Source organism: Papaver somniferum, chromosome 10 (assembly GCF_003573695.1).
Source record: "Papaver somniferum cultivar HN1 chromosome 10, ASM357369v1, whole genome shotgun sequence".
NCBI lineage: Eukaryota > Viridiplantae > Streptophyta > Magnoliopsida > Ranunculales > Papaveraceae > Papaver > Papaver somniferum.
The window spans coordinates 66,927,814-66,999,902 of NC_039367.1; the positions used below are offsets into that span (position 1 = coordinate 66,927,814).

Consider the following 72,089-nt stretch of genomic DNA (forward strand, 5'->3'; position numbering starts at 1 on the left):
ATAAAACCTCACATCTCTCAGAAGTTCAGAAGTTCAGAAGATTATGAAAAGGAAATCAAAGAAAATCAGCAAAGAAAGATTTTCGCTCCTCTGCATCCTTCAAGACTTGTAAGGCTGTCTTCTCCATATTCAGCTCTTCAGTCAGCCTAGCAATCTTGTCTTCCTCCTCCATCACATCATCGTTGGGAAAGGGTATGTTCTTATCACATGAATCCTTAATGACATTTATATTCTTACGAAACCACTTCACGTTGAAGCCAAGTCTCTCAGAATTCTCAAAGTTGAACTCCCAATCAAAGAGTACATCTAGAGTAACAATATTTCTGGCCCTAGCGCATATATCACTTACAACACGCAAGATAACACTTACTTGCATGGTTAAAGAATAAACACGCTTGGGATCTCTGGTAATGATGATGTGACCAAATTTCCTCCATATCTTCTCGTACAAGTCAGCATATCCAATAGGAACTCTGAATCCACCAACTAGTTCGTGGTATGGGAGTGATGAATCAAACAGAGGATAAAAAGCAATCCCTCACTCGTTTATTGATGCACCACTATAAGATTCTCAATTACTTGAGAAACTTCTACAGTTAGGGCGATAGTTTCTTCAGTTTCTCCCACTCGTGGTTCGGTTTCTTCCGCCACTGAAGCAACGACAATTGAAGTCTCAGTTTCCTTAATGATTTCAATAGCAATACCCTCATGACCTAGAAGTGCATAGGTGGTTTTCCCTTTATCAATAACCGCATGGTTTTTCGAATTATCATTATTGGTTCCGTTATTCTCAACTTCGGCATTTAGTAACTAACACGAAGATTACATGAGATTAGAGCAATCTAAACATGGAAACCAAATGGAATCATAAACTACAACATACAAGTGGTATAACATCATCAAATTTCATCATCATGCATTCAAAACACGAGCAAATAGCATGAAAGTCCTAAAAACACGTTTTACAACGAGCTCATCTGAGAGGATTTTACACTGCCCCGTACAAAACGACGAACTGGGAAAAATTGGTGAAAAATCTAAGGTCTAGTTATATACCATTCTCTTCGTATGGATGTTATCTACAACATCAAAATTTTATAGCAATTGGATGAACGAGTAAAAAGATGTGGCCAAAACATCTAACTATATGCCAGCTGAAAAATTCCTGAAGGTCTCCTGGAAGTTTACTGTTTCGCTGATTTCAGCCCCTAAACATGCTCAAAACTCTAAAATCTTCTTTGTGAAAGCTTGGAAATTTCCTGGGAATAAGGATACATGGGTAGGTAGCGAAAATCTGACGTCGTATGAAGATTTTACAGCGTTTTTGCTAAAGGGCTGAATCCTGGAATTTCTGGTGACGTATTTTTGGCAAAACTTTTCGTATATTCACATGAATTCTCATTCATTTATTCATAAATCGACAAGTTTATACTTATATGGATAAAATGCAAGAGAAATACTTACTTGGGTGGTCTCTGAAGCATTCAAAGAGCCGTGATTGCCTGTATCAGTATTAAGAGCATCATTACTCTCATTCGGTCTTGAGTTCTGAGAATCCTCTTTGTCACCAACTTCCGAAGATGAACGAGCATCACAAGTATTCTCCACTTCCATGGCAACATCCTCCTTATATATTCTCAACAATTAGCATTTTATCTACAAATCATCATAATTGGTTATACAAAGAAATACTTAAGTCAACCTCTTCTTCAACACTCGAGTTAGAAACTGTTTTCCCAGCAGAGAACTGAAGACCGTCTATACTCGATGGAGTGAAATTCTGCAACGGAATAACAAATATTGGTTTTCAGATCCTAACAATGCGGATGAGAAGAAGTCAAATCAAAATAAGTACTGACAACTCACCAATGAGACAACTGGGGACTTTATGGTGTTAGGTAACAACTTATAATTTTTTCTCCTGCCTTCTCTGCATGAATAATTGCTTCAGTTTCTGAGAAGTCTACATGGATTCGAGGTCTTACATTACGACCGTCCTGTGGTAAAATTTGATGCAATAATTATAATACAATTATCATAATTTTATGAAGATTATACAAAGGTACATACCTGAGAACATCCTGGAGACGATTTTCGTTTATCACCACCAGAGAGATGCTTCAATCTTGGTCGAGTACAAATCATCTCAACAGAAAGAGGATCTTTCACCGGAGACTGACCGATCATCACGAAATCATGTAACCGCTCAAGTTGTTGATTCCAAAAGTCTATATAACCTGGAGTTACATATGTAATTCTCTCAGAGCAAGGGAACCAGTAATCGTTTCCTTCCACATGCGTACGGTCTAAATGGGTCATAAGTTGCTCGACCGATGGTTTCCTTCTTCGAAAAGTCGGAACATACTGATCCATACCCATTTGTCGAGCTGCTCTATCAATGTTATATTCCTCCACTGAAAGTTCTCCATATATCGCTGATAACAAGTGACCAGGGGTGCAACTCTACATAAAATATCTCTCGCCATCACTCCGACCTGCACCAGACGCCAAAGCCATACTCTCTTCAGTATTGAAAGTTGTCAGCTGAGAAATATAAGAAGGAATTGACACCCATGGGCGACAATCGAACTCAGATTCATTATCTAACACATCAATGAGACGTGTCTTAAGCCTAGGCTGCTTTGTAGACCAGCGCATAATCCTGGCATTATCTTTCTCAGAGAAAATTTGACGAGCATCAGCATTCGGTCCTTGCAAGATAGTACGTGAAATAGGTGTGTAATTCTTGAATTGTTCCCACATCAAAGCTTGAAGAAACATCGTATTGGCATAACATTCGATCTTCATAAAGCCATTTGATACACTGGAGTTTATAATCAAGGAGTCTAAGTTAGAGTACAAAGAACCCAAGAATCACGAACGACTTCAACAAATTTCCACTATCTTCAAATATGTCTCTGGACAGCCATAAACATAAGAAAGCAGCAGTGGATAATATACCGTCAACGGGATTGTCGGGGGCCTCATCTCTTGGCCACCAACGTGTTAACCAGTGAGCATAACAACCTTTGTTGCCGGACACCTTATTAATCTCCTCCATTGCAGCGCTGTCAAGATGTTAGAAACTACCGTCTCCTCAGCTGAAAGACCCTCAGGGAGATTTCCTGTGATTGGGAGATGCAACAAAGCGACTACATCCTCTAAGGTGATGGTAAATTCTCCCCATCTGCATATGAAGGTATGGGTCGGAATGCACTAACGAGAAAGTAGAGCCACTATACCTCGCACATCATGAAAAATGAACAAGTCTCCGGATGCTTGAATATCCCTTGTTACTTGTGCCTGATTCAGCATAGCTCTAACGCGAGGGAAACCCAGCATATGTCTCGCTCATCCAGAGAATATTTCTAAAGATCGTCGAGAAAGCTTAAACTCTGTGATTGATGCAAGGAAAAGTCCTCGTTCAAGACAAAATCGGATCACTGTCTTAGGAGTCACCAATTTCTTTTGAGTAACACTTCTGGGATTTATCAGAAGACGATACGCTAGGGTTTTGAGACGTTTTTCGGTTTCCTGCTGAACCTCAAAAAACGCATCATCTATATTCGGAACATTCTTGATTCCATGTGTCTCTTCTTCTTCTTCACCAATAGAAGTCGCATCCATGCATGTATAATCTCTGGAGACGTCATTTTCTTGAGAGTCAGACATCCTTGCGAAGTAGCTGTAACATGCACACGATACTCTACTTCAGTATATCATCCATATAAGATGCAAACTTCGACAAGATGATGGAATTATACACACGGAAAAACATCTGCGAAAATGGTAATTCTTAACTCTTACCTTTTTACGATTCCACTAGTAGTGATTGTAATGTAAGAGTTAACACTTCAAAACTTGCTCGTTTCTTCGAAATCTACAAAAGACGAGCGAAACTCAGGTTTTCATAAAATCATGAACACTTCTACTGTGTGAACATTCACCATAGAATTATGAAAACTAAACAATATTTCATCATAAATAATTGTTACTTTAAATATTACTTAAAATCAGCTTTGATTTTCAAAATATATTTATATATATATATATAACGTGAATTATTCACGTAAAAAATAGATTTTATTATTTTAGTGTGAGTAAAACTCACGTAAAAAAAACCGTGAACACGTCACGGTTCTATACGTGAAATTTTGTGGATATTTCACGGTTTATAAAAAAAAAAAATCTTTTCCTTCGTACGATCGTCCGTCTTCGAAACGAGGGTTTATTTCGATTTTGTGAAAGTTCACACCTTTTAAGATAAAGTTTTGGTTTTCATGAAAGCTCATAAAGAAAATTTTATCACTAGACACGGGTCTATATAAAAATCTCTCTTCTAAATCAGGGATTATTACTAGTTTTTTAAACTAACGATCGAACGAACATACGTTTTTCAAACAAGAGTTTTCTACAAAACTCACACTCATATATAGAGCAGTGCTGTCCCGCGCAGCTGTGCTGGACGTCAACATAAGCAAGCACATTACTGACCATTGGATCTGTTTATGGATGGTTGGATTAAATTCTATTTTCTTTCGTAAATATTTACAGCTAGCCAACTTATGATATTAGAAATAGGTCCCTATCTTCCAAAATATAAAACAAAAATAACCCTCCAGTCCACATATTACCATCCTTATTCAGAAACCAATCCTCCATCAACGGTATTTTTGAGAGAAATTTAATGTAAAAAATGTCTGGTAGGTTTAATGGTGTTGAAGATGATGATGCTATGATGATTAAAGGTCATCAATTACACACACATATATATGCAGTTGAATTCGAATTAAAGATGATGAAGATGAGTACCCGAACTCATGTTATTTCTGTTATCTGCGATTATAGGTTCTGATCATGGGGATATATTAGGGCTAAATTAGTTTTGTGATTATGCAAAAAAAATAAAACAAAAAAGAGAGAAGAAAATAAATTAGGGAAAAAATTGGGCGAAATCTGATTGTATACTTTAGTTAGGGATTTTTTTTTTCCAAAATCATGTTAACTTTCAGGCTTCAATTTTGTATCAGTCTTACAGTATTATTTCTACGCAAGAGTAGAAATGTGTTCTCAGTGTTACTGTTTGCTTCCTTTGATTATATACAGTCCATGGCATAATAATACTGAATGATATGATGATCACTTAAATTACTGCATTTCTGATCTGTCGGTGATATGATAATCATTGAATCTACTAGATTTTGAATAAAATTATTATCGCTTCTCTAAGTTAATGGTATGTTATAAGAAAAATGATATTCAACATCACCGGAATAAAGAAAACCAACCAAAAACAGTTGACGGGTGGTCACTTGTTTTTGTTTTTCTAGCAATCCTGATTCATTTGTCTAAGGTGTGTAGCAGAATATGATCATCATCTTCTCGTTAAGATAACTACAACTAATTGGTTGCACCAAAGGATTATTAAACAAGACAGAAAGTGTGAAAACAAAACCCTAGAGACCTATTTCTAGTATCTTAAGTTCGCCAGCTGTAAATATTTAGGAAAGATACGTGGAATTTAATCCAACCATCCATAAACAGATCCAGTGGTCAATAATGTGATTGCTTATGTTGACGTCCCGCGCAGTTGGACATCACTGCTCTCGTATATATGCACATATATAACTTTGACATGAATGAAACGTGAACAACTCATGAAACAACAAACTTTTAAAAAATTAAATAGAAAATCACGTACATGTCGGCGCCGGCCGGAAGTTGGCTGGACGGTGGCTGCTCCGGCTGGACGGTGAATTTCCGGCGAAAATTTCCTTCCCCTGGCGTGAAGGAGATGAAGAGATGAAGGTGGTGGTCGATCAGAGGTGAAATAAAAAAAAAAAGATTAATCCCTTTTATATCAAATTTTATTTCCAAAACCTAATTTCACAAGGATTTTCTTATTGGGCCGGACCCGTGAATCCTAAACCGACCAAGGTTCCGTCATCAAATCAGCGGTTCTACACCAATTTACACTCATTAGATGATGTTCTATCATGCCACTGGGATCTTCGTTCAAGCCATGGTTCGCTCGTGCAATCGAAAATCCGGTAACATCTTATTTTACGACTAAGTTCAACTACTTATTTTCGTCTGTAACAAGAAAATTACCATTTAGTGATGACTGAGGAACATGACTGTCCCTCACTAAGCATGAGACTTAATGTAGATGGTGGATTTTCGACAAAGGGTAAAATCGTAAAACCATAATTATACATGCTCCTGATCCAGCCATCAGGTGAGTATTGAGACTCATGTCTCTCATCGAAGCATGAAAGCTCATGCCACAAGAATTTCTGACTGAGAATACTGTCTCTCAGAGTATCTTGAAAAGCCTCTGATCGAGTATATTACTCCTTAGAACATGTGTATGCAGTCTCTCAGCTGAGACCACGGCATATCTCATAAATACTGAGCAATTTCAGTAATCACTTCAGTAAAGAATCGAATGATTGGACGGCTCCTAGATGTATTACTCACTAGTACATAGCACTAACGTCTTCAGGATGTCGCAATATTTCCTGACTTTATAGAATAAACATTCAAATCGAGAGTTCTGCTTCAGCTAGCTCATACCTCGATTTTCGAATAATTATAATGCTCCTAGACAACATGTCTGCTAGTATAGAACCATCAATTAATTATTTCTAGTCGCAAGATTCATCAATTGAATTCCTAGAAAAATATTCTACGTCCTGTACAATATTTCGTTACTTCAATTTATGGTTATTCCCAGCAGAATTCCATGGGTTATTAGTAAATATTCAACGTACGGGCATCTGAGCCACCATCGAGTAAGCCCCAAGAAAATGGTGCAAGTGTATTCAGCAATAAATGCACGAGCACCTGAATGCACGAACGAACATTCGATAACACGAAGGAACGATCAAACCATGTATAAAATAATAATAAAAAAATATCTAAAGAAGGTGTTAAGGGGACCAAGTCCACCGATCGGCCGGTTAAGCCGCCATGGTCGGTCCCACGCTTCTCCCTTTAATTTATCATGTTTTATTATTTTCCTTGATCCCATGAAAATCCATTCAATTGATAAAATTCATTCGTTTCATGATATTTCCTTCACATTAAGGAAAGTGTACAAAAATTACATAAAATTAGGAAAGGTGTCACGGGACCGTGGTCACTAGCCGGCCGGCCATGCCCTAGCTGTGACCGGTCCCACACCTTGTAATTCCTTATTTTATTAATTATTTCCATCATCTCATGGAAATTCCTTAATCCTATGAAACTCCTTTGTTTCATGGTATTTCCTTCACATTAAGGAAATTATACAAAAATTACATAAAATTAGGAAAGGTGTCACAGGACCGTGGTCACTAGCCGGCCGGCCATGCCCTAGCCGTTACCGGTCCCACACCTTGTAATTCCTTATTTTTTTTAATTACTTCCATCATCACATGGAAATCCTTTAATTTCATGATATTTCCTTCAAATCATGAAAATGATATAAAATTAGGGGAGACTCACGGGATCGGGCCCTGGCTGGCCGACCATGCCCAAGCCGGTCCCACACTCCCTTATTTTATTATTATTAATATTATTTGTTTCCCTCATCTCATGGAAACTCCTTCACTTCAAGGAAATTCTTTGATTTCAACAAACTCCTTGATTTCATGATATTTCCCTAAAATCATGAAGATAATATAAAATTAGGAAAAGTGCCATGGGACCGGGATCATTGGCCGGCCATAGCCGGTCCCACACGTCATGATTCCTTCATTTTATTATTATTATTTCCTTCATCTTATGAAGTTTCCTCAGTTTCAGCAAAATCCTTGATTTCTTCATATTTTCTCAAAATGTTGCTCAAACGCACATCAGAAAATATCAAAATTCTCAGGACTGAGACGCGGAAACTTTGGCGATGTGAGCATGTTACCTTGACCGACCAAGGTTGACTCTTTGGCTTGCAAGGAGCCGGTCTCATGCATTTTCACAATTTGACCTAATTTGCACAATTGCACGCATTAGTTCCAGAACTCTTCCAAATGACTTGGAATTTCATAAAATGATCGTCAGTCGATCCCGTGACCAACCAGAGCCGGCTCCATGACCTCTTGGTCGGTGATAAGCACGTAAGTGCTATGTTTTATACCCATATTTATATTAGTAGGACTCGATATTTGGGCTAATAGCACTATTTTAATGGTTTTGTAGAAAGCACAAGCGTATTCGATCATCCGGAAAAATACTAGCTAAATGGAAGCTAAAGAGATATTTACATCATAAACCTCTACAGTGCTGCTCAAGGGCCCAGAATGAAGAGGAAGTTGAGTTGATGGTGGGCTGCCATATTGTCTCACCGGCATCAGCCATTTCATTGCCAAAGAATTGTGTACAAGATAGCAGGTGGATTCCGCAGAAGGCTAAAGATAAAAACTGATGTGCCAAGCCCATCCATCACTATCTCATTCTCTTAATGGAGTTTTGCATACACGAATGGAGACGCAGGTGTTGGTATCCGGTGATGATATAATGGGAATCAACAAGCAAGCAGCTGCAGTCATCTTATATTTCTTGGTTGGGAACTCCCATCTCTTCATCTCGGCCAAGTAACGGAGTTCATATCTCTTCTTCAAAAGTCAGCAACACCTGTATATTACAAATTGGCCTTAACTTGGTGCCGTGAAAGCAGCAAATGGAGAAAAGACTTGCAGCTGATTTGTACTGAGAATTATGATATCAAGTGAGAATTAAGAAGCAGCAAAGCCAGGGAATGGAGACGAGACCGTGACGTTCAGTTGGCCAGAGAGAAAGCATTGAAAGCTGTCGGAGTTGAATTGTTGAATCGGTGCAGGCTATAGTAATGGAGTTGATCCATTGAGACGGAAAAGAGAAGAAGGCTGCATGGGAAGGAAACGAAGATGGCAGCAAAACAAAGTCGGCGTCTGTACGTGCATCGACTGGTTGGAATTTGACTTGCTGAGAACTGAAATGGGTTCTTGCTGCGAGAGGTGTTGGCTAGATGTGTTTGCATGGGATTCTGGAATTAAGGAAGTGTTGGTTCCTGGCAACTGTTGCAGTATAGAAACGATGGGTTCATGGCGGCATCGGATGGAAGTTGGTCAGAGAATAAAAAGGCAGTGAGCAGAGAAGAAAGAGGTGTTGGAGGAGAAGCTGTACGTTAGCTGTACATGGAGATCTCAGCGACAATACAATGGGAATGGTGGCATCGATTGGTAAATTTCAGACGTACAAAGGAGAGTCTCATTTCATTTTTCAATTCAGCAGCTGGTGGCGTTTCTATCTCATGGCAGCAACATGAAGACGAAGAAAAGGTCTAGATGAACAGGCAGTGGTGATGGTTCTGGTACCTCAAATGAGTTTGTTTTGCTGGTGGAGGAAGTGTTTGAGTCAGTCTCAATTGAAGCAGTGGTGTTGCAGCTGAGTTGAATGATGGGTGTTGGTTTTTAGAGCTGTACACAGATCTTTGAGAGCTGATTCCAGCAAGTGTTGTCGTCTAGTCAACTGGTGTTGTCTCAGTGATCGACAAAGATGAAGGAGCTGGTGAACAACTGGAGGCAGTGGTGATTATCAGGTCTGCAACAGATTTTTGTAGGTGTTTGTTCGAATGCAACATGAGTGCTGCTGTTGTTGTGATGATTTCAGAAGTTAGATGGTCGCAGAATTGCAACTGCTGGTGGTAGCAGTGACAGTAACATCACTGGATTTGAGGGTGCTTCTGAAATTTAGAAAAATGAAAGTTGGTGTTGCGGCTGGCCGGTGAAGGAAAAGGCTAAAGGGACAGAAAATGGAAATTAGTGAGGGTCGGAAATATAAAGGAAGTTGGGTCTGATTCTGGATATTGGTGTACTGGGCCTGGCAGTTCGGGTAGGTCTAAGTTGGAGTTCTTCACAGCACGGTATTTATGTCAGAGAGAAAGAACAAAAAAGGAGGAGGCCGGCGGTAGAGCCCGGTTTGGAGGATACAGAGCGACGAACATAAACTTGAGAAGGAAGAGGAGGCCGCGGAAGTGTTTTGGATCCGAAGAAAAAGAGGCGACGGAGACGATATTGGTTTAATCGTTTCTCTTTTGCTATTATTTTTGATGGGTTTTAAGAAAACCCTTTGATATGTTCTAATCCTTTTGTAGCTAGGGTTTTATGGAGAAAACTACTTCTAGCATTAAGACCATTTGAATCGATTTTGAATAATTTGGGATTAGGCTATGTAAATTGCATTTCGAAATCCAATACTTATGATTGATTGATTTTATATAAAGAATATATGTTGTTGCCTCACAGGCTTTGTATGATATAAAAGCCTAAATGCATAAATGTGTTTGGTTTTGCAATTGTATTTGTTAGTATTTGATAATTCATGCTTAGGTTAATTTTTTTGATGGGTTATGCTTAGACGGCGCAAATAGTGATTGTGAACATATAAATTATGTTTTCGATAATTCTCTCGTCATTATAATTCGATAGGTCATGCTTAGAAATTTGATGGTCTATACTTAGGAGATGCGAGTTTATGGTCGGAGATTATATCAATAATAGGTGTTGCAATAGAACAAAGCTATCAACACATATTTGGAATTAGAGTTCTTTTTGGTGCATAATTATAAATAGTAGTGGAATCCCTAGACCCTGGTTACCGACTCCTTCTCATTGCATTTAACTAATTCTTTTTATTTTCGTTCTTTTATTTCTTTAATTCTAAAAATCCAAAAAAGTCATTGCTGGTTAATTGATTGAGAATATTGATTATTGGTATTTCCACCGCTCTCTGTGGGATCGACCCGTACTTGCCTCTGTCTACTAGTTAGACACCATGCGATTGCGGTTTATTATACATATCAGTCGGTCCTTCATCTCTTCATATTTTGTTAGGTTTTATCACCTAAGGTTCAGACGAGCATTATTTCAATAAATGATTAAACCAGCATTTGATCATCTTTTCACCAACTGGTCTTCAAGAGACTTTGGTATTTTGCTCACTAGAGCATCTGGGCGCTACATGGTCGATCCATCATCCCATGTAGTCGGTCCCTCCTTCACTCCGTGGTTGATTTTCAATAAATCATCAATTGATCAGCAATTGATCAAAATTAGGGTTTCGAATCCAAAGCTCCGTAAAACATAATTCTGAGCAGATTCAAACACTAATAATTTTACGTTGATCCCGTGATCAACATTCTAATACTCGGTTCAGTTGTCAGTATTTTAAATTAATGTTTTATTTGGTCATGTTACCAATAATTCATCAAACGAGCAACAATCGCTCAAATGAGCAATATTTGCTCAGACTAAGGAATATTGGTTCAACTATCAATATTCAACAATTCATCAAGTGAATAATATTTGTTCACCTTAACTATCAACGTTTATTCGACAATTATACTTCTGTCTCAACAGACATGTTCAATTCATGAGTCCCAGAACATTTGTTCGACTCGGCAATGCAAGGACTCATCGTCCCATGAAGTCAGCAACTGACTAACTAAATACACGTCTGCCTTGCAGAACCACAATCACGAGACATCAATCGTGTTACATGGGGGGATATTATCTAGGGTTTTGGTCTGGCGGTCTACGGCACGTGTGTTCATACACACGATGAGAATGTGAGCAAGTCGTGCAATCAGTTGGAAGAGTTAACAGAGTAGTGGATGGAAAATCAACCAAGTCTCCGCACGATGAACAACTGGTTTTAACACGATTCCCACTTCCCCACTCTTTGACTCCAGCAACTTTCACACTTCATGAGATCAAGGTGTTTACAATTCTAGCAATATAAATAAGTCTCTGAATCATGATTGAAACAACAAACAATTCTCGATAGACAGTCTTTCGTCTACACGAACTCATCGTCTTAGCAATTACTCTCAACTGAGTAAACTCAATCATTCAGAAACTATTTTCACGCAAAATACTCAACACACCAATAATCCTTGATCACCATTGATCTCACACATTTCTCAGCTTCCCTCCTACAGACCGACCCATCCTCTCTTGTGACCAAATTGACTCCGAAACGACCATTGTCTTGGTTTAGACCGGAGTCCTACAGATTGATCTCTTGAACTTAAAACACTCCCTTCTTGCAGTGCATCTGTGTGAGGTTAAGCATTTCACTCGGTTCAAGGAGTCTCCTCCGCACGGTCGTCTCCTCAATTCCGTGAAAACCAGCAAATTGTTTTTCCCCATCTACACTCTCAAGAGAAGGTTTGGCTTGTAATGAAAATTTCTTATTAGCCGAACATTTAACTAGTAAGTAGGTCGAAAGTTACAAACTATAAATTCGGACAATAACTATTGTATCTCGAGTAAGCTGAACTGTTCATCTTCTGTAGTATACAAGTTAGGTTCGGCTGACAATTTCAAGCCGAACTTATCTCTGATTCGCCGAACTTGGGTGAAAAAAATCATTTTTTTGATGATTTCAACCTACACAAATGAAATTAAACATAATGTGAAATACTTGTGCGTTGCTAGCATTGGGTTTCTCATCGTTGTATTCATCTTCTGGATTTGTCTCATAAAAATACAAGTTTTTCCTCACTTCCCCTTCTTCTTCTCCAAAAAACCTAACCTTTTTTTTCTTCCCCTAAAATTTTCATCAACACAAACTTTTATAACTTAATTATCTTAATCACTAATCATTTACATTAAACACTAATCAAAATTATTCATTATTATTAACACTAATACAGAAAGGTAAATTTTCCATTACCAAAAATATTTGGTTAAGGGGTTATTGGATTTACTATTTCCAACCCGTTTTTGTCTTTATTCAGTATGCCCTGAAATTTTCTTGTATGCCCTAAAACAGGGTTCTTGTTAAGTTTGGTTAAAAATTCAAATCTAGAAAGGCTTAAGCCAGCCCAAAGTATTAGCCAATTAGTTTTCAAGCCACCCTACATTTGTTTTCTAGTTCCGCACTGCCATTAGCCGATCTTGGACACTTTTTGCTTATCCCCCTAAACTATTTACCATCTCAGATGAAGCATGACAAACAAAGAACGATATATAAATACGTTAAAAAAAAAAACAACAATTAGGCTAACCCCTATGGGCTAGATTGGAGTGTTAGATTGGCCAAAAAGTGTTGCAAATCAAAAAATAAGTGTTGTAAAAAAGTTAACAGTGATAGTTGATAGTTCTCTCACCTAGCAAGTGCTCGCGGTCCAACTATCAGCGAGATTGAAATGATGAACCGTTCGGCGCTCAAAAAGTGACATAAACGCCGAACCATTCAGCGCTGGGAGAAATTTTTTTGATCCAACGACTGAGATTTAAAGCGCCGAACGGTTCGGCATTATATGGTGGTCCCGCTGCTAGATTAGCCATCCCATAGGACTTAGGAAGTTGCCCATGCTGACGTGGATGGCCAATCTAGCAGCTAGATATCTAGCCCATAGGACTAAGCCTTACAACAAAACGAATAATCCAACACTGTCGAGTTCCACAAAAAGAACCGATAACCTCCACAGACCCATGATTTCCTTCAACTATATAATACAGGCAAAAAAAAAAAAAACCTCTTACACCACGATCCCAGTACAGACCAGAGCACACAAAAACTAGGAACTTAAACAGCGTCAGGATAATCGATTTTTCTCTTTCATAAGAAAATTTCAAGTTATTCTTTACGATTACATCACAGTAAAATTTATAAGATTTAATCCAACAGTACAAGTAAAGTAGAAACAAACCGTTGAAGAAGCCATATATACATGGTCGCTTGTGAGTAGTCAACCTTTTTCCCCTAGATCATGATTTTCGGCAATGAGAAACTCACTACCTTTAAGGGAAATAAAGCTTCATATTGCTCTAAATGTACATTGGAGTATTCTGGTTCAGCCTCCTCTCTATCGGAATCACTAGTTCTCAGTACTCAGTAGAGACACCATGTGCTATAGAGTTGCTCTTGTTTATGGCATTATGCCCACTTTGAATACTTTTGATACTCCTGAACAGAATTATAGTTACATGCATCAAACCACTGAATTATAAAGTGAATATATCAACTATTTAACTACAAAACTACTGCAAATTTACGAGACACCGTAGTCTTTTTTTTGTGTGTGCGTGCGTGTGTGTACGTCTGTGAATGGATAAGTCAGACTAGAATTCACCATTAACATCTTCTCAGCATCTTTTAGAGTCCATGAATGTCCCTTTTCTACTGCTTTATCTGCCAGCTGTTTTTTCTTCTCCTTTGACTTCACCCAATCAACCATGTTTCTTGTGTGTATAGCTCTATCTGGTTTTTCAAACTAATGAAGTTTTTCCTTTTCCTCTTGGAAGTCGACACAACCCAAGGCAATCAAATCTTTACTGTCTTCTTTATGGAGATTCAAGGCGGAAAAGTTCTCATCAGGGTTCCTCATTTGTCCATTCACATCTAAGTGTCGGTTCACATAAAGATTGCCAAAATTCTCAACCTAGTCAAGGTACATAGGAACATGGTCAAGGAAATTAGCAATAACATTCCAATATCAACAAGTTGCGGAAACTCTGATGTTTCTAAATGGCAAAACAAACGGGACCAGGAACCTAGCAAAATTGTGTAGGGGATAATTCATTAATTCTTTAAAGTCTCCCATGTTCTTCTACACCGAAAAACCTCTTGCATTGTTTGACAGTGACTAATTTTGGCAATAGAATAAAATATATTAGTTGTCAGAACGGGAAATGCGCAATGAAATCCAAACTATTCTACAGCTTCAAGAAACCCTTGCATCTACTCCTTTCCTCAACAAATGTCTAACCTTCCAAATACAAAATTTAACGAAGATGGAAAGTGGCCATACCTCATTCTCCCACTGTATTTTAAGCTCAAATAAGTGCTCATATAATGAATTCTTTTTCTGTTCAGTAGCAGTCAATTTCACTTGCAGTAAACTAATTTCATTATTGATGCGTTTCACTAGTTCCTTCAGAGGTTGAATTCTCTGACTTGTTAAATGCTTCTGTTTTTTCACAACACCCAAATCCTCCACTCCTACACACTATACATAAAACACAGATGACAAATTGTTCAAATACGAGATAAAAACAGAAACACATTGATCCAATAATAGACGTCACTTACCTCAACCTGGTTTCTGAAGTTTTGATCCCAACCAAATTTAAAAGCTTCATAAACATTGTTCCTTCTCTTATCGAAATCCTTTTTCTTTGACCCACTCGCAATAAATGCATCTCTCGTCCCCTCGAGTTGTTTAATCTCCCTAAGGAGATGTTTTTCCTCAACTAACGTGTTTTTCCCATGTTGCATTCTAGAATGCAAGCTACGAATCTGTTTTGCCAACAAATTCCTCCATTAAAAAAGTAATATAATTTCCAATATATACTGTATTTAATATTTTTGATCTAGAACACAAATTCAAGCTACGAAGGAAGATATAATATATAGAATACAATTGTTGTTGGGAAAAAAAAGACAGCTAACCCAGCTAGCAGGTGGTTGAAAAGAAGTTTATAATACATGAGAATGAAAAGAAAGAGACCGAGAATGAGAAAAGCTTACATGACAATTAAGCTCCGTATTTTTCTCTCTTGTTGTACACATTTCAGTGTGGAGCTTCATTATAGCTTGATTCAAATGATCTATTTCAAATTTCTTCACATTCAATGACAATGGCTAAAAGATACCAGAGTGATAACAAGTCTGCTTTATCCAACTGCCCAAACAATTCAAAACAAAATAATTTTTTTTCTGTTTTTGGACACCAATAGATTAGCATCCATCATAACAAAGCCTAATTGAGAAAAATTATCGAAACTCCTTGTTTAAAGTAAAATGAATTTACTGCACCAATCAATACGTCTACAATACCTGTCTCACTGTTATGGCTTTACTAATCTGACCCCAAGCTTATTTATTCTTCTTAATCTCCTTCTCAACTTGATAAATTTTGGTTTCCAGCTTTAAGTTTTCGTATAATTCATACTCCGCAAAATAACAAGAATCAATTTGTTTAGGTTTCAGGCAATCACCAACAGATTCATCCATAACAAGAGAACTAAATTGTACTAGCTGATATGATCCTTGTGTATGAATCATTTTTTCCATATGATTCTCGTGTAAGCAAATCCATTCTCCATCTAATTCATCCTCCTCAAAACGTGCAAATTTTAAACTGTCTTCTACTATTTCCATTTCCTAAGATTTCGGCAAAGACTTGACACAGAGACAGAATATCAGGAGAATCTCCTTGAACCTGAAGAGAAAGTAAAATAAACTCTATCAAATGTAACCTACTGAAAGAAGACTCAAGCTGACTGTTTCCAAATGAAGAGTTCAAAGGCCATAATCAGTAAGGACTTCAAAAGACAAAATGAAACAAAACTCTCATAAAAGCTAAAGAGAAGAATGAAAACAGGCAGGTAGATGAATAACTTTAAAATCTAACTAGAACCTCAGAATTCTGAAACAGATAAAATAATAGAATTCATAAACAGAGTACATAAGTAACTTACTGGCAAAATTGCAAAATTATATGAGAAACAGGTGGTACTAAACCTACAACAGATAATCACATTTTCTAAGGCAATCTGTAGTTCAAAATCTATTATAATTTCCAAAGTATTTTTCAAAGATTCCTTCAAAATTGGGCCGCAAGAAAACCAAATTTATGACATCCATTTGACTTTCATTTTATTTTTCTATTCCCTTTAATCAGTTCTCAATTCCAAATGCTTCAGCAGAGAGAGAGAGGGAGAGAGAAATGACAAATTAATCTTTTATTAATCTTGTCTTTCTTATTTTCTACCAAGGTGGGGTTTGTTTCTTTGTGTCAAACTAGGATGTATCGGTCTTTAGAGAATTGAATTTTTATTTTCAACCAGACTCTTGTTTAAGTCACATATAATGTACTCAAGGCCCAAGGGTCAGAAAGTTGCACGGAAGTTACGCCTGAATGAGTCGCACAACTTAACAAAATGCATAAATACCTCAATATGAAATTATTTGAATTGATCAAGATAAAAAATATGTATACATATATATATGCACGAAAAAAAGAAATGAAACGGTGCAGAAGAACAAACTTATACATAACAAAGGGATGAATAGAGACCACCATCATCAATAATGTATGCATTTCTAAACACTACGGTAGCTTTTTGTTCAACCTCACTATGACCACAGAGTCGAGCAAAATTCAAGCAACACACTGTACTGAGACCTTTATTCATATGACCACTTGTTATGGGTTCTAACAAGAAAGACCAAACCACACCTCCAAAAAAAATGGTGCTGCTTTTGAATTTGAGGCCCAGAAATTCATCCAATCACTCCTATTAAATGTGACAAAACTTTTCTAATATAATGTTTGTACCGCAAATTTTAGCCGCAAGAATGATCACATGCCAACCCTATCTGTAGGTGGTGTTGGCATTGAGCATATGCTGGCCCAAAAGATTCCAGATCTAGCATGATTCTCTCCTCTAAACAGGAGGAGATAATTTATATACAACCGAGCTCAGACCCACTCAGGCATGCATAATTAGAACAATGACAACCACGTTTATCTTTTCAATATACTACTCTGCAATATTTCCCCTTCTCTAGCCATATCATGTCTAGATTACTGGATTCTTCAAAGTTAGTAATAATCAGAAACAGTACCAGACCAGCACAAAGGTGCTCTAGGGGCGCCAAAGTTGGTGTGTTTCAGCAGTTTTCTAATGATTCCTCGGCGCCTCGCCTAGCGCCTAATACAACATAGGATCAAAGTAGTAAGAACAAATACCTGATTTGGTATACCTCGTCGACTTTCTACCTTGATCATCCTTCTGGCAATGAATTGTGACTACACCTTGTATATGAACAAAAAGAAATATGCACAAGATCAGTGTCACTTACATGTCTACTTCTTCAATTTCATTCAGTATCCTTGAACTGAATTACAGATAAATGTCTACTTCTTCAATTTACAGATAAAAACATCAAACTACTAAATTTTCCTCCTAAACATCAACTACAAATTTTTGAGACTTGGTAAGCTTTTGTTTTAGAGTTTAAAATAGTTAAGTAAGACTTCCCCCTAAGATCATCTCAACATCCTTTCGCATTCATGTTAGTACTCTGACTACTGTGTTATCTCCTAGCTTCTCTTTCATCTCCCTCAACTTTGCCACATCAACTACATTTCCTAATTACATATGTTTCTGTGGTCTTCACACTCATAAATGTTTTCCTATTTCCACTAGGAAGTCATCACCATCTAATGCCATCAAATTTTTGAAGTCTTCCTTACAGATTTTATCGCCCGGAAATTTCTTATCAGGTACTCCATTAGCCCATCCCTATCTAAAATCTGGTCGTAGCCTGGATAACAAATTTCTTTCGCATTTTTAATTATAATGCCTAATTTCTGTTCAAGGGGGACATGAAATGTTCTATGACAACTCTAGATAGGAAAAACAAAGAGAACCAACAAACCTGAGTACTGGATAGTCCTTCTAAGTCTGCTATGCTCTTCTCTGCAACAAAAATCTCTCGTTTTGTTTTAAGAGTGTACATTTTCTGCACATACATGAAGACATCAAGAAATTCAATTAATTTGTCACTACTCCGAAATTTGAGCAAGGCAATCCAAGCTCCTATACAATTACAACAACTAAAATTCTTCCTTCTAATCGATTTTACCTACAAATGAAAGAAATAAAAAACAGTTAGAAAGGTAACTATGAGTTGACTTCCAGCGGGAAGTTGGAACTCATTAGACACAGACACAGATAGATAGCCAATTTCACAAAATTCTAGGTATTCAAGATTATCAGCATAATTCTACAAGTAACAATGAACTCTCGAGACTAAACAGTGTTTGATAGTTTAGGTTAACAAAATCTCTGCAAATTATTTGAAGAGATTTATCATCTCGACCAACAATCAGACGCTAATTAATCCAGTAGGTATTTCTTCAATCACCACAGATTCACAACCCATTCAAAATCAACATCTAGAGACGATTTTCTAAGCGCTGTGTGCATAATGCGAAGAGGTATAGTTTAGGGTTTCTCTTTTGCATCTTGTTGTGAGCACTAATTAGGTTACGAGGAGATGGTGTGGGATGGTCTGATTCAGGGTTCCCTGGAAACAAATAATTTGGTGGCGGTCTGTGTGGTGTGGAATGGTAACTGGTGAGTGCGGATCAGCGAGAAGAGTAGCCACGTTGGGGATGAGTTTATTCCACACTTCAGTTCAAGGTGCAAGCAATTACAACAAAATCAAACCAAACGAAAAAATTCCACACTTGAGTTCAGGGTTCCACAAAAGCACATACAAGCGACAACCTCCAGTCCACTGATTTCTTCAACTATATATAGTATATACAGGCAAAAGAAAGGAAAATAAACAACACTTCCAGTACGCATCCCAGTCCAGACCGGATCACACAAAAACGAGGAACTTAAACATCGTCAGGACAATTGATTTCTCTCTTTCATAAGAAAATTTGAAGTTATTCTCTATGACTACATAGAAGTAAAATCTATAGGATTAATCCAACAATATAAGTAGAAACAAGCTGTTGAAGAAGCCGTAAATGGAAAAGTTTCACATTGCTCAAAATGTACATTGGAGTATTCTGGTTCAGCCTCCACTCTATCGGAATCAGTGGTCCTATATAGAGACACCAGCTACCATAGAGATAATGACACACTGCTGCTTATGCCCACTTAGAATTCTTTTGATACTCCTGAACAGAAATATGGTTACACACATCAAACCACTGAATTCCAAAGTGAATATAACTACCGAACTTTTTTTTTTTTGTGTGTGTGTGTGTATTTTGTGAATGTTGGTTTCCCTTATCTCATCCAGAGGATTTGAGATATTGGTGTCTACCAACATAATGTTAACTCCATTTTGTAAGCTAGAAATATTAGCCGAATTAGAAAAACAAACATCTGATAGTAAAGCAGAATTTAAAAAATGTGGCATCAACACCCATTGTTGTTTATGAATCTCTTGTTTACGCGCTTCTTTTGCCAAAATGTCTGCCACTTCGTTGCCCTTCCTGTTCTTAAACATAAAAACCCAAAAAGTTTTCACATGTCTTCAAAATCTTCACAGCTTCAGATACTATGGCTTTGTTTCTCCAAAAGATGTTGCTCTGCTTATCCTGGGCATAAAGGATGAGCTTCTGACAATCACCTTCCACTGAGAAGTTCTTTAGGTCCATTCTTTTTGCCCAGTTTGCTGTTTCCAGCATACTCAGAGGCTCTGCTTCTTCTGTTGTGGAGGCCCTGAAAGCCCCAGCTGTAGCTTGGATTGCACCACCTGTATCATCTCTCAGAATTATACAATGTCCAGCAGGAGTAGAAGAATCAAACCAAGAAGCATCAAAGTTTATTTTGAGTTGGTTTACTTGGGGTTTTGACCATCTACTAGCATTTATATCAATATGACTATGTAACACAGAAGTGGTATTATTTATAACTCCATGTTTTAATTATCTCAGAGAAGACCAAAAAGCCAAGTGCCTCTGAACAGCAAGAGATAGTTGAATGCTTGTTGTTGATTTGGATTGAAAGATTCGTAGACATCTTTCTTTCCAAATCAACCAACATTTAGTAGTCATGATTTCTATCTCAGAGTTTTCATATATACATACTATCCAGTTAGAATACATTTGTGCAAAAGAGTAATCTAAATTACTACTATGATTTATAACCACAACAGGAGGAAGTAAAGCCACAGATTTAGCATAACGGGATTCAAAAAAAAAGTGCTTTAAAGATTCACATTCATGATCACAGAAAATGCATTTTATATCTATATCATCCATATGTTCACTCAGTTTTTTCCTAACAGGCAAGGCATTATGAATACACCTCCATAAGAAGATTTTTATTCTTTGCGATACATTCAACTTCCAAAAAGATTTCCAAAAAACAGTTATATCAGTATTAATGGAAGCCAAAGAAGGATTTTTCAGTTTTTTGTACATTGATTTAACCGTAAAATTTCCATCATTTGTAAGCAGCCAACGTAATCTGTCTTGTTTCAACGTACCATTCATATTTGTGAAAATTCTAATTCCTAGAATCTTATCAGCAATTTCCGAAGTAAAGTTACTTTTAACTTTCGTTACATTCCACTTTTTGGTATTCGAGTCTAACAACTCAGATACAAGTGTTAAGAGATTGTGTTTATTACCACAGTAAGATATTAGGTTTTGTTCCATACCTGGTATCCAAATGTCAGTCCAAATGTTGATAGACTTACCGTCGCCTACCTCCCAGCAACTGAATTTGTGGATTAGAGAAACCCCCTGCATAATGCATCCCCAAATCCACGAAGCATTGTAATGTTTTTTGGCATAAAAAATAGTTGAGTTTTTAAAATATTTGTACTTAAGAACAGTGCCTAATAGAGTATTCTGCTGTGTTACAATCCTCCAAGCTAGTTTAGCGATCATTGCCTTATTCATTTTATTTGCTTCCTTAAAGCCTAGACCACCTACTTCGACTGGTTCACACATAAAGCCCCAACTGATGGGATAGTAACCCTTAGAGTTCTTTTGTTTTCCCCACCAAAAGTCCCTTTGGACAGCATCTATTTTGTCAGTGATTTTTATAGGCAAAGAAAAGCACCCCATTTGGTATATGGGCAGGCTAGATAAAGCAGATTTAATAAGGACTTTTTTACTTGCTTGAACTAAAGTTGTGCCATTCCAACTTTGAGCTCTGTTTTCCATATTGGTGACAATCTTATCAAAAGTCTTGATTTTTGATCTATCAATAAATAAAGGAGCTCCTAAGTAGGAATCTGTAATGCTGATTTTCTTAATCTTCATAAGTCTAATCATAATCCTTTGAAATTTTGAGTGAATTCTTTTGCTAAAGAAAATGCCTGACTTAGAAAAATTTATGAGCTGACAGAAAAAAGAACGACCAATCCTACGACTAGTTCTTTTATGAGCTGACTTAGAAAAATTTATGTACATGAACCATTTATTCGTATCATCATATGACTAGTTCTAAGACAAACGACCAATCCTACGGCTCCAGAAAAAAGAACAAAAAAAGGCACTGCTTTTGAATTCCATAGTATAGGAATTCATCCATCCAGTACTATTAGACGTGATGAAACTTTTCTCTAACATAAGTGGCGGGTCATTGAGCATATGAGGGTTCAAAAGATTCCAGCTACACCACATGATTATCTCCTACAAACAGGTAGAGAGAACTCATATATAACCGAGCTCAGACCACAACAAGCATGCATAATTTTGAACAATAACTATTAACAACAATGTTTATCTCTTCCATTAATACAACTCTGGCAATATTTCCTCTTCTCTCTCGTCCTATCATGTCTAGATTACTGGATGTCAGAATTAGTAATAATTAGAAACAGTAACAGACCAACAAAATAACTATTGTGGATCCAAGTAGTAAGAGCCCATACCTGATATGGTATACCTCGTCGACTTCCCCGTCATCCTTCCATCTATGAGTAAACGGCATTTACCTACCAACAAAAGAAGCAAAGAACAGTTAGAAAAGTAACTATGAGTGGACGCTACAGCGGGAAATTGTTGAAAGTTGGAACTGTAAAGCACAGAAAAAGAGCAAATCCAGTTGACAGAATTACGCAACCTTTGATTGCCAATGTATTTCACTGAATTCTGGGTAATCAAGATTATCAGCATAATTCATTTCTACTGCAAGTAACACTGAACTCTTCCGGACTAGTGTTTGATAGTTGATTAGGGTAACAAAATCTCTGCAAATTATTTGAAGAGATTAATCATCTCTACCAACAATCAAAGAATAATCAGTATTTTTCCAAGCGCTTGTTTGTGTGGATAGTGAGCAGGTATAATTTAGGGTTTCCTCTTACTAATTTGTTGTGAGCACCAATTAGGTAATGTGGAGAGTGTGTGGGAAGGTCCGATCTACGGACTGCTGGAAACACATAATCTAGTGATGGTTGTGTGGTGTGATGTGGTGAGTACGAATTATAGAGAAGAGTAGCCACATTGGGAATGAGCATGAGCGCCCAAGACCAAGCCATGGTTACCTCAAATTCCCAAGGGAAAAATCTTGACAAACCGATAAAGGTGAATTCTAAAGTTCACTCCCACTCCCAGGTTTGGAGGAGTGAGATTTGGAATCATTTCCCGTCATTCTAACAGTAGATTATTTTATCTAACGGGAAACCAAGTGCGATCAGGGCATTCTTCTCTCTGTAAAGGGATTCCATACAATGAAACTTTTTAAATCTCCAACTTCTGGAGCAGCCATGATGTACAAATTCAAGTTTCTGATAATTTAGTACCCCATTTACCTACTGCAGCCCACCATTGATCCTTTTTGAAGTGCAAATGCGCAGCTCATTGGCGAATAAGGAGGAGGCAGGTCTTCGATCACATACAGCAAGAAGCCTAAGAACATTTTAAGGAAGGAGGATATAAACTATATCAGGACTGAAGCTTTAACTAATAAAAGAAAATCATAATATTTCAGGTAGCTAGTGCAGTTGGAACAATAAAAGCTCTGAATCATGAAGTTAAAATCCAACCAATTAAACATTCTTTTAGTTAGAAAAGACTGAAATGAAATAGAGTCAAAGTTTTTCAACTAATGGCGAAAAATCATGTTTAGCCTTCGATCATATGACCATAGTATCAAACACACACACAAAAAAAAGTTGATGCAGGTGGTCAAGGTTGTCGTAGAAGTGAAGGTCTGTAGAATGCATGGCTTTGTGCAATCTCTATGCGATCTCGTGGGTCATTCATGGTTTCATCCCTCAGTGTTTGTAGAATGGCTTGCGAAGGAAGCTCCCTACAGAAACCAAACAAACAAACAAAAAACAAGGCGCAAGAAAACGGTAATCAAGATGCACTCCCGGAATTGTCTGTCTGAAATATAAGAATTAAGAGATCTCCGACACTGTTCCTAAACTGAAGTGGTTTTTAAAGGTCTGGTTATTACCTATGGAATGGCGCAAAACAGTAGTGAAATGAATGCCTTTCTAATTTTCTTTTTTTGATCACTAAAAAGCCTTCCTAGATTTCAACAATTTCCATCACAGGACTTAAGTTCAAACCATAACATATTTCTTAAAACTGATACTCTGAAATCTGAGCAGACCATGACCTGTATCCGAGAAGACAAGTTTAAACCAGTTTACCGTTCTCAAGAATATTTTTCCAACTTCCCTCAGATAATGAACACAGGTTCGAACACAGTAATAGTTCAGACACATTTCTTTTTTCATTTTCCAATTCTATTGTAAGTTTTATTTGAATAGATCTTGAACAGATATCACACAGAATAAATGGAGAAAGTTAGTGGAGAATATAAATTTTACCTTTTAATCAGTATTTTATAAAGTGTTTTCAGTATGGGGCAAAGCTCAGCAGGTGCAACGGGCTTGTTTTCTTCAGGATGTGGGATGCTCAAAGAAGCCTGGCTTAACAACTCATAAAATGCTCCCACAGCAGATACCCCCTAAGCAATAAAGAATGCATGAAGTTAGTGTTGCTTATTTTCATGCTTGCCTGTGAAAATTTTGAGCAGCAATAATCATCAACTTGTGCAGTTCCTTAAAATCATTAAAAAGAAAAAATCAGCAGAAAAGAAAAAGTATATACAAGGTTCTGCACCACCATAATTAGAATATTAACAATTTCCATAATAGTAAATAACACGTTGATACTTTTTTAAAAGAAAGTACTGTTATTTTCTATTCTAATAAAATCCAACATGATTGTATAACCAGGGAACCCACTTGAATCCTGTGTGAACACAGACACATTTACTGGACAGAATTATAAGAAGCTATGTTTTTACCTGAATCATTCCTTTTCCTTTGATGCTATCACCCATTTCAAGACTTATTAGTCCCTTGGCTAACATATGGCCGTACCATGCATTTCGACCTTTCAGTAGCGTCACATAAGTATCAGCCAGCAAAGGCCCAGAAAGTTTCTCTGGTTCTTCAGCCAGCAGATGAGTAATAAATATCATCTCTGATGTACAGTGTGCAAAATAAACTGATTTGCTGGTTGCACTTTCATTGGTTAGTGCAGCGACCATTCCTATGGAAGCCAACATTCATTTGTTGATAAAAAGAAAAGATAAAACAAATACTCCAATAGAGTCATATGTCAATATCACATAAAACAATAAAATGCCTATGCTTCATGTATTTTCTAAGGTAAACACGAGTTAGCCAACATGATTATTTCTTAGGAGGAACAGCCAATCATATACTGATTTCCTTGAATTGAATAGAATTACCAGAGAAAATTGGTATAAGCTTACTCTTTGCTCTTTCGGTTAGGGTAAAGAAAAGAATAACAAAAGAAATAGGTATGCTAATGAGGATACAAACAGAAATGGTTATTAGGTTTCAACAACAAGAACTTATTATATTAAAAGATGAGTAACAACTGTTTAACAGCAGTATGCACCATCTGAGCTGGGTTATGTCTCCTACTAGGCTATTACCTGCTTTTTAATTTCACCTTTTCATCAGGCCTATGATCCAAACCATTTGAATACGCTTCTAGTTAGTTGCCTAGAAAATCTTGGCTACGGTCACTAGCAATTGTGGCTTTCACCAAGTTCAAATCCCACTCAAGACCGCCTAACAACTGTACTTGAAACTACTTTATCTTGTTTACTTTCTCACAACTTGAAACTTATATGACACTTTTTCCTACAAACAAATTTGAAACCCCAACCTGCAATTAATAAAAACACAAGAAGGTTTCCTTCGCAAATATGACACACATTTCGTACACTAATACTGGTGCATTAATTACATAAAAATTCGAAAATCACATTCACCAAATTTAAAGCTTACGAGCTCCAATGGCATAAACATTCTTTAGTCCACCCATTACTTCATGAGTAACTAGATCACTGTTATCCCACACGATGAAATGAGGTTGTCTTAAAAACTGAGCGAGAGGCTTCCTCCACTTTTCAGCGCCACAGATTCGAGCATTGGCATACTCCATATTATAAATCTCTGAAGCAATATTTGGCCCTCCAAGATAAAGAATGTTCTCCGTAGGTACTTCAGCTGCCACACTCAAACAATCAGAGGCTGAAAAGGAAACAAAAAACTTCGGAGAAAAAAGAAAAGACAAAGAAACCTGTTTAACTAGCAATGAGAATTTTAATACCAGCAAGATAGAAAACTAGAAAAAGCAATCAGCAAATCTGGAAATAAAGCAAAGAAAAAACAAAAAAACAAAAGGAAGCAAAACACCACAGGAAGATTGATTGAAAACAAAAAACCACCCATGGCATCAATCAAAAGAGAACAAAACCTATAAATCGCAACAAAGTAACAGCAATAGGAACCACCAAGGGGATAACACCCAAAATCAATATACTTAAAGGCTTGGCTGGGAGATGTCAACTACTAAAGAAACACTTCAATTTATTCTTATACATGTGCATGGCCCTACTAGAAGAACATTGATTGAAAACAAAGAACCACCCATGGCACGTCAATTACCATAATTTATTTGAAATGTTCCATAAGCGACCCAAAGTAAGATCTACCGCAGTATAAAATGTTGGATAATGAGTAGACAGGACAAACTTCATGGTTTCATCGCTGTATCAAATTCAGCAGGGGAAAGATGCTGCATGTGGAAGTTGAAACTTCAAGAGGTGAATTTTTATGAAGATCTGAATGTTTATCTTGAAGCAGGTTGTAAATATTTCAAAGCCTTTAATTATACACCATTATACTCTATAATCTTCAAGTAAGTTTAGCTCATCACATTCTTCAGTATGCCAATTCATGCATCATAATAATTATTATGCCTTACCAAGCGAATGGGAACTGCAAGGGATCAGGGTTACCGAACTGAACAAAGATGGTTTGTCACAAGAACTTAAAACTAAAGCAGCCAAAAGAGCATAGATTCACAGAAATTAAGCCAAATGCACAAAAGACAATGTAATCTAAAATCAAGTAGGTCAACATTTAGACCAAAACAGGTAGTAAAAATCACCAAAAAAATCAAGAAATGAGAAGTTTTACTTGCTCGTCTAATCATCTGAGTGGGAGTTATGATATGAGGCACAGGCTCCAGTGCAGCTTCGATACCCTTGGTTAAAGATATGATAATGGGAGACATTCTTCTCTCCTTCCAATATCTACTAATCTCTTCAAATACTTCACGAGTTTCAGTTGACGGTAAGCCATTAATAACAATATCAGCATCCCACACTGCCTCCTGCAAGTTCGTAACAACCTTCATAGGGCAGAGGGGTGTGTCAATCATGTTCAAGCAAAACCCATCTTTCAGAATTTCATCTGCATGCAAGACTCGGTCACCTAACCTAGCTTCAACATATTTTAAATACGCGCAACGCCTTATAAGTCTTCGCAATATATCCTCTCTTGAATTGATAACTTCAAATAGGTGCTCCGCTGTGGATCTATCAACTGACCTTCCGGGTCTTCTCCATATCCTAATCTGAACTTTTTCTCGAAATTGGCCATAAGCATTTTGCAAAAGAGCTGCAAAAACACTACCCCAGGCACCAGCTCCAATACCCACAATATTTAGCTGATCACCCTCGGCTTTGCCAAGAAGACGCCGGAGTTCATCAAGCTTCTCTTCAGCAACAGCCAAATTGTTACCAGAATCATTTAATCCTTCAGAACTTCCATCCATTTCTTTTAAAGAACAATCGAATCAATTTTTTAAACGAATCACTCAATAAATGGAGCTATTAAATTACCTTTTGCATTGGATTAATTTGATCAGACCAGATAGATTCAATTTTCAAAGCTGGAAAGAGTTTTCTATTCAAGTTTGTGTTGACAATCGAATCGAACAAAAGAAATTCAACCAAATGACAAAAAACAGAGGTACAGAAATAGAACCTTTAATATTATCAAATGAAAGCTTATACTTTTGATACAGATTTCTGTACTTATATTCATTAACTGCGTTCAGCAAAACACCCAAAACCCCTGAGATAATGCTAACTTTTAGGTAGTCCAGACCTAAACTAGTGGGTTGCGTGTGGCCCATTTAGGACGCTCGTCGACATTGCTATAACCGGGACAACATGGACTGGTTCAGATTTGGGACAAGATGTGGCACAATCTGAATAGTGGAAAGGGGAATGATCATTGAGAGAGAAATGATCAAAGATCCGGAACGATTGTCCCATATATGAGCCATGTTATTTGTTTCAGCTTTAACATTTTTGCTTCCATCTAGTTCCTTCTTTTCTCTTTCTTTCTGACTGAGTTGTATAATTTGATTCCTTTTATCTGATTCATTCCATCTGAAATTGACTCGTTGCGTCTTATTCACAATTTTACGCGTTCCATATGTCAAAATAAATATGCTTGGTTTTTATAAGAAGAAAGTCGAATGTTTTAAGATTATTATTTTGCCCATATTAAGGTGCCATATCTCTCTCTTTTAATAAGTTTATGACCATTTTCCTTTTCTGTTTTTACTCTTTAAAATAAGGGTATCACTTTTTTCTTAAGAATAAATGAGGAAAAAACATGAGAAAAGAATTCAAATAATTGTTATTTCGTATGCGGAACCAAACAACCATATATTTCTAAAACGGAGGGAGTATTTAAATAAGAAGCTCCTGCTATACTATCTTGTTTAATTCAAGGAAAAAATATCGTTTGGACATTTTTTAGGTGGGCCCATGTCAGTTTAGTCCTTTGGGAAAACACCTTTACTGTTTGGTCCATAATTATTTAAAAATATTAAATGGACAAAAGTACCCTTCCGTGTTAATTTCTACTTATTTTTTTGTAGCAGTTCATTCGTCAAAATGAACTCCTGTTAATTTCTACTTATTTTTTCAGAAATCACCTATATAAACCATAATTCATTCCAGAAATGAACTCCATATAAAAACCTAAAAAACCAGAGTTCATTCCAGAAATGAACTTCATATAAAAACAAAAAATAAACGGAGTTCATTCCAGAAATGAACTCCATATAAAAACTTAAAAAAAAACAGAGTTCATTCCAGAAATGAACTCCATATAAAAAACCTAAGAAAACAGAGTTCATTCCAGAAATGAACTCCATATAAAAACCTAAAAAAACAGAGTTCATTTATGGAATGAACTGCAGCATCATCATCTTCATCATCTTCGTCGTCTTCAACAGCAGTAGAAAGAAATTCTTCGTCATCTTCAACAGCAACAGAACTCTGTTTAACACGAGCAGCAAACACCTATAGCACATCGTCTTCAACAGTAGCAGCAAACAATAACAAGAGATATTTATCATCAAAATCAGTCATCGTCTTCAACAGCAACAGATCAAGACGTCTTCATCGTCTTCATCATATTTAAACAACAGATCTCGAAATCTTCAAACAACAACTGCAGATCTTTATCGTCTTCATCGTATTTAACAAAAAACAGATGATGAAAAATAAAATTACCGATCTCATCGTCTTCCATTATCAACCTTCATCATCTTCATAAAACCCTAAAAAAAATCTTCATCTTCTGCAAATAACAACAGCAGAAAAGAAAAAAAATAGGAGAGAAAAACTAGATCTGAAACTAAAGAAGAGAGAGAGAGAGAATTTGGAAATAAAAGATTTTCCTCTGATTTTTTAAATATATATGGTCCCATATTAAAGGGTATTTCTGCCACTATAAAAGGAAAATTACATCATCCATGACGTCATTCCGCGTGGGTATTGTCCACCCTAGGGAAAAACCATTATTTTTAGGACCAAACTATAATTTATATTTTCAAAAAGGACCAAACAGACAGTTGACTGATTCAACTGGACCAAACTCATCCTAATATATTATTTCTAGGACCTATTGGTATTTCCTACTTAATTCAATATAATATTGACCTTTCCATTAATTCTTTTTAAGAATCTCCTTTTTAGAATCCAAACAAACATATACTGAGGGGGTAGGGTACAAAATTATACATGGCTCAAATCTCCCAGTGAAATGGACGAATCGAATCAGACTTGTAATCAGGTATCAGATATCAAAATAGTGGAAAGAACCAGAAAACAGACTGACCAAGGATGAGTCGGACACCGACTTAGATCTCAATATACATCCAAACAAACAAGTTGTACGTTAATAACATTGTTAACGGAGTTTTTGATTACAAAGGAGAGAGGTTATAATCTCCTTACATTAAGAGAAGATTACAAAATGAGTTTATACACACGGCGAGAGTTGTAATATTAAGAATGAATGCGACTAATACCCGAAGAGTAAAGTGTGTGAAACACGACTACAAATAACATTTTTTGCTGTAGTAGAAACTTATGCTACACTATTATAAAGTTGTACTCGTGTAGAAACAAATAAAAAAAAAGTAAAACAAAGTAGAATGCAAGAATTCAAACTAAAACAAGGATGGAGTTGAAACTAAAATCATATAATTTAAGCACCTATCACTAGAAGAAATTCATAAAAAAGGTATTTACAAAATTTACCACCATGATCAGTTCTTATAATCTTAAAGACAATACATTTTCAATATAAGCAGTAAAGAAAATAAAGGCACTTTTAAGTCAGATTTATTAATGAATGGGATACCCAATAAAGTTTAGGATAGTCATCTACTAAATTAGTATTGTATAATGACCCTAATACATAAGCAACATGATAAGGACCTCAAAGATCCATATGCATCAACTCTGGAGGTTCTGATGCATTAACATGACACTTGAAAAGGAAGTTTCTAACTTCTACAAAGTTTGCATTCATTACAAGAGAAAGGGCATATTTGACACAACAAAATATGCATTTCATGACATAATTTCTAAAGAGTTGAAAATAGGGATGACCAAATCTCCTATGAAGAGTGGTGTTGCCAATCATGAAGGTTGGAGAAGGAATTGCAGAACTGAATTTGATAGCATACAACTCATTTTTATGTGGCCCTTGCAAAAGAATCTTTCCAGATATCAGGTTCTTTACAGGAAAACCATGAGAACAAAAAGTTATCTCACAATTATTGTCAAAAGTGAATTTCTGGACAGTGAGCAGGTTAGAAGAAGCATTGAGAACAAGTAAGATGTTATTAATTTAAAATGAACGATCACTAACATGTCTACTAGAAGAACCAAGTTAAGTAATATCTAAATCGTTCCCACTGGCAGTTGTCATTTCCTTTATCCTTCATAAGGATTATATTCAGCGAAAGATGTTGGATCAGAAGTAATGTGGTTCTTTGTACCACTATAAGCATACTAGTGTGCATCATCAAATATATCAGCACCAAATTGTATTCTACTCAAATCAGATGGAGGTTATCTTTCTTGATGGGAGAAATTCAATCTTTGATAACAAGTCATATCATTATGACATGATATGTTGTATATCTAACAAACTAGTTATTAAGTAACACTACATCCACTACCAGAAAATAATGAGAGGCTAAGGACCCTTAAACAGTTTGCGCCAACACAATACTACCGGGTTGATTAAGATGTTTACCATTCCATAAAGACAACCTGTTACCAAAGTTTATACTTTATTTTTCTGAATTAAAAGAGGCACTCCCAAATATTTATCTTGTAATGTCATTCTCTTAATATTCAGAATACTAGCAATCTAGTTTTTAACATTAGGGTCATTTTTTGAACTGATAACCAACCCTGACTTATCAAATTAATATGTTGCACTGAAAACTTATTAAACAAATGATTTCAGCTAAGCATTTGCCACCATCAATAGTTGCTCTACTAAAAACTATGCAACCATCCGCAAAGAATAAGTAACTAGTGGATGGGCGATTTTTTCGTAACATTTAACTCCCTGAATTTTCCCACTATTTTCAGCATGCACAAGCAATCTCGAAAAAGATTTCATACAAATTATAAAAAGGTAAGGAGACAAGGGGTCTCCCAGCCTAAACCCCTCGTAGGATAAAACATTTCATCAGGACTGTCATTAAGAATATAGAGGCTGAAACAGTTGACACACATTCATAAATCATAACACATTAATCATTATGGAAACCTAATCTTGTAACACCCCGAGTTCCGGACCAGGATCGAACTCGTATGGATATCCAAACTCGAAGCGTTACGGGTCAGAAAGAGACGGATGCCTATATTTTAATTTTCTACTTTTATTCCAACAAAAATATTTTATCTTTTAAATACATAAATTTGATATTATGAGTTCACAAATTAAATATTTACAAAATAATATTTAGATAAAATTACATATCAACCAATGGCAAGAAAACAATACAATCAACACGCTAACTATGTTCCACTTCCATCATTTATGAATCTGCAAAAAAATGTCAATTGGGGTGAGTTGATGGCTCAGTAGGCATACTTTCCCATTCTCTAAAAGACACAGAAAATCACGACAAAATACACGAACCCACAAAAAAAATGATAAGATTTTCATCAGTTTATAAATAAATTCAAAGAGCTGGTATTTTTTAATTATTATTTAAGTCACTTTATCATATGAGTCCACGGCACGAAAATCTTGGTTCGTACACCCACTTATCGTTTCTCGGCATGGACAGCCGCCATCAATGGTCAGGAACAAAATTTCCTATGGGGATCATACCCATTTGCTCTTAGGTATCATAACCGTTTCATTTTCATTATCCGACACGAACAGCCTCCATTGATGGTCAGGAAACACAAGTTCCTACTGGGGATCATTACCCATTTGTGAACACATAAATCACGAGGGCACCCTACGTGTTCACAAACAAGTTTCGCACATACAAAAAACTCTTGAACTAAATGACACGTGCATAGAATGGATGATACTATCGATTCATTGTCTCAAAGCCTTCGGGCTCATCACTGCCTAGTCGAGTAATACCAGGAATTGATCGACTAAGGGGTAAAACCACAAATACGAGCATAAATACGAATCATAAAGGATATACGATGAATATAAAAGTGCTGAAATATAAATAAGATGGAGATTTACGTGGTTTGGCACTAAGGCCTACATCCAAGGTGGTTGGTGTTTCACTATGTATTGAATGTTTACAAAGATAGTCGAATGATTTTTGAGTATACATTAGTCTGCGGAAGCAGGGGATTTACGTACTCTCCTTATTTCTCTCTCCTATGTTCTCTTCTCAGGATTGTGGATTGGTCGACCCCTTTTCTCTTAGTGGAGAGGGGTATTTATAGGGTTGAAACGTGGGTCCTACTTCTGAGAAGCCGTTGCAACCTTATCTTCTTGTGCTTTGTGCCCATTACGCAGAGGTCTTCGGTATATCCTGCGGTCTAAGCTTGAATACGAAGAGCTATCCTCGGTTGTCCCACGAGCTTATTGACACGTGTATATCTCTTGGTATTTAATGCGGGAAGTTGGACGTCCGCTCGTGTCAGACAAGTGTCCCTTAGTCTGGTCACATCCGTGTCAGTCAACCTCTCTCTCAGACGTTGATCTTGGATATTCCTCGGGATAGGATATACTAAAACCCGAGGGGTATTATCTGGTGCTCTTCTTTGCCATCATACCTCTGTGATCCTCAGTCCTTGACCGTCCGATCTGCTGACCGGTGACATTTTATGATGAGATGCTCCCCTGGGTTATGACTGCGTGTTATCATGTTTTGATGTCTCGCTTGCATGGTTTCCACGTGTCTCTTCCTATACACGTGGTGGACAATGAAATGTGTACATACAATTTGCCCCTCTTCTTCTGACCTGGGTGTATTTTGCAGTTTAGAAGAAGAAAGATCGTCGCACACGTTTCATCTCTCCTGAAATAACTTCCCCTATAAATACGGGCACGTTTCCCACTTTTGCATTAACTGCTCCTTGGTACGAGGGACATTTATTGTCTTCTCTAGCTTTATAAATAGGAAAGAGAATGTGAAAATAAATTTTATCCTCTTCTTGTCAGTGTTCATCCTCTTCATGTGGTTTTGTTTTCTATTCTTGTTCTTTAGTCATTTATTATCGTCGTCCTTGTGAGGAAGATAACCTATTTTCAATTTTCGGACTCTTTCGCTTTCGAATGCTGCTGCCCCTGTATTAAAGATAATTGGATTTTGATTTCTCTGATTTTTCTATCTTCGCCTGGAGTTGGTGCTTGTTAGTCCTCTTTTATACAGGTATGGGGTTTTTCATTATTTCTATCATTGATTTATCTTCTGTTGTTTGTATCTACCCGTTTGTCTTATGCTGTTGTACTTTTGGCTTTGTGACGAAGAACACATATGTCGAAGCATATATGCTTGCCCCTGTTCTTTGTTACAAAGTCTATAAGTCTGTATCTAAGTGTCATCTCTGGAGTCTGATGGGGTATTTCTGATTATTTTCAAATTTTAGGGTTTTTGATGTTAATCCGGATGAACCATCAGTTTCTGGGTTTTTTGATCTTTAGTGATCCCCTCGTATTCTCCTCTAAACTGTTTTTGTGTTTCCTCGTAGCTATGTCTGATCGTCCGCGGGTTCCTTACCAGACCACGCCGTCTAGTCCGCCAAGATCCCCTCCGCGTAGAGACTCTGATAGATCTCCGCTTGGGGAAGGTTCCTCTAAATTTTCGCAAACGGATTCTCGTGGTCATAGGGTTTCATCTTCTTCTGGTACGAAGGCTTTGCCTACTAAGAAAGGGGATCTGCTGAAGGGTTCTTCTGGGTCTAGGTACGCTGTTAACCGTGCTCCTTCTCGTCCTCGTGAAAATTCTAGGAGTACGCAGGCTTCCCCTCGTGATGATTCTAGGAGTGCGCGGGCTCCTCCTCCTCGTAGTGAAACATTGGATGTTTCACCCCTTCGTTCCGTGGCTCCTCCTTCAGTGCCCCTACAGAGTTCTTTGCCGCCTCCCCCAACGGTTTCTTTCAAGGGGAAGTACTCCAAGGGTACTGTGCTGAAAGCTGATCCACCTAAAAACTTCCTTCCAAAAGAAAGGCTTCAGAATTGAGTCCCACGTCAGATTCCGCAGACGAGGAAGAGGCTGCCCCAGTGATACGCAGCGTTTCAGTTGGTAAGAAGAAGGTCACATTCAAACATATTGATCTTGAGATGTTCCAGGAAAAACATGATCTTCAAGCCTTTGAGGTTTGCTTCTATGCCCCTGATGATGATATCACTTACGGACTCATTTCAAAGTATCAGTTTGATGAGTTTCATCTGTTGACTACGGTTGGAGCCTTCGAGGCGGGTCTCATGTTGCCCCTATATAAGTCGGGTGACTCCTTTTATTATGATGTGCTGGATAGTCGTGAAGGTTCTTCCACAAACACTCATAATCGTTCTGTGTCGCAATTTTCTGGGAATTATCTTCGTGTACTGAAGGAATGTTATCTGCGGAGCAAGGGGGAGACGATGATGACCTGCTACGTTCCAAATCCTACTGAGAGAGAGTGGTACACTCCTCAAAATTTTAATAGATCCTTTTGGGATTATGTCAACAGTAGGAACCGTAAACCGTGGAGTATTAGCCTTCGTAACATTGCCGCTCCTCGGGGTGGAATTCGTCTTTTAAGTGAGATGAGTGATGCCAAGTTAAAGTATGTTCCTGGCACCGAGGGATCTGCTAAACGGAAACTCTTTCCTGCTCGTGAAAGGATTAAGCGTGATCATGATTATGAGTGGAATGCTACTGTTATTGAAATCGTTGGACCTTGGTCTTACGGTTGGATTCCTGGTCCGCGCGATTTCTGTCCTTCTGAAAACAGCAAGCCTCGTGAAACTCCTCCTGCTCGTTTTGGAGATTTCTGTCCTTGGCGTATGAATTTTGCGGGAATGAATTTTCCTTACGCTCTTGATGTCTTCGATGGAGATGAGGAGGAGGGTTCTGGTGCTACCCTTCCACCGAAGAGTGCTGCTACTGCCAAGGTACAGTTTCTTCTTATATTCTCTATTCTATTTGCCCCCTTTTTCCTTGGTTGAAAAAAAAAATTTAAGTGAGGGAGAAAATGAGCCTTTGTTGGGACGTGTACTGGTTTGTAGGTGTCGAAGAAGAAGAAAATTGGGCCCAAACAATCTTCTACTGTTGTGATTGGTGAGTCTGAGGTTTATGAGGAGGTTACTAGTCCTGTGAACGAAGGCCTTGTTGAGGAAGAAGAAATTTCCGATGGAGAAGAACGCACTGATACTTCTCCTCATGATGACGAGGGTGGTAATGGTGAAGAAGAAATTGTCGCGGATGGTGATGGTGAGTCTGAGGGTAATATTACCGCAGGTGGTACTTGCGAGGAGGGATCTGCCCCTGTTGGCGATAATATTGGTGGTGTGGGTGGTGAAGGATTTGTTGCTGGTGGGAATGAGGTTGTGGGAACTCTGCCCGTTATTTCCCCTGAATTTTCCTTTGGTAGGATATATTCCGCAAGGGAATCCTTTGATGTAAACGATGCCATGGGTCTTGCCGAAGACTTCTCATTGCTTTCCCCAAATGATGATTGGGATGTGCTTGGGAATCTTGGTAAAGAGGGTGCCACTGGTCAGCAGGATGAACACGCAGGTGGTCATGCTGAGGGTTGTGATGTCGAAACTTGCGTGGGTGAGGAGATAACAGCCAAGGGGAAATCTGCGGTTGAGTCTCCTTCGGAGGATTTCCCTCACTCGCTGATGCCTGAGGGTGAGGATGCCATCTTGGCTTGGCTTAAGAAGAAGAATATGATGTTCGTCTCTAATCCTGCCCCAGTGGTCACTGGTGATAAGAATTCCGACGCTTATACTCGTCAGATGATGCAATTGTCTTCTGAGGCCCGTGTTGCTGAGATGTGGGAGAAGAATGTGAGAGCTTCGGAAGCTAACCTAGTGGTTCACCCTCCATCCTCTGTTACTGATATGATGGCCATAGCTGATGGGTACCAATACGGTTTTCCCCAGCAACGTGTCTTGGAGGTAAATCCTTGTACTTTTTTATTTGTGATATCCGAACATTGTATTCTTCGTGATATCCGAACCCTTCGGTGTGATAATGTTTGTTGTTTGAGACATAGATGATGAGGAGCGAACATTGTAACCATGTTCTGTATCAATTCTTCAAAGCAAAGTCTTTAAAGTTGGAGGCTAATCTTCGTCATAGAGAAGAGGAACTGTCTGCGGCTGAAGTGGAGATAAATGAACTGAGGGGCCGTCTTAAGGAAAAAGAACAGCTGGGTAACGCTGAGGAGAGTTTTCGTTCAGAACTTGCTGTAGTCCGCAACGAATTGGAGCGAACTCGCAGAAATGTCTCGTCCCTCACAGGTTTGTATTTTACCGATCTTTCACTCCTCGTGATTCCCTATTTGTACTTTGGTGTTCTGTCTGAGTCTCCCCACCCTATCTTCAGTGGGTGGAGTCCCCGAGCTGATATGGCTTCGGAAAGAAAGGGAACGACAGAAATCCCGTATTGTAGAGTTGGTGGGTAAGTTGAAAAGCGAAGCCGTAAAGTGGAACGCTCGTGCTGATGAGCACAACGCCTTAGCAGCTGAGTGGCGTGAAAAGAGAACACAAATGGTTGATATGCAAAATAAGTACAACCATGATCGTCGTCTGTTCAATGATACGCTGCTATGGACGCATGATAACCTGCGGGAAGCTCGAGAACATGCTTCGTACTTAGAGGCGAGAGTGCGCCTTTTGGAAGAAGAGTTACGATAGGCTCGTTACTTCTTAAGCCCCGGGGTTAAGGATAGTATGCTGCATCTTACCGAAGAAAGAGATAATGCTAGGGCTGAGGTCGGCGCTCTTAGTAAAGCCCTAGCAGCGTCCCGAGCTGATGTTGCCCGCCAAGTGGAGTCTGAGAGATATATCGAAGTAAATGTGTATCGACTCCATAAAAGGATGGGGGAGATGAATGATGAAGTCAACCATCTTCGTCACTTGGATTCAATGAAGCAGGTAGACTTAGATGCGAGTCAATTTGCTCTTACGAACCTTCAAAATGGATTATAAGAAATTATCCGACGAGTATGACTTTCTTGATGAGGCACGGGATGCAGTTGTTAATGAGTATGAAGAGGCTTCGGCTAATGTCGAAGGTATAACCTCGTTTTATCGAGTGTGATTCTATTATTTCTTTATTTTAGCCCCTTGGTATTTCTTGTTTTCAGCGCTCGAGGGACAGCTTCACGCAGCAAATTTTGAGCTTGAAAAAGCTCAATCTGCCTTAGTGCAGCAGGAGGGACAAACCAACTATTTCAAAGGGTTGGCCGCGTCTCGTGAGGAAGCAGCAGAGATTGCCTCCAAAGAGCCGGAACGCCTATCTTCATTGTTTTCTCAGGCCCACCAGCGAACCGCTGCTATCACGTATAAAGCTCGATGTCAGTTAGCTGAGGAAACCAACAAAGTCCTAGACAAGATTGAACTTGATCTTAAAGCCGAACATGGTCTTGTCAAGAATTATCCGCGTCGTCTCCCAGCCGCGCCCTTGCCTGGTTCTTCTGGGCCTTCTTCAGGTGGTAGCGTACCCTCATCTCGCAAAGACAACCTTGCTGATGGAGCTGTATCGTCCAAGTAGATTTCTTTTATTGGTCATATAAAGTTGATCCTCGTTTATTATATAGTTTCATATCATTTTTTGTAGTGTTTCTTGCTCTATCTTATTTGCTGAACTTGTAATCAACTCTTTATGGAATGGATCATCCTTTTGTCATACCTGCGTTATCAATTCATTTTTATTTTAAGTATTGTGAAGCGTTAAATTAGAAATAACTTGCTTTGTAAAAAGTTGAGTGTTTGGGTGCGACACCGAAGGTAAATACCTTCGTGATCGTCTTGAGACCTGTCACCCCGCTGGCGAATCCTGGGCCAGAGGATTCCCAAACGGTGGGGGCCGAGGCAGCGTTCTAGGATATGGGATGCTTATTTGAAATATTTACATGCACCCATTCCGTCGACCCGCTGCCTTAAAATTGGTTGGGTATCTCTTTCTGCTGGGTGCCTTCCCCTGGTCTTACACTCATAGACACTGATAGGGGAGCCCTGAGAGATTGTAGATTAACTACTTTCCCCAATATTGTTAATTTATTATGTAATGTACATGCGTTCACCCAGCGGGCCTTTTGACCATTTCGTTTGCTTGAAGATTTGCAAAAAGTTTGTTTGATTGATAGGTTGAGGCCTGCTACTCCTCGTCCAGAGATAGAAACATGTAGAGCGGTTACGCTGCCTTCTTCTTCTGGTATTCTTCACGCAGATGCAAAGCTGCGCTGCTCCTATGGGTAGTACGGTTTGAGCCATTTAGCATTCCAAGGGTGTCGGAGGACCTCGCCTTTCAGATTGCGAAGATAGTAGGAACCGTTTCCCGCAATGTCGTGTATTATAAAAGGTCCTCCCCATGTAGGTGCTAACTTTCCCCATTTCTTCTCTCGTTGATACTGCGGGATTGTTCTTAGCACATACTGCCCTTCTACAAAATTTCGAAGCTTAACCTTTTTGTTGTATTCTCTCGCTAATCTTCGTTGATAATTTTCCATCTTTTGCAATGCTGCTTCCCTCCTTTCTTCCAGGTCGTCCAGTCTCTCTAACATCATGTCTGTTGTGAGATTTTTTCCCATGCTTCGGTCTTTGTGGTTGGCATGAGGATCTCTGTTGGGATGACTGCTTCAGCTCCATAAGTGAGGAGAAATGGGGATTCCCCGGTGGCAGATCTTCGTGTTGTCCTGTATGCCCATAATACATTGTGTAGCTTCACACCACCGCCCCTTATGTTCGTCTAATTGCTTTTTGAGGATAAGGGCGAGGGTCTTGTTAGTAGCTTCCGCTTGTCCGTTGCTTGAGGGTATATGGGGGTGGACTTGTTCTTCCTTATTTTGAAAGTGTCGAAGAGCATGTCTATATTTTTCCCTGTAATTGTTTACCATTATCGGACACGATTTCCGCTGGTATGCCGAACCTGCAAATGATGTTTTGGAATATGAAAGTAAACATCCACGTCTCTGATCCTGGCTAAGGCTTTAGCTTCCACCCATTTACTGAAGTAGTCCGTGGCTACTATCAAAAATCGTCTTTTCCCTGATCCTTCGATGAAAGGCCCAACGATATCTATGCCCCATTTTGCAAATGGCCACGGACTATCCACAGAATTACGTTGTTGCTGGCGCGTGTATCTTTTTGGCGAAACGCTGACATTCTTCACATCGTCGGGACATTCTTGCGGCATCTTGTATCATTGTGGGCCAGTAATATCCTTGCATTTTTGCTTTGTCGGCTAGTGATCTCATGCCGCTATGATTCCCTGCGTCACCATAATGGATGTCGTTTAGAATTCGATGCCCCTCTTTCCTGGATAAGCAACGTAGTAACGGTCCGAGGAAAGATTTCTTGTACAGGACCCCATCCCGAAGATCATATCTTCCTACTTTGGAGAGTATTTTCCTGGCTTGTTTATGATCCGCGGGTAAGGTTCCATCCTTGAGAAACGCATGAATCATCATTCTCCAATCATCTTCGTTGCTGAAATCTTCGTCTTGATTTGCTCTGACAGGATATTCTTCGTCAAAATCGTTATGGATGTCTTCTCCCACCTGATCTTCGATATTTTCTTCCACTGTATCTTGATTGTAGCAAAGGAAAATTGTGATGCAATGAAGGCTCGTATACCTTGTTATTTTGATAGCTTCGATATTCTTGTCCTTCAGCATGGATGATATATATGCTAGGGCATCCGCGTGCCTGAGATCTCTCTGCATAAGTGCCTGAACTTGATGTTCGGAATTTGTGATGCCAATGTTTGGACCAAGGCCATGTAAGCTGAGAGGGTTCGTCGTATACATTGTATTCGAACCCTATTTGCCGTATGACAAGCTGCGAGTCACTTGTCAGTCTTACATCAGTTACCCCCATCTCTATTATCAAGCGGAGGGCATGTACGACTGCCTCGTATTCGACGATGTTGTTAGTATGCTCTTTGAATTCAACCTGAGTGCATGTACGATCCTTTCTCCAGTTGGGGTGGTGATGACAATGCCTATTCCGCCCCTTCCTTATTTTTGGAACCATCAACGAAGACTTCCCATCGTCTTTGCTCGGGTTCGAGGACATCAACTGGATCCTTTTTCCTCGTCAGCTTCTGGTATGCCCCTAATCTCTTCATCGTTGTCCAGGGGGAGGTCTGCTAAGAAATCCGCCAATACTTGGGATTTTTGGGAGTGTTGAATTTCATGGATGATGTTGAATTGGTCCAGGTGGGTGTTCCACTTGGCTATTCTCCTACTTTCCCGCGCTTTTGAGGACTGCTTCCAATGGTGCTTTGCATGGGACGCGGATGAAGTGAGTTAGGAAATAGGTTCTCAGCTTTTGAGTAGCCCATACTAATGCCATGAGTTGTTCGATCTTCGTGTAATTCCTTTCCGCAGAATTGAGGGTCTTGCTGACATAATAGATAGGTTGTTCTATCTTCGTATTGGTTTTGACCAACACTGCGCTAACTGCGTCTTCTGTCGCTGCTATGTACAGCGCAAAACCTCATCAGGATCAGGTTTTGTAGGATGGAATTGAAGCCAGGTATTCCTTGATTTTTGGAAGGCTTCTTCACATTCTGCGGTCCATTCAAACTTACTCCCTTTTTTGAGAATATTGAAAAAATGTTTGCATTTGTCCGAGGATCGGGCAATAAATCTGCCCAAGGCTGCTAAGGATCCATTGAGCTTTTGCACTTCTTTAAATTCTTCGGAGATGGCATTTCCACTATGGCCTGAATCTTGCGGGGTCTACCTCAATGCCCCTTTTTGTTACCAGATATCCGAGAATTTCCCTGAGGTGACACCGAAGGTGCATTTTTCTGGATTTACTTTCATGTGATGTTTCCTCATTGCTTCAAAAATATCTCTCAGGTCTTGGTGGTGATCTTTGCGCAGCCTACTTTTGACGAGCATGTCGTCAACGTAGACTTCTAGGGTACTACCAATCCATGGCTTGAAGATAGCATCGACCATTCTTGGTAAGTTCCCCTGCGTTTCGAAGTCCGAAGGGCATTCTAGTGTAGCAATAAAGGCCGTGCGGGGTGTAGAATTGTGTGTTGTTGATCTTCTTCTGCCAGGGCTACTTGGTTGTAACCAGAATATCCATCCATGAATGATAGCTCTTCGTACCCTTCCACTGCTTCAACCAGTTGATCTATGCTCGGTAGTGGATAGCTGTCTTTTGGACATGCCTTGTTGAGGTTAGTAAAGTCGATGCATATTCTAACCCCTCCTTTTTCTTAGGAACGATGACCATGTTCGAGATCCATGTTGGGTATTTGACTTCCTTGATGAAGCCTGCTTCTAGATTTCGAGCTCTTTCTCTACTGCCTTATGATACTCGGTGCAACTTTTCTTTTTTTGCCTGAAAGGTGGCGTGCCTGGTTTGATGCGTAGCTCGTGTTGGATTATTTTTGGATCAATCCCCGGCATGTCTCCTAACTTCCAGGCGAATACATCCGCGTATTCTTAAGTAGTTTGGTTAAGGAAGCTTCTCTTTCTTCGTCCATTATGGTCCCTATTTTGATCATCTTCGGTTTTCTTCCGTTCCTATGTTGATTTCTTTTACGGGCTCCACTGGTGTGAACATCGGCTTGGGTCCCCAAGGAGGGACGTTCTTTAATTGCTATTTGGTATGTTTCTGTCTTCGCTGGCTGCTGAAGTACTTGCCTCTGTGTTAAGACATATCATTTTGTCAAGCCCTTCCCGCGGTTTCCTTGAGGAACAGGTCTATGGCCTTTTCTTTCGCAGCTTCTTTTTTTTGTCCTTCGGGTTTTTCGCTGCTCTTCCTGTTCGTTGTTGATACGATCCTGAGTGGCCTGGCACCTTTGCAGAGACCGATCTCCCTTGATTTCCATTACTCCCTCGGGTGTAGGGAACCTGAGATATTGGTAGTAAGTTGCTGCCACTCCCTTGAGTTTTGTACCCATTTCGCCAATAATGGCGTTATAGGGGGATGGGGCGTCTACCACGCTGAATCGTGTTTCTACTTCATGGGACCGGCGTTCACCTGCAACACGATGTCTCCCAATGGCTTTGTGGGTGCTCCGTTGAACCCGTAGATGGTGTAATAAGAGGACATCAGCTGCTCATCATGAGCTTCATCCGTTTGAAGGTGTCGTAGAATAAACGTTAACTGAGCTTCCCCCGTCGATGAGGATCTTTTTGAGGTTACATCCGGCCACTGGTAGTGTGAGGACCAAGGGATCGTTATGGTCTTCCATATCTTCTTCGATATCTTCAGTATCGAAGATGATAGGTGCGTCCATCCACTCTTCGTGCTCGTCCACCTCTACGCCATCAATCTTATATAACTCGCAGTTCTTCGAATTGCTTTCTTAGCCTCTTTCCTATCTGCGCTGTAAGTGAGGGTCCTACGGCTTCGGAACAAAATGGTGTTGATTGTGGTTTCCCTCTGGAAGTTGGACTTGCTTGGTTCGTTTGGATCTATCCTCGGTGACTTCCTTTCGTATGTATTGCTTGAGTTCGCCAGCATCAATCAACTTTTGGATCATTATTTTGAGGTTTTTGCATTTCTCGGTCTGGTGACCATTGAAGCAATGATACTCACAGTAATCTTTGACTTCTCGGTCCTTGGGGGCTGTTTTCCCTTAGACCATGGCCACTCCAAATTTTCCCTTCCTTTGATCTCTCGCAAGATCCGAGCGTAGCTAGCATTGAGCTTCGTTAAACCTGATCTTCGAATTTTCGATCGTCTTTTGTCGATCATCTCTTCGTTCCTTCCTATCTTCGTGCGGTCGTTCCACTGAGCTATTCCTTTTGGCCCCGCTGGTTTGTTCTGCGGAATTGGTACGGTGAGACCTTGCGTTTGTGCCCTCGGGTTCTCACGCTGGATTTCTTCAAGACGAGCATACTTCTCAATAATTATTCGAAGATCTCCTTCTGTCTTAGGTACGCTTCCGTGGATCTCAACAAACAGTGGACTCATTCGGTCTAATCCCCATTGTAGCAGTTGATGCTTACTACGGGATCCACACTCCCTATAGCTTGGCAGATCTTGTGCCATCTGTTGGTGTATTCCCTTGTTCTCCTTGTAACCAATTGCCAGTGAAAAAGTTTATCCATTCCGGTGTTGACAGCTTTGTTGTACATGTAGGTTCTCAAGAATTTCTCTGCGAGTTGATCGTAGGAGTTGATGGATCAGGTGGCAGGTTGTCAAACCAAGACAAAGCCGACCCTTCAGACTTGATGGGAAATACCTACAGAGGACGGCGTCTTTGACTCCATCGGGCTAAGATACGATTATAATACCGGATATGTGCCGCGGGATCACTGGACCCGTCATAGCATTCAAAAGTTGGGACAGGGCACTTCAGCGGAATGGGGGTGTTTGCCAGGCGATGAGTTAGGGGCGTGGAGTTAGCCTCTTTCATCACCTCTTCTAGCCTTCCTCCGCCTTGTCTGGCTTTTAGCTGCCTGATCTCAGCCATCATCTCATCACGCAGCTCTTCCATCGCGCGGTGATGTCCCACGTTCTCATACTCAGTTGAGCGTTTTTTTCTTCGATCATCACTGTCGTAATAATCTGAGTCTTCGGCGGCATAATCCGGATCAGATGCACTGCTTCCCCTAGCTTCGTTTGCTAGGATGATTCTTCGGTCTCGATTAGGCTCTGGTGCCTTAGAATTTGCTTCGTCAAGTTGTTGGCTGGTCTTCGTTCTTTTGGAAATCCGATCTTTTAAGTCTTGATTTTCTCTAGCCAGCAGAGCTACGACATCTGCGTAGACCTGATGGCTCTTCTTCAATTCTTTGAACTCTGCCATCAGTCGGTTGGACTGGTTAAACCCCTGATTGGGAGTTCCTGCTTGTACCCCTACGGCCATGGTGCCCCCTTCATCTACTGTGTGTATTACGGGTGGTAGAGGGTCAGCTTCGATTGTTGGTATCTCCAAGTTCGGTCCCCTCGGTTGAGTTCCCACCCGCGGTGCTAGAACCACTGGTATAGTTTGATTCTGACTGTTCGTTGACGACATTCCGAAGGCTGGCGGGTGTGCGGGATGATGTGTCATAGATTCTGCCACCCATTCTCTTTGTTAATGAACTTGGTCTGTACCAGCAACATGTACATGAGCTGTGGTGTTGCGTCGTTATGGTGACGCTGTGGCGGTTTCCCTAGGACTTGGGCTTTGCCTCATTCCCTCTCTTTGTTGATGGACTTGGTTTGTAGCCAAAGTTTTGTTAGCTTCTGCAGCCTGGAGGGCCGCAGCAGTTGCACTGCTCTTCGCCGCTGCTGCTTTGAGAGCCGCGTTGCAATGGAGTTAGTGTTCATAGGTGAGTTGATTTCCGCAACATCCTTCCTCTAATTAGTTGTCTTAGCCTTGTCTCCTTTCTGCTTACTTCGAGTCATGACCGGGGTAGTCCTCGGTGTTTCCTTTGATGAGGCTTTGGTTTTTCTTTCCTCTAGTGTCTTTTCCATCTTGGGTCCTTCTGCATAGGGGAATTTCAAATAAAAAGAACCAGGGATATCCACGTGGATCGGGTTAGTGTTATTCGTACTCGTAAAATATATGGAATAAAAAATGTTTACCTTAAGAAAGAAAAGAGTCGCCCGAGGGCCGTAATAAAAGAAAAAAACATAAAGAATTCAACGGTCTTGTTTTCGCAGTACAAATCCTCTAATACACAATCATGGATCTATATCCGTAGTGAAGACAAAAATAAGAAATCTTTTGGAAAGGCAGATCCGTAGTGAATACCCGTGAATCTGACTATTAAGTATTTTAATTAGTTTAAAATACGCCGCACGTGCAGATCTGAGATAGATAGCCGTGGATTTGTCTGTTTTGAAATGGTGCTCCTGAAGATAAAGACAGTAACCCAGAATAAAAAAGGTTTTGAAAGCACGCTTAAATCTTAGTATTAATTGGCTAATAAATAGATAAGTGTTGCTAAAAATAATAGAGTAAAGCCATAATGCACGTTTAAGGTGAATCACAGGGTAAGATAAATCTTTTACAGGGACGAAGTCCCTGTTTCTAGCGCCAGATTGTGAACACATAAATCACGAGGGCACCCTACGTGTTCACAAACAAGGTTCGCACATGCAAAAAACTCTTGAATTAAATGACACGTGCATAGAATAGATGATACTATCGATTCATTGGCTCAAAGCCTTCAGGCTTATCACTGCCTAGTCGAGTGATACCAGGAATTGATCGACTAAGGGGTAAAACCACAAATACGAGTATAAATACGAATCATAAAGGATATATGATGAATATAAAAGTGCTGAAATATAAATAAGATGGAGATTTACGTGGTTCGGCACTAAGGCCTACATCCACGGGGGTTGGTGTTTCACTATGTATTGAATGTTTACAAAGATAGTCAAATGATTTTTGAGTATACATTAGTCTGCGGAAGCAGGGTATTTACTTACTCTTCCTATTTCTCTCTCCTATGTTCTCTTCTCAGGATTGTGGATTGGTCGACCCCTTTTCTCTTAGTGGAGAGGGGTATTTATAGGGTGAAACGTGGGTCCTACTTCTGAGAAGCCGTTGCAACCTTATCTTCTTGTGCTTTGTGCCCATTACGCAGAGGTCTTCGGTATATCCTGCGGTCTAAGCTTGAATACGAAGAGCTATCCTCGCTTCTCCCACAAGCTGATTGACGCGTGTATATCTCTTAGTATTTAATGCGGGCAGTTGGACATCCGCTCGTGTCAGACAAGTGTCCCTTAGTATGGTCACATCCGTGTCAGTCAACCTCTCTCTCGGCCGTTGATCTTGGATCTTCCTCGGGATAGGATATACTAAAACCCGAGGGGTATTATCTGGTGCTCTTCTTTGCCATCATACCTCTGGGATCCTCAGTCCTTGACCGTCCGATCTGCTGACCGGTGACATTTTCTGATGAGATGCTCCCCTAGGTTATGATTGCGTGTTATCATGTTTTGATGTCTCGCTTTGCATGGTTTCCACGTGTCTCTTCCTGTACACGTGATGGACAATGAAATGTGTACATACACCATTTAAATCTCGGGGATCATTACCCGCCATTAACATGGAACCATATTCCATCTAACGATAAAACATGAACTCATTTAGTTTTTAAAATTATTTTAATTTTATGATGACATGCATGGAACATTTCCAACCAACACTACTGATCAATTCATACCCAAAGAAACCATCTCAAAATATTTATCGTTTATGCGCAAGGGAATATGTAATCATTTTCAAACACTTATAGTTTAATGAAATCTCAAGTCAGATAAATCAAACCCCAACAGAATTATTAAAATGCACAACATTTCCATTCAAAAGAATTATGATCACAAAACACACATTCATCTCACAAGGAAGAAGATGTAGAAATGATAGATCAACATAATAAAAGCAGAAATGAAACAAAGACGATGCACAAACGACCATCTCAAAGAGAATGAGTTAGTAAACCCACCTCGATATGCTTGGACTTCTACTGATAATTCATTTTCTCTTGTTCTTGATTAGCGGCAACTATGCAGATATATCCAACGGGTGGAGAAATGAACGACTAGGTACTTGGGGTTGTCATGGGAAGAGGACGTGTGACGACTAGTTTTTCCTAAGCTATCCTATTCTTTCCAAAAGATCTCTTCCTAAAATTTTACCAAAGAAGATACATATATAGTCCATATAATTAGTTCATATCCCATTTAACACCCAAATTGTACAAAGAGACAAAACGCATGCAAGAAATATAATGTGTAGAATTTGTATCACTACTTTATATGACCTTTGGCCTTCCATTTTGTTTCCTCAAGAGTCAAGTAATAATAATGCATGTTACCTTAAAGGCCTTGAGGCAGAACGCACTCACATGACTTAGTTCGAGATTTTTCTTGGCTATCCATCAAAACGAAATTGTTACTATTCACAATTAAATTATTTCTTTAATTATCATTTGCATGCATTAATTTTTGTATGTTACTAATGTAATATACCTAAGTCTAGTATTCCTTTCAAACGCCATCAGATGAAATTATAAGGACTACTATTTATAAATGTGGGTTTTATATATTCTATGTCTTATGGGCCACATTCGAGAACCAAGATAATGGACCAGAATTGACGGGTATCACAAATCTTCTAAGGGTATCAATCAAGAAGTTCCACTCAATCCTATCAAAGGCTTTAAACATGTCAAGTTTAACTGCCATAAGGTCTTTAGCTTTACATTTTTTGACTGTGTCAACTACTTCATGAGCTATAACTATATAGTCAGTTATTAACCTAGATGAGAGGAAAACTGCTTGATAAGGACTTATGAATTTATCCATCACCCTTTTCAATCTAGTGGACAACAACTTAAGGATTAGGTATTACTAACCGTAGTAAAATGATCTCTAAGTTCATCAGCAATACTGGTTCTATCGGTTAACCATATTCATGGATCAACATACTTCCTTGAAGTAAAACGACCCCTTATAGTGCGAGAGAATTGCTTCCAATTTAATTCTCCTAGTAAACTAGTGACCCGGCGATACCATGAAATCGCATCACCCTCAAGATTTACTGCAGCTATTGGCACCTTCTTGGAATTCTTTACCTCGTATAATGAGAAATATTGTTCTGCCTTAAAAATAAAACCTTCTGGATCAGTACCATCAAATCTAGGAACCTTATGATTGATTGAACTCCCTTTTACAATTCGACCAGTCGTATCAGTGTCTGTTTCAAAGTCAGGCTCGTCCTTCGTACCAACGTCGTCCACTTTTTTTTTGCAGCAGTTTCCGGTGCAATCTGAGTTTCTATGGTTGTTAATTGCTCAGCAGTAACCTTGCGAATGACTTCCATCTGTTAAATTAGTGCCTGAATAGTTGCAGTAAGCTCACCAACTTGTGTTTCTAAAGATTTCACTGTCATCTTCAAGCTCATATCCGTGAGCTCTAGATACCAGATGTTAGGGTACCGACCCCAACTCATCATAAGCTTATGGGTAGAACTCATCCTATTGACTTATAAACCACCCAACTAAGCTACATCTAAACAATATGGGAATAAGGTTGTAGATGGGGAAAAGCGAGTTGTTGGTTTTTAAGAAATTGAGGAGACGACCGTGCGGAGGAAACTCCTTGGACCAAGCGAACTGTCTAACCTCACACAGATGCACTGCAAGAGGGAGTTCTTTGAATTCGAGAGATCAATCTGTAGGATTCCGGCCTAAACCAAAACAATGGTCGTTCCAGAGTCAATTCGGTCACAAGAGAGGATGGGTCGATCTATAGGAGGGAGCTAAGAAATGTGTGAGATCAATAGTGATCGAAATTGTAGGTGTGTTGTGTATTCTGCATGAAGAAATAAGATAAGTTTTGATTGATTGAATTTGCTCTGTTGAGAGTAATTTTTTACGATGAGTTCGTGTTCTCTTGTTTTTACGAAAATTGTATGTTGTTTCAGTCATGATTCAGAGACTTATTTATATTGCTAGAATTGTAAAACACCTTGATCCCATGAAGTGTGACATCTGCTGGAGTCAAAGAGTGGGGAATTGGAAATCGTGTTAAAACCAGTTGCTCATCATGCGGAGACTTATTTGATTTTCCATCCACTACTTTGCTAACTCCTCCAACTGATTGCACGACTTGCTCACATTCTCATCGTGTGTATGAACACATGTGCCGTAGACCGCCATACCAAAACCCTAGTTAATATCCCCCCATGTGACACGATTGATGTCTCGTGATTGTGGAGTCTGCAAGGAAGACGTGTGTTTAGTTAGTCAGTTGCTCACTTCATGGGACGATGAGTCCTTGTATTGCTGAGTCGAACGTGATTTGCAAATGTTCTAAGACTCATGAATCGAACGTGTCTGTTGAGACAGAGGTATAATTCCCGAGTAAATGTTTATAGTTAAGGTGAGAAAATATTGCTCATGAATTGTTGAATATTGATGGTTGAACCAATATTCCTTAGTCTGAGCAAATATTGCTCATTTGAGCGAATGTTGCTCGTTTGATGAATTATTGGTAACAGGACCAAATAAAATATTAATTTAAAATACTAGCAACTGAACCGAGTATGATAATTAAAATGTTGATCACGGGATCAACGTAAAATTATTATTGTTTGAATCTGCTCAGAATTATGTTTTGCAGAGCTTTGGATTCGAAACCCTAATTCTGATCAATTGCTGATTAATTGATGATTTATTGAAAATCAACCACGGAGTGAAGGAGGGACCGACTAGATGGGATGATGAGTCGACAATGTAACGCCCAGATGCTCTAGTAAGAAAAATACCAAAGTCTCTTGAAGACCAGTTGGTGAAAAGATGATTAAATGCTGGTTTAATCATTTATTAAAATAATGTTCGTCTGATCCTTAGGTGATAAAACCTAATAAATTATGAAGAGATGAAGGACCGACCAAGGGGTCATGAAACCGGATCTGGTTGGTCATGGGATCGACTGACGATCGTTTTATGAAATTCCAAATTGTTTGGAAGAGTTTCAACCTAATGTGAACAAATTAGGTCAAATGATGAAAAAGTATGGGACCGGCCTCTTGAAAGCCAAAGATCCAACCTTGGTCGGTCAAGGTAATATGCTCATGTCACCAAAGTGTTCATGTCTCAGTCCTGAGAATTTTGATATTTTCTGGCGTGCATTTGAGCATTCATTTGAGAAAATATGAAGAATTCAGGGTTTTTGCTGAAACTGAGGAATTTCCATGAGATGATGGAAATAATAATAAAATAAGAGATTAAAAGGTGTGGGACCTGCCACGGCTAGGGCATGGCCGACCGACTAGCAGGCCCGGTCCCGTGACACCTTTCCCAATTTTATGTAATTTTATGTAATTTCCTTGATGTGAAGGAAATACCATGAAATTGAGGAGTTTCATAAGGTTAAGGAATTTCCATGAGATGATGGAAATAATAATAGTAAAATAAGGAACCATGAAGTGTGGGACTGGCTATGACCAAGGCATGGCCGGCTGACCAATAAGCCCCGTCCCATAACACTTTTCCTAATTTTATATTATTTTTCATGATTTTAGGGAAATACCATGAAATCAGGGAGTTTGTTGAAATAAAGGAGTTTTCCTTAAAGTGAAGGAGTTTGCATGAGATGTAGGAAACAAATAATAATAATAATAATAATAATAAAATTAGGGCGTGTGGGACCGGACGACTAGGGCCCGATCCCGTGAGCTTTCCCTAATTTTATGTATTAGTTTCACGATTTGAAGGAAATATCATGAAACCAAGGAATTTCATGGGATGAAGGAAATAATAATAAAATAATAAGAAATGCAAGGTGTAGCACCGGCCACAAGTAGGGCATGACCGGGCGGCTAGTAGGCTTGGTCCCGCGACACCTTTCTTAATTATTTATTATTTCCTTGATATGAAGGAAACACCATGAAACTGAAGAGTTTCCTTGAAACGAAGGAATTTTGTTCAAATGAGGGAATTTTCATGAGATCAAGGAAAAATAGTAAAAATATGATAAAATATAGAATTAGGCATGGGACTGGCCAAGGCACGACCGGCCGGTGGGCCCAGTCCCCCAGCGCCCTGGTTAATATTTTATTATTTATTATTTTTCTCCCTATTTTGCATAGGCTCATCGTTCCTTCGTATTTTGGAATGCTCGTTCGTGCATTCAGGTGCTCGTTAGTGCGTTGAACACACTTGCACCATTTTGGTCGGGGCTTACTCGATAATAGCTCAGATGCCCGTACGTTTAATATTTATTACTAACCCATGGAATTCCGCTGGGAAGAACCATGGATTGAAGTAACAAAATATTATGAATATTATAAAATATTTTCCAGGGATTCAGTTAATGAATCTAATGATTTAGAAATAATTAATTGATGGCTCTATACTAGTACGATCATATATGAGCATTAATTATTCAGGAATTGAGCGATATGAGCTTGTTGAAGCGTCATATTTCTCTTATATAGTCAGGGAAAACATTGTTACATCCTGAAGACGTTATTGCTCTATACTAGCAGGCAAGTTGTCTAGGAGCCGTCCAATCTTTTGATTCTACATAGAAGTAATTACTGAAATTTCTCAGTATTCATGAGATATGCCGCTGCCTCAGCTGAGAGACTACACATCTACATACGCTCTGAGAGACAATATTCTCAGTCAGGGATTCTTGTGGCATGAGCTTTCATGCTTTGATGAGAGACACGAGCCTCAATACTCATCTGATTGCTGGATCAGGAGCATGTGTAATTATGGTTTTACGATTTTAGCCCTTATCGAAAATCCACCATCTACATTAAGTCCCCTGCTTAGTGAGGGACAGTCATGTTCCTCAGTCAGCACTGGATGGTGATTTTCTTGTTACAGTTACAGACGAAAAATAAGTAGTTGAACTTAGTCGTAAGATAAGATGTTACCGGATTTTCGATTGCATGAGCAAACCACGGCTTGAACGAAGATCCCAGTGGCATGATAGAGCGCCATTTAGCGAGCATAAATTGGTGTAGAACCGCTGATTCGATGATGGAACCTTGTCGGTTTTAGGATTCACGGGTCCGGCCAAAAAGGAAATCCTCGTGGAATTAGGTTTTGGAAATAAAATTTGATATAAAAGGGAATAAATACCTTTTTTTTTATTTCTCCTCCACACACAACCTGCCACCACCTTCATCCCCTCACCTCCTTCATGCCAGTAGCAGAGGACATCAGGAGAAAACTCTTTCGGGGCTCCGTCGTGGTCCGACCGTCGCCACCACCGTCCGACCATATTCCGGTCGGCGACCAGGTAAGTGAATTTTTTTATTTCGTTGTTTGTTGATTCATGAGTTGTTCATGCTAAAGTTACATACATGCGCATATATGAGTGTGAGTTTTGTAGAAAACTCTTGTTTTTTGAAACGTATGTTCGTTCGATCGTTAGTTTAAGAAACTAGTAACAATCCCTGACTTAGGAGAGATTTTTTTCTATATAGACCTGTGTCTAGTGATAAAATTTTGTCTATGAGCTTTCATGAAAATCAAAACTTTATCTTGATGTATGAATTTTCACGAAATCGGAATAAACCTTCGTTTCAAAGACGGACGATCATGCGAAGAAAAAAGAGCTTTCATTTTTTACAAAACCGTAGAATATCCACGAATTTTTTTTATATAAAACCGCGACACGTTCACGGATTTTTTTTTTTAATGTATGTTTTACCCATACCAAAAATAATGAAATTTATTTGTCATGAATAATTCACGTTTTATATATATAAATACATATATATATATATATATTTGAAAGTCAAAGCCTTACCTCGAGTAATATTTAAAAGTGAACAATTATTTATGATGAAATATTGTTTAGTTTTCATAATTCTATGGTGAATACTCACACGGTGAAAATTATGTTCATGATTTTATGAAAATCAGGTTTCGATTTTTGAAAATAAATGTTTTGCTCATTCTTTGCAGGTTCGAAGAAGCGAGCAAGTTTTGAAGTGTTAACTCTTTTATCACAATCACTATTGTTAGTGGAATCCTAAAAAGGTAAGAGTTAAGAATTACCATTTCATTGTAAAATTGACATTGGCATATCCGTGATTATGTGTCTCTCGTTCCAGACAATGGTGTCTTCCAGCAGTGATTATTCTTCCAGCTCTTCTGAGGAGGATTCTAGGACTTCTACAGCCAAAATGCGTGCCAATACAGATCATGCTAAGAAGGTGATAAATAGCATGCCCCTCGATAAGTTGAAAGCTGCTCGTGATGAGCTCTTGAAGAGGAAAGCCAAGGAGGAGGCAATTACTGAGTATCGAGAGAAGAGACGCAGAATTCAGCGGAAAACACATGAAGCACAGGAGAGACTCCGATCCCGTCCTTATGGTGTAGCCTCAGACTCATATGCTGAAGAAGAGGAACCTGTATGGGAGCCGGTGGAACGCAAAAGTAGGCCATATCCACCACACAGGGAGACTGAGCAGCAGGTCAAGGATGATCTTCAAGCTGAATGTGACGAAGAGGACTACTGGTATGCAATAAATGGTGATCTTGTCGAGGAAGAGTTCTCTAGTTCAGACAGTGATTCTGAGAAAGAGTCTGAAGAGGATTCTTCAGAGAATGATGATGATGACGAATCGGATGACTCCGACAATTAGTCTTGCTTATAATCTTATTTGAACATTCGAATGTTTTTTTTTTTAGTCTTCGTAGTAGACATCTCTTTGATTATTTGAACAGCTTCACTTCAAGATTATGATTATTTTTTTTTGAATGAGAAACCCTTTTATTAATATTGATTCCTTCTGATTGAATCAAATGAATTGGACCAATGTTCATGCACCAAAATACATAATGACCCCTTCGGCTTGCCCTGATGATTTTCATCTGTGAAAATACTAGAATGTTCCACATGTGACGTGCACAAAGCCATGTGGCTATTCTCTGACCATGTCTAGCTTTGGTCATTGTCAGTCCCTAATACGTTATTTTCCTCCGCGTCCCCAGTATTGATCTTGTTTGAAACTTAGGGTTTCAGTAAAACTCGCAACTGAATTGACTATTCGTAGAAGATAAGTGTTCACCGTATATAGTATATATCTTCAGGACTTTGAGTCTATTATATATGTGAATATTTCTTCCATTTCTGAGTTAGTTTCATCATACAGAGGAAATTTTAATTGTCATGCCTCCATGCAGACAGTAGTTCATCTCCTCATGCATCTCCATTAAAGTGGGGATCCAAGAAATCCAATCTGGTACGGGGTGTCCCTATTGTTCCTTCTTTTGTGTAATCAATGGCTGACTAAAGAAATTATTTGTTGCGGATGAACCAGGGTGATCAATGTTTTTCTTCTTCCCCACATAACTCAAGTCCTAAACGCACCATCAAGATCCCTGCTCGTTTCAAGTCTGCATGTGCGGGTGTTGGAACATCTGTGAGTTTTGATAAAGATTTACTTGAATGATGTTTATTCAAATATCTATTAACTCTGAATGTTGTATTTGCAGGTTGATGTTCACGTTGTTGAGGACGGGAAGAAGAAAAGACAGACAACAACAGCAATTGATGATGATCATGTTGATGACGATTCGATCAATCTTGTAGATGCTAATGTCGAGGTCCTTGATCATGAGTATCCGACTGCTGGACTTCCTTTTGACATACCTATGGAACATGTCTTCCCAGATAATCAGCTTGTTGGCGGCTTCATCGTGCACAAGTGTTATTCGCCAATGTACACTAAAATTTGGAGAAAATATGGACATAGGGCTGGCAACGGATAGATATCCGGCGGATATTGGCAGTTCCGATAAGGTTAAGGATTATCGGATATCCGATATCCGATAATATCCGGCGGATACCAAAAATTCTAATTCGATAAGGTTAAGGTTAAGTTATCGGATATCAGATTTTTATCCGATAAAATCCGGTAACTAGGAAAAAACCTAAAAACTTGAAAAAAAACAGAGTCTATCTTTTTAAGTTCAAAATGTTCAGTGAAAAGTATAAACCCACACAAGTACAATGTTTAGAATTTACTCTCAGTCTAGTGAATGCAAAAGAAAGTATACAACAGGCTACAACAAAGCCAAAAAAACAATGTCTCCCAGTCTTAGTGTGGTCTTGCTTGGCTTCCTGGCATATTGCATCAACTTCACCTCAGTCCACGATTTCCATATTTGCATTCACAAATCACAAAGAATCGATTGATAAGAAATTCTGACATCCAACATTTCAGTACCTCAAAGCTTTCACCATTATAAACAACAGGGCAACACAAATACCCACATGTTAACCAAGCAAAAGATATGCAATCTAATAAGTGACTAAAAAATCTGGAGGTATAATACTAGTACTACATTATATTGTAAAGACTGGACGATAGGCTTTCACTAACAAAAAAACGACAGCATATCAAAAACAAACCTTTTAATCTTATGGTCTGAGTCATACATTTTACTCATCCAACAATGCTTATAAACTGGACTCACAGAGGTAACAAGGCACAAAACCCTATTTACAGAGGTAACCAAGCTTTCACCACTTAGTGTGTCCCTATTTCACAACCTACCCTCTAACTTTACAACACATGTGCCCTTAAATTTGTATTTTTCATCAGCACACACATATTTGTCAACACACCACTACTTTAAGATAAACTGAGATGATGAGAAATTGAGAACATAAACTATAAATCTAAAACATAATATGGACAACATGGACAGTTCAGTGAGCAAAACAACATGGCAACAACTATATGATAAGCTACACAAATAGAAAAGGCTGATATAGAATCCACTATATGGTAACAAACTCATACTAAACAATAAATAACACAATGATTTTTCACATGATAGTCATAGACATTGCATTTAAAAGTTACAGCTTTACAAACTCATATTAGTATATTACCCTATTGCTTCCTTGTCTTGAATACCCAATGACTGACATATGGGGTTGGCTTGGGTTGGAAATTGATTCATGATCCCAAATTTCAGAATAACATATACATATTTACTATAAACTTTACATAAAAATCTGAAAGCCACAAGGCAGCATTGCTTGATGATGTAAGTGTTATAAGCTTCTATTCACTTAGCTGTAGTGACATAACAAGATTTGAAATACTGAAATAAAACTATAATCTACACATTCTAACACATATCCCTAATTATTCTTTAAATTACACAAAGCTAAAGGCTAAAGCAAAGAAACTATGGGTAATGTGACTACTGTCACTTTTTTTGTACTTAACATCAACAACTCATAGCATAACCAAGACACCTATGGTTCTTATTACATGTTGAAGGTTCAATACAAACAAATTGAACTGCAAATCACACATCCACAACATCCATAAATCCATCCATGAATTGAGAATCTTTAAGAGACATGAGAATACAACATGTGGATAAACTTCACAACATTTTTTTTAATCAAAATACTAACACTTGAAGTTTACAACTTACATTCTTCTTCTTTGCTGCTACTGGAGTTTTAACACCTTTCTTGGGATCCTGCAATAAACAAATGAAGTAATGGATATGATACTGAGGTTACAATCTGAAAAGAGATCAATACAAATCGAAGCGAATCAATCTAAAAGATTAGCTGAACAGAAACAACAATATGACCAAGAAATCATTCAATCACTTCAATGGCTTATATTCAAACATGAATCAGAAAGAAATTTTCTAGAAAATCAATTGAAGTTGTGTAAACCCTAGAAGAGGGAGGGATTTAGATCGAGATGATATAGAAAAATTAAACCCCTAACTATCAATAGTAAGTTATTCTTCGACCTCATATTCCAGTTCAGTTTAAACCCATCTCAAATCTTTCATCTGTAGCCCTAATTTTTTATTGCAACACATAAACCCTAATTTCATAAGAATTGAACATAAAAATCGAACAAAAATCATTAACAACATAGAGGGGGGAGCGAATCAATACCTGATTAAGAGATTAATTACTGGAGAAGTGAGAACTGAGTGATTAATCGAGAGGGGGGAGCGAGACTGAGACTGAGAAGAGAAGAAAAAAAAAGTGAATCATAAATGTCTCCTCTTCTCTTGACTCCTCGATTAATAGGTATGTGAAAATTACTAGTACGCCCCTACCCTATCGGATATCGGATATTAACCAATCGGATAGAGCCAAATCCGATTCCGATAGGTTAAAAGGACATATCCGACAATTTATCGGATTCGGATATCCGATATAATGGATAAAATCCTATAGGATTTCGAATAATCGGAAACGGATCCCGGATATCGGTTATCCATTGCCAGCCCTATATGGACACATCGCCACCATGGAAGCATGGAGGGGTTTCCTTACAACTCTCTTGACCATGGTTGCTGGCTTGTTGCCTATCATTGACGAGATGGACAAGAAGAACTTGCGGGATGTCAAGAATAAAGAGCTTTACAGATGGAATGATATGATTTCGAATTGTGAGCTCTTGAAGTCAATGTAGGCTGGCTTCGTCATCGTATCAAGATCATCAAGATTGATAGAGTTGCCGTTGTTGCCAACATGATTTCCTCGTATACTGCTATCATGGCAGGAGGAGAGAGCACTAGCTTGGGAATCAGTGAGGGTTGACAAAGCAATTGAAGATCTGAGGATAAAAAATGAAAACTTGCGAACGAAGTTGAAGATGATGTCCAGTAAGAATTATCTGTTATTGGACGGTGTGCTCTAGATGAGCATTTATGATTGTTGTTTTCGAATAGGTTTAGTCTTTTTCTTTAGGTAGAATAATTGATCATGGTATGAAGGAATTTTGTTCATTTATGAAATGTTTAATGAACAAAGGAGCATTTTGCACGCTCTTTGGAGGAACATAAATTATATTTTGAAAAATCCTTGAAATGATGAAAATTTAATAGTTTTCTACGGATCATGCATAATATGCTTTGAGCCATTTACCGTTGATTATATTTCCTTCCTGTAGATGGGGAAAAATGATTTGATGGTTTTTAAGGAATTGAGGAGACGACCGTACGGAGGAGACTCCTCGAACCAAGCGAAATGTTAAACCTCACACAGATGCACCGCTGCAAAGGGGGTGCTTTAGATTCGAGAGATCAATCTGTAGTACTCCGGCCTAAATCAAGACAATGACCGTTCCAGAGTAAATTCGGTCACAAGGGAGGATGGGTTGATCTGTAGGAGGGAAGCTGAGAATGTGCGGAATCAATGGTAATCAAAGATTGTGGGTGTGTGAATTCTGAATACGATAAGCTCTGAGTGATTTAAATTGCTCAATTGAGAGTAGTTGCTCAATTGATGAGTTGATGATCTCGTGTTGTCAGTTTGACGTGAGATTGATGATACTGATGATGATTCAATCATGATTCAGAGACTTATTTATATTGCTGGAATTGTAGACACCATGATTCCATGAAGTGTGACATTTGATGTAATCAAGGAGTGGGGAAGTGGAGATCGTGTTTGAAACCAGTTGCTCAACGTGTGGAGACTTGGTCGATTTTTCACCCACTACCTCGTGAATTCCTTCAACTGATTGCACGACTTGCTCACATTCCATCGTGTGTTTGAACACACGTGCCGTAGACCGCCAGACCAAAACCCTAAGTGATATCCCCCCAAGTGACACGATTGACGTCTCGCAGTTTATTAGTCAATTGATGACTTCGTGGTTTGATGGGACGATGAGTCCATGTAGTCGTTAAGTTGAACATGATGTTCTGAAACTCGTGAATTGAACATGTCATGAGACAGAGGTATAATTCTTACGATGAAGTGAGCAAGTATTGCTCATTCGATGGATCGTTGAATATTGATTGTTGAACCAATATTCCTTGGTTTGAACAAATATTTATCATATGAGCAAGTGTTGCTCATGTGATGAATTGTTGAATATTTGGTCGTCTGAGCATGTGTTGCTCGTCTGATGGATTATTGGCAGCGTACCAAAAATATTAATTAGAATACTGGTCGTTGAACCGAGCATAATTAATAAAATTAATGACCATGAAGTCGTAATAAAATTATTAAGGTTAGAATCTGGAATGATGATCCTTGGATTCAGAATCCCTAATTTGATCAATTGATGATCAATTCATGGTTCGTCAGAATTTCAACCATGGGACAAAGGAGGGAGCGACTACATGGGACCGTGGATCAACTATGTAGTGTCCATATGCTCACGTGAGCAAATACGAAGAACTCCTGAAGAGTTGACGATTTGTTGGTGGAAGAATGATTAAATGCTGGCTTAATCATTTATTCAAAAATGCTCGTCTGAGCCTTAGGTGAGAAAACCTAATTAATTATGACGAGGCGAGGGACCAACCATGGAGTCATGAAACCGTCCCTGGATTGTCCCGTGACCGCCTGACGATCACTTCATGAAAATCCAAAGTGTTTGGGAGAGTTTTGGACCTAATACGAGCAATTATGCAAATTAGGTCAAACTGTGAAAATTGATGGGACCGGCTTCCGTGAGCCAAAGAGCCAATCTTGGTTGGTCAAGATAGCGTGCTCGTGTCCCCAAGGAATCCGCGTCTCAGTCCTGAGAATTTTGATATTTTCTGGCGTGCAATTGAGCATCCATTCGAGAAAATATGCCAAAATTAGGGTTTCGACGAAACTGAGGAAAACACTATGAGATGATGAAAAATAATTATAAAATAAGGAATGAGGAGGCGTGGGACCGCCGTGGTCAAGGCATGGTCGTCCGGTCGTGACCACGATCCCGTGGTGCCTTTTCCTTAATTTTATAATATTTTGATGATTTTATGAAAAATTCATGAATTTTGAGAAATTTGATGAATTTTGGGAGTTTCCATGAATTGAAGGAGTTTTCATGAGTTCAAGGAAGCAAAAAAAAATATTAAAATAATAAAACAAGGGTGTGTGGGACCGTGGAAGGCATGGCCGACCGGCTAGGGCCCGGTCCCACGAGTTTCCCTAATTTTATAATGATTTTATGAAAAATTCCTGAATTTCTAGAAATTTGATGAATTTATGGAGTTTCCATGAATTGAAGGAGTTTTCATGAGTTCAAGGAAGCAAAAAATATTAAAATAATAAAAAACAAGGGCGTGTGGGACCGTGAAAGGCATGGCCGGCCGGCTAGGGCCCGGTCCCACGAGTTTTCCTAATTTTTTTTATTATTTTTAGATATTTCGATGATTTGAGGGAATTTTTCCTAATTTGAGAGAAATACCATGAAATCAAGGAATTTGATGAATTCAAGGAAAACTAATAATAAAATAATAAAACAAAGGGGTGTGTGGGACCGGTTAGGGTATGGCCGGCCGTCCAAGGCCCGGTCCCACAAGTTTTCATAATTTATTTTATTTTATTATTATTTGATGATTTGTGCAAAAATACCATGAAATCAAGGAGTTTTTTCATGAAATTAGAGAAATAATAATAATAATAATAATAAAAAAATAATAAGAAACCGTGGGTGTGGGGCAGGTTGGGACCAAGGCATGGTCGGTTGGCCAATGGTCACGCCCCACACTCCTTTCCTTAATTTTATATTATTTTTATGGATTTATGGAAGTCCATGAAACCGAGGAGTTTCCTCAAGACGAAGGAGATTTGATAAAATGAGAGAATTTTCATCAAATCATGGAACATAATAAAATGCATTAAAAATATAAAACTGGCGTGGGATTGACCACGACACGGTTGGTCGGTCGTGTGTCCGTGCTCCCAGCACCCTGGTCAATATTTTTAATTATTTATTATTTTCTTCTCTATTTTGCATAGGTTCATCGTTTCGTTGTATTTTTGAAATACTCGTTCGTGTGGTGACTGTTAGTGTATCATCGTTGAATACACCTTCACCATTCGAATCGGGGCTTACTTAGAGGTAGCTCAGACGCCCGGTTGTTGATTATTTATTACTAATTGTGGAATTCAGTGGAGAATAATTCACAAAACTGAGTAATAAGATGTTTATTATTAATTCATAGGATCAGCTGAGGATTCGACTACGAATTCAGAATAATAAAGTGAGCATTACCTTTCCATGGGATCGTAGATTCGACCATAGAATCAGAGTAATTAAGGTTTATCTATTACCATTTATGAGACCAGTTGTGGATTCGATCATGAAATCGGAGTAATGAGATAATATAGTTATTGCTATTCTATGAGATCAAGCTGTGGATTCGATCATAGAATCAAAACAATTGCTATTGTCATTCCATGGGACCACTCGTGGATTCGACCATGGAATAGGAGCGATTGTAATTAGGAATAATTAACTTTGTGGCTCTATACGAGCAGAGCAAGGAGCATTAATCATCCCGATATGAGCTTGTCGGTAAGTCATATCCTTTATATAGTCATGGTAAACTCGTTGTTTGTTCCTGAAGACGTTATCACTCTGTACTAGCAGAGCAAGCTGTCTAGGAGCCGTCCATCACGTGATGCTATATAGAAATAATCACTGAAAGTATTCAGTATTCCTGAGATATGCCGTTGTCCGGTCGTGAGACTACATATCCACATGTACTCTGAGAGAAAGTACTCTCCGTTGAGAATTCGATGAGAGAGCCGTGTCTCGATACTCACGTCTGATTGCTGAATCAGAGCTTCGTATAATTATGAGTTTACAATTTTAGCCTTTGTCGAAAATCAACCATCTACATTAAGTCCCCTGCTTACTGAGGAAAGCTGTGTTCCTCAGTCAGCATTAAATGGTGATTTTCCAGCCATAAATAATAATACCAGTGATTGAACTTAGTCATAAGTTGAGACGTTACCGGATTTAGAGATCATGAGCAAACCACGACTTGATGAAAGCTTCAATGTCATGATTGGAGCGTCATTTGATGAGCATAAATTGGTGTTGAACCGCTGGTTTGGACGACGAGTCCGTGGTCGGTTAGGATTCGCGGGTCGGGCCCAATAAAGATATCCTTAGAAAATTAGGTTTTGGAAATAAAATTGATATAAGAGGGATTAATCCTTTTTTTTTCCACGACTAATTCTCCACCGTCTCAGCACCTTCACTCCAGCAGCAGGAGAAGACCGCCGGGATCAGCGTCGCCGCCGTCCGTATTCCGGCGGATCAGGTACGTTTTTTTTTTTTTTTTTTTTTTTTGCTGATGTTTATGATCCTCATGAGTTGTTCATGTTTTGATCATGATGAAGTTATATACATGTGTGCATATTAGTGTGAGTTTTATGAAAAACCCTCGTTTTTGAAAACGCATGTTCGTTCGATCGTTAGTTTTGTAAACAAACTATAATCCCTGATTTAAGAGAGATTTTTTTTTTTTGTATATGAACCTAGGTTCAGTGATAAAACTTAGTTTATGAGCTTTCATGTGTACCAGGGTTTTATCATAAAAGAAGTGAATTTTCATGAAATCGGAATAATCCTTCGTTTTAAAGACAAATAACGATGATACGAAGGAAAATATGTATGATGAACATGTGTCCAGTGATAAAAATTTTCTTATGAGCTTTCATGTAAATACAAAACTTTATCATATGTATGAGATGTGAGTTTTCACAATATTTTTTTGAAATAAACCTTTGATTTAAAGACAAATAACGATGATACGAAGGAATTTTTTTTTTTTTATATATATGCAGCCGTGACATATATTGTGTAAAATATGATGGTATATTTTATTTGCATGAATTTTTTTTCATTAGATAAAATTCTTGAGAATTCATGTAAGCAATGTTGCATTAATCGTTGTTTTTTCGAAAATCAGAAACGTGGGTTTTGAGGAACCTTCGAAGATAGACAATATATTTATGATAAAATATTTTATCGTTGTAAACTTCATAGGTCAGTTGTGTGAACGTTCACATTATGAAAATTGTGTCCGTGATTTTATGAAAAATCAGTTTTGAAATTAATAAAGTTTCGTTCGTTTTTTGCAGTTTTCGAAGAGACGAACGATTTTGAGGTGTTAACTCTAGTATTACTATCACTATTGTTAGTGGAAGTATAAAAGGTAAGAGTTAAGAGTTACCATTTTTGCTGATGTTGGTTTGTTTACATAGTAGTAATCTTTGATCTTCCAGTTCCAGAAAATGTCGACCAACAGTAACAGCAATTATGATTACTGGTATTCCTCTTCTTACTCTGGCTCTTCTGATGAGGATTCCGACGCTCCTGTAGCGAAATCGAAGGCTAGGGTTACCCAGGAAGGGGCGAAGACTAATGTTCCTTTGGGTAAGCGAAGAGTCTCTTTTGCTGAATTCGAAAAGAAAAGAGCTGAAGACAAAAAGGAGGATGCCCGTCAACGTGAAAAAGATCGCATCCGGCGTAAGAGACAGAGGGTTGAGGAGAAGCGTCAATTCTTGGATGGGGTGCCTTCTGATTCTGATGTTGATGCTTCCGAAGGAGAGATCACATGGGAACCATCCGAGCGTTACATTAAGCCTGATCGATATGAAAGAGAACATCGGAGGACGATGAAGAAAATTGAAGCTGAAGCTGCGGCAGAAGATAATTCGGATTCAGATGATGATGTTATCTTCCGTCCACCGGACTTTACCAATGATCCTGACAGTGACTCTGAAGAAGATGATTCCGAGAAGGGCAGTGACGATGAAGCTGACAATTCGGATGATTCCGACGAGTAGTTTTACTTCCATCTTCTTGTAGATGGTAGAGCGTTCCCTTTTTAGGCTTCATAGTGGATATTTTTCTTTTGACTGTTTAAAGACTTTACTTCAATTAAACTTTTCTTCTGAATGATGAACATTTTGTTAACGTCGATTTCTTCTTATCCATGACATGGACCAATGTCCATATATCCAAATTCATTATGACTTGTCGATTTCACGAGAAGTAACATAACATGGATGAGAATTCATGACATGTACAAGGCCGCGTGGCCTATCCTTTGACCGTGATGTTCAGTCCCCAGTGTGTTATTTTCCTCCGCATCTTTGGTATCGATCCTTGAAGCCTAGGGTTCATTGAAACTCGTAATTGAGTTGACTGTATGACTATCACCTCATATATATATATCTTCAAGACTCCAAATCTATGATCCACGTAAATATTTCTTCCATTCCTGAGTTAGATTCATCGTGCAGAGAAGTTTTGATCCTACCCTCTTGCCGTCATGTCGAGCATTAGCATTTCTTCTCAAGATGATCTTCAGTCGAAGCGTGAAATAGCATTGTCTATCTCAGTAAGTTGTGCACTTCTTCTTCTTATCCTTTCTTGTCTCTGTTCAATCGAGATTGCTGATCACAAGAGAATGATTTGTCGTAGGACTGTAAGAAGAATGCTACTCCTCATAATGCAAGGCCTAAGCGGACTGTTAGAGCTCCTACCCAGTATGGATCGGCTCGTGCTGAAGATGGATCGTCTGTAAGTAAACCTATGACTCTTGAGATTATACTGAGTCCCGGGATTAATACTCCTTCGTTTCATCGTAGGCGGATGTCTGTTTCGTCGTCGATGCCAGACGAAGAAAGAGTGGAAAGTCTGTGACCGTGGTTAAGGTTGAGGAAAGCAGTAACCAGACATGTGAAGATTCTGTAGGATCCATGTAAACCGTCTCCGGTGTCCATGCTCGTGAATACCCAACCGCTGGACTTTTATTCGAATCCCCATTGATTAATACCTTCCCAGATAATGAAATGGTCGGCGAATTCGTGGTTCCCAAATGTCATGTATCTCTGTACACCAAGATCTGGAAGAAGTATGGTCACATTGCCACCACAGAAGTGTGGAAGGGTTTTCTTCCAACCCTTTTAACCACGGTAGCGGGGTTATTGCCGATCATCGAGGAAATGAATCAGATGCACTTGCGAGACGTCAAAAACCATGAGCTGCACCAATGGGATGAAATGATCTCGAATTGTGATATATTGAGATTCAACGTAAGATGGCTCCGTCGTCGTCTTGAGATAATCAAGGTTCATAAGGCTGCTGATGCAATTTCCATGAACGCAGCTTTACTGGATGAGGAGAGGATACAGGCTCTGGAGTCGGCTAGGGTTGAGAAAGCAGTCGAAGACTTGAAGGCAAAGACCAAGATTTTTCAGAAGAAGCTTGACGAGGCATCTTACAGGGATTATCCGTTGCTAGATGGTTTGCTCTGAGTGAGCATTTGTGGTTGTTGTTTTTGAGTAAATCTGAGTTTCTAGTTAGGTGAAACAGTTGATCATGGTATGAACAAATTTTGCTCATTTATGAAATGTTTAATGAACAAAGGAGTATTCGTATGCTTTTTGGAGGAATGAAATCACATTTTTGAAAATGCTTGAAATGATGAAGAGGTAGTTTGTTTCGTGGATCAGGCATAATAAGATTTGAGCCATTTGTCATTGATGATTTTTCCTTCCTTTCCTCCATTGATTGCTAAAATTTTGTAGTATCCGCTAGACACTGCTTTGATAACAACATATGGCCCTTCCCATTTAGGAGAGAACTTAGGAGCGGACATGTCTTGTTGAATGTGATTTGCCGTCTTTAATACCAAATCTCCTACTTGAAATGTTCGAGGTCTTACCATTTTGTTGTAGGCTCTGGAGATCCTCTGTTTGTAAGCTTCCACATATTTTTCCACCTTGGTACTCCTTGATTCCAGCATATCTAGCTCAGCGATTCTTGATCTGGAGATTTCGGCCTCATCCCATTGTACACCACTGGATGCTGCAATCCTGGTTGAGGGAACTTTGATTTCTGCTGGAAGTATGGCATCGGCTCCATAGACAAGGGAATATGTGATAGACACATTTTTGTGTCTAATTTGATCTCAATACTATATATTGTTGGCACTCGATTTTGTACTAATTTTGTTATTTTATGTATTTGTAGGTATTTTTTGGAAATAAATATTTTAAGAAAATTCGTCTCGAAAAGTTGATTTTGGCACCCGAAAGGCACGTGTTATTCGGACTCCCAAGTTTGGATAAGGGGTAACCTAATTACTAAGGGGCACCCCCAGGTCACCCCAAGGCATCTGCTATTCGCACCCCAGTCCAGGATAAGGGGCACCTTCTTCAACAATTCAAATTCTCAAAATTGGCGGGAAAAATGTTCACACACAGGAGAATTTTCGATCGAAGAAATGAAGTAGTGGTAGGTCGATTCAATGGCTGAATTTTGGTAGAAAGATGTGATTTAGCCTAAGGAAGATAGTTTGGGTGTCGAATTTGATCGGAATTGTATGGAAATATCGATTTGATTCTCGAGCTCAAAACAGAGCTACACGGAGTGAACACGGCCTGTACACGGTGTTGTGTGTGTTTTGGTTGTGCATGGAAGTGTTTTGGAGGAGTTGGATGACTTATGTGGCATGTATAAGGCTTACTAGAGCGTGCAGGATCAAAGTTTACGTGTGACAAAGTTATAATTGGAAATTATCGTTAACTAAGGGAAGCGAGCAATGACGGATTAAATGGAGAATATACGCAAGTAATGGTCGGATATTTTGGTCCTAAAACACTATAAATACAAGGCAAAAGAGTTTGGAAGGGTTGGCAAGTCATAGGGAGAGAGTTAGAGCCGAGAGAATCGAAGGAAAGGGTCGACAGCAAGAAGAGTTCTGCTGCTGCTCAGCTAAGAACACGAAGAACAAAGACCAACCAGGAAAGTCGTAGAGGAGTGTCGCTGAAATGCGACAATTCCCTATTCCTTTCCCGTGATTTCACAACAGCGTCAACTGCACTTCTCATGTGCCGTTCTTTTCAGACGTTTCTTGTGTGTTGCAAAGGACGGTCATAAATTGATTTTCTTGTTCTTTCATCATTTGTAATCAACTTGTGAGCATTAATAAAATCTTTTGAGATGTATTACACCATGATGAGCTAACTTATTCTCTGGGGCGACGGAGGAAGCAATTCCACCAATAAAAAATTGGTAATTTCTATTTTTATTATTTATGCAATTAAATTTATTTAATTATTTGCCTTGAGTTATAGGATTTTTCCAAAGATTTTTATTAAATAATTGTTATCTTGATTGATGGATTATGCTTGACTTAGAGTTTTTGATATTCCATGCTTTTAACTTACAGTTATTATTTAAAAAAATCAGTTTTAGCAATAATTAAAATTATTTTAAAGGAAAAATTTGCATAATAAATATTAGAAATATCAATTTAAATGGTAGAAAAGTGAAATCCTTAGCCCCAGTTTCCTCCAAAAATATTTCAATCACTTTGTTATTTTCTTTACAATTTAATTAAATCTAAAAAAAAAGTTACCTTCACAAGTTCGAAAGAACCTAGTTTTTACCACTGTCTACAACAACATTTGAAATACATCAAGTTTTTGGCGCCGCCGACGCGGACCTGTGCTTAGGTAGAATTTTTTTTTTAGGTTTATTATTTTTTTTTCCTTTTTACGTTTCTTTTTGTCTTTGATTTGCAGGTTCGAAGTGGAGTACTAAGGACCTTGGAAGGAAAAGCTTAAAGCGGAAGGAGCGAAAGAGGAATTTCTTTTTTTTTTGTTTTATATATAGAAGAGAAAAAAAAGAGAGAGATTTTTTTTAATATTTTTTTTAGGTTATTTTTCTTTTTCTTTTGCACTTTACTTTATTTGGACTTTGGACTGGACTCTTGGACTTTATTATTATTATTTTTTAAACCCTACGGAAGGGTAGTTAAATACAAACTGTGTGCAGGGAAGGACGGTGATTACAATATCACCTCGGCCCCTCGGGTTCGCACACGGCATAGGAGTCGTGGCCCGAGTCGACGACAACGGTTCATCCCCCGTCTGGTACGGGAGGTAAGTCCAATCGAAACACTCGCGAATCCCCTGCAAGCGAGTTACTGTATTCCTTAAGGTGATCATTGATTGAGGACGAATTTGGACTGTCTTTATTTTCCTAGTAAAGGGCAAGGCCTGGCCTAAACAAGATAAGGGTTCGGATTTCATCACCGCTCCCTTCTTGCCCGCTTTAGGAGAACAAAACCTAACGCGAACCCAAGCTTTAAAATCTGATTAGAAAGAGACCTATAGGGTATCGAGCTTGTTAGGAAAATTTTTCGAAGGATATTGGTTATTCTTTAGCATATTCGAAGTTCATGACGGTTTCTGTGAGTTGAATGCGTGACTGCGCCGCCTTGTACTGCGGTGAGGCCTTGGGGTATCAAAGCTCCACTAAGCTTCCCTCGCCTCGATTCAACTTACTTTGACTCGGATTGATTCCAGAGGGGTTTGCTTAAATTGTAACGAATTCCCCTTCGAGAGATAGAAGCTGGTCTAGAAACAATCTAAGTGAGCCATCATGCTTGTTGTTTGCTAGAACTCTCTAGGTTTGCTGTGGTAAAGTCGAGTCAGCCTGCTGTGTGATTGCTAGAACCTTCCTGTTAGTATTTTTATTTCTTTTTGATTTTTTTTAGTGTATGCCCGATTTTGTAATAGGGTTGGAAAAGAGATAATCTAGGCGATTGATTAGCGAAAAACCTAGTAGTTCTTATGATTTAAGCAGGGAGCTCGAAGATTGTTCTTTTGAGAGCCCTGTTTTTGGAAACTTCAGTTTTGAGAATTTATCTCTGAGTGAGAGGAGTACCCTAGTACTCCAATTGTGCTAAGATGGCAACTTTGAAAGATTACATGTTCCCAACTAGGACCAAACCGAGCTTCGTGCATTAAATTGCCAGCCACTACGGCTAATTTCGAGATTAAAACCTGTACTCTCCAAATGACCTATATTCTAGGAAAGGATGATGAGAACCCTTATTTCCATATTAGGGACTTTGAGGAAATTTGTGGGACAATTAGAATAAAAGACCTTACTGATGAAGTCTTGAAACTTAAGATGTTTCCCTTTTCCTTGAGAGATAAAGCCAAGACCTGGCTGAACAACCTACCATCTGAATCCATTGAAACATGGCAGGAACTTATTGCCGCTTTCTATATGAAATTCTACCCTAAGCATAAAACTGCAGCTGTTAGGCAAACAATTAGTGCTAGTGTGCAACAAGAGGGAGAGTCTCTTTATAGATTTTTAGAGAGATTCAATGATCTCCTATCTCAGTGTCCCCACCATGGATTTGATAAGATGAAACTCGTACAAATTATTTATGATGGTTTAGACTATTCGACCAAAGCCATGGTTGAGTCTATGTGCGCTGGTGAGTTCACTAGTAAAAGTGCTGATGATGCTTTTACCTTCTTAGAAGTTATCGCTGAAAAATCCCAACAGTGGGAATCTTGTGTTGAACCCCCTAAAAGACTCTTGGTCAATAGAAGTAGCACCAATGTGGTAGATACGAGTTTTGCGTCTGATGCTAAGTTTGCTGCTTTGTCTAGAAGGTTAGAAGCTTTGGAAATGGGTCAGTCTAAAAATAGGTCCCTTGTTGAACCTAATAGAGCCTCTCAAGTCTCTAGTTGTGGAATAGAGCCCGATAATTCATTTTGGGAAGGTCAGGTTAGTGAAGAGCAAGCTCATGCTGTCTATAACAATGCTAGGTTTGAGAACCGTCAGAAGATTGACCCATACTCAGAGACCTACAATCCTGGTTGGAGAAACCATCCTAATTTTTCTTGGTCTAAGGGTCAGAATCAAGGACAGTCTAGTAATTCTCAGCCTCCCCCAGGATTTGGTTTTAACTCTTCGGGTCAAACTCAGTTTCAGAACATTTCCGAGAAAAACATCTCTGCCTTAGAGGAAAATCTCATAATGCTATCAAAGAACCACATGAGCTTTCAACAAGAAACTAGGCAAGAATTGAAGAATACTTCTCAAAGTATTGCCGAATTAAGACTTCAAGTAGGACAAATAGCTAAGTTTATAAGTGAGAGAGAAGATGGAAAGTTCCCTAGTCATACTGAGCCTAATCCCAAAGGGGAGAAATCGTACCATCATGTGAATGCTGTCACAACCCTTAGGAGTGGAAAGAAAGTAGACAACAAGGTTGCCATGCCTGATAGTGAACATGCTGTAGTTCACCCTTATGAGCCAGAAAATGAGGAGACTGATAGAGTCTCCAAAGAGACCAATGAGGGTCCTGATGAGCCCGGCTTTGTTCCCAGAGCCCCGTTCCCCCAGCTGCTAGTTCCGACTAAGAGGGAGTCCAACTTTAATGATATATTGGAGGTTTTTAAGCAGGTTAATATCAACCTTCCATTATTAGATGCAATTAGGCAGATTCCCTCTTATGCCAAGTTCCTTAAGGACTTGTGTACGCGAAAGCGTAAGCTCAGTGTCCAGAAAAAGCCTTCATAGCTAGTCACGTGAGTTCTATTATTCAGAATACCACTACTCCTAAGTATAAAGACCCAGGGTCCCCTACCATTGCTTGTACAATAGGTAAGTACCGTGTTGAGAAAGCGTTGCTTGACTTAGGAGCCAGTGTGAACTTACTTCCATACCATGTGTACCTTAAGCTAGGACTTGGTGAGATGAAACCTACACAGATGACACTTCAGTTAGCTGATAGGTCCGTTAAAATTCCTCGTGGTGTGATCGAAGATGTTCTCATAGAGGTTGACAAGTTTATTTATCCAGTGGATTTTATTATCCTAGATACCCAACCTGTCCCTGACCCAGAGAACCAAATACCAGTGATTTTAGGTCGCCCGTTTTTAGCCACATCTAATGCGATCATAAACTGTCGAAATGGTATTATGAATCTATCTTTTGGTAATATGACTATTGAGTTGAATATTTTTAATGTCAATAAGCTACATTCTGAGCTAGATGACACGTGCATTGAAGAGGTCAACATGATAGGAACCTTAGTTCCGAAGTCTGTACCAAACACCGAATCGGAAGATCCATTAGAGAGTTGTCTAGCCCGTTTTAGCATGGATTTCGACGATGATAGCAACATTGAACAAGTAAATGCTCTGTTGGATTCTATTCCTATGTTAGATACTGATAGATGGAAATCTAGGTTTGAACTATTACTAGCTACCGAATCTACCTTAAGCCCTTATTTCGAAGAGCCTAAAGATCCTCCTAAGTTGGACCCCAATTATGCATTTGTAGGCCCATCTGAGATTTTGCCTATAACTTCCGATTTGGATAGTGATCATGAAATTAGGCCAGTAACCGTGCTTCAACACAATAAGGAAACCCTAGGGATGACCATAGAGGATATGAAACATCTAAGTCCTATAGCTAGTACACCTCAAAAGAATTTAGAGGATGAACCACCTGATTATAACTCAGAGAAAGCAATTGACCTTTTTCAGGAACCGGATGGTTTAGAAATTAGGAATATTGTGACTAGTTTATGTAGAGATACCCAAAACTCTAAGTTTGGGGGTAGTGAACTAGAAGAAATTCAAGCCATAGTTAAAGGTCTTACGGAGAATAGTGATTACCCTAAATTTGGGGGTAGAGATTGTCAATTATCCCCAGTAGAAGTCCCTAACTTGGGACTCAAGCCTAGTGCATCTGAGGTATCGCTTGAGCCTATTCAGACTCCACAACCTGATCCGCCTGATACTTTTCAGGAGGAAATCCATATATTAGAAACCCACTTTTCGGATGAATCTATTTTTCAAGACACTCTTATGAAGCCCAACTGGAGGCTCTGGATAGATCCGATTGTCTTGCAAGAAACCTTAGATGAGGATGTGCTCCTTCTGTTCATTTTTCTGAACCAGTGCAGTTGTCTCATATTGGTGTTAGCTCTATTTGGTATTATGGACCCACAACTCTTTCGGCTATTGGTATATGACTTTGAAAGGTGAAGATCCTTTTTGAGGTATTTGATGTCTGGCTGAAGACTTTAAACTTAGCACTTCTTGGGAGGTAACCCAATCTCATGCAACATGGTAATATCTTTCCCTAACTCTTTTTCTTCAAGTGGTAACAGTTTCTCCTTGTTCATGCTTTTAATTTTATCTTTAGAACATTGAGGACAATGTTAGATTTAAGTTTGGGG

General features: G+C 38.8%; 3 protein-coding genes across 9 annotated transcripts; 1 reads left to right on the forward strand and 2 right to left on the reverse strand.

Moving 5' to 3' along the window:
• Positions 1-13,471: 13,471 nt before the first annotated feature.
• On the reverse strand, positions 13,472-19,491 carry LOC113319335 (proton pump-interactor 1-like). Of its 7 annotated transcripts, none has more exons than XM_026567594.1 (8): positions 19,262-19,491; positions 18,418-18,501; positions 17,726-17,791; positions 15,808-16,192; positions 15,499-15,652; positions 15,061-15,267; positions 14,780-14,977; positions 13,474-14,410 (listed from the first exon to the last, which is right to left on the reverse strand). In XM_026567594.1, exons 5-8 carry the CDS (start codon positions 15,556-15,558, stop codon positions 14,243-14,245), a joined length of 633 nt encoding a protein of 210 aa, XP_026423379.1. In that variant the 5' UTR covers positions 15,559-15,652; positions 15,808-16,192; positions 17,726-17,791; positions 18,418-18,501; positions 19,262-19,491; the 3' UTR covers positions 13,474-14,242. The 7 variants fall into 7 exon arrangements, 6 of the variants coding, with proteins under 6 accessions (XP_026423384.1, XP_026423379.1, XP_026423381.1 ...); XR_003345381.1 differs by lacking the exon at positions 19,262-19,491 and having other exon boundaries at positions 13,476-13,935; positions 14,102-14,410; positions 18,418-19,251; XM_026567599.1 differs by lacking the exon at positions 19,262-19,491 and having other exon boundaries at positions 13,472-13,935; positions 18,418-19,251.
• A 4,052-nt stretch (positions 19,492-23,543) lies between these two features.
• LOC113318997 (probable glycerol-3-phosphate dehydrogenase [NAD(+)] 1, cytosolic) lies at positions 23,544-27,888 on the reverse strand. Its single transcript, XM_026567300.1, has 5 exons — positions 27,001-27,888; positions 25,804-26,025; positions 24,786-25,033; positions 24,304-24,443; positions 23,544-23,774 (listed from the first exon to the last, which is right to left on the reverse strand). Exons 1-5 carry the CDS (start codon positions 27,638-27,640, stop codon positions 23,651-23,653), a joined length of 1,374 nt encoding a protein of 457 aa, XP_026423085.1. The 5' UTR covers positions 27,641-27,888; the 3' UTR covers positions 23,544-23,650.
• Positions 27,889-53,389: 25,501 nt separating this feature from the next.
• Positions 53,390-53,920, forward strand: LOC113315743 (glutamic acid-rich protein-like). The gene has a single exon (XM_026564001.1). The coding sequence runs from the start codon at positions 53,390-53,392 to the stop codon at positions 53,918-53,920; it is 531 nt and encodes a 176-aa protein (XP_026419786.1).
• Positions 53,921-72,089: the final 18,169 nt, after the last annotated feature.

Excerpts from the sequence above, each read along its gene's own strand:
- LOC113319335 (XM_026567594.1), bottom strand. The coding sequence starts at position 15,558 with ATGAAGCTCCACACTGAAATGTGTACAACAAGAGAGAAAAATACGGAG. Across the intron at positions 14,978-15,060 it reads ACTTCAGAAACCAGGTTGAG|TGTGTAGGAGTGGAGGATTT; the intron begins GTAAGTGACGTC and ends TTTTATGTATAG. Across the intron at positions 14,411-14,779 it reads AAATACAGTGGGAGAATGAG|GTTGAGAATTTTGGCAATCT; the intron begins GTATGGCCACTT and ends TACCTTGACTAG.
- LOC113315743 (XM_026564001.1), top strand. The coding sequence starts at position 53,390 with ATGGTGTCTTCCAGCAGTGATTATTCTTCCAGCTCTTCTGAGGAGGAT.
- LOC113318997 (XM_026567300.1), bottom strand. The coding sequence starts at position 27,640 with ATGGATGGAAGTTCTGAAGGATTAAATGATTCTGGTAACAATTTGGCT. Across the intron at positions 26,026-27,000 it reads TCAGATGATTAGACGAGCAA|CTGAAGTACCTACGGAGAAC; the intron begins GTAAAACTTCTC and ends TGAGTGTGGCAG. Across the intron at positions 25,034-25,803 it reads TGTTTATGCCATTGGAGCTC|GAATGGTCGCTGCACTAACC; the intron begins GTAAGCTTTAAA and ends TGGCTTCCATAG.